At 49.3% G+C, this 69,997-nt stretch overlaps 3 protein-coding genes and 1 long non-coding RNA gene across 21 annotated transcripts in view; 1 reads left to right on the forward strand and 3 right to left on the reverse strand.

Annotated features, from left to right (window-relative positions):
* Positions 1-15,542: 15,542 nt before the first annotated feature.
* On the reverse strand, positions 15,543-27,638 carry LOC117314527 (proline-rich protein 18). Of its 6 annotated transcripts, none has more exons than XM_073789818.1 (4): positions 27,065-27,638; positions 24,836-26,781; positions 19,750-24,739; positions 15,543-19,652 (listed from the first exon to the last, which is right to left on the reverse strand). In XM_073789818.1, the coding sequence occupies exon 4, from the start codon at positions 19,619-19,621 to the stop codon at positions 18,818-18,820; it is 804 nt and encodes a 267-aa protein (XP_073645919.1). In that variant the 5' UTR covers positions 19,622-19,652; positions 19,750-24,739; positions 24,836-26,781; positions 27,065-27,638; the 3' UTR covers positions 15,543-18,817. The 6 variants fall into 6 exon arrangements, with proteins under 6 accessions (XP_073645919.1, XP_073645925.1, XP_073645923.1 ...); XM_073789824.1 differs by lacking the exon at positions 27,065-27,638 and having other exon boundaries at positions 24,836-25,031; positions 26,187-27,022; XM_073789822.1 differs by lacking the exon at positions 27,065-27,638 and having other exon boundaries at positions 24,836-25,031; positions 25,569-27,022.
* A 149-nt stretch (positions 27,639-27,787) lies between these two features.
* Positions 27,788-43,271, reverse strand: SFT2D1 (SFT2 domain containing 1). The gene is made up of 8 exons (XM_004316181.3): positions 43,118-43,271; positions 35,579-35,665; positions 34,921-35,003; positions 33,709-33,790; positions 32,739-32,774; positions 31,298-31,356; positions 29,780-29,809; positions 27,788-28,317 (listed from the first exon to the last, which is right to left on the reverse strand). Exons 1-8 carry the CDS (start codon positions 43,178-43,180, stop codon positions 28,278-28,280), a joined length of 480 nt encoding a protein of 159 aa, XP_004316229.1. The 5' UTR covers positions 43,181-43,271; the 3' UTR covers positions 27,788-28,277.
* On the forward strand, positions 43,254-57,102 carry LOC109552851 (uncharacterized). 12 transcript variants are annotated; one of them, XR_012324974.1, is made up of 4 exons: positions 43,311-49,556; positions 50,212-50,724; positions 52,003-52,090; positions 55,986-57,102. It is a non-coding gene; the product is annotated as an uncharacterized lncRNA (long non-coding RNA). The 12 variants fall into 12 exon arrangements; XR_004529337.2 differs by lacking the exon at positions 52,003-52,090 and having other exon boundaries at positions 43,311-48,962; positions 49,359-49,556; XR_012324981.1 differs by lacking the exon at positions 52,003-52,090 and having other exon boundaries at positions 43,311-44,363; positions 45,725-49,556.
* Positions 57,103-63,837: 6,735 nt separating this feature from the next.
* The window catches only part of MPC1 (mitochondrial pyruvate carrier 1), an 11,578-nt gene continuing 5,418 nt past the window's right edge, over positions 63,838-69,997 (reverse strand). The window contains exons 1-4 of one of the 2 annotated variants that reach the window (XM_004316179.4): positions 68,004-69,997; positions 65,633-65,729; positions 64,697-64,829; positions 63,838-64,374 (exon numbers count right to left, since the gene is read on the reverse strand). The exon at positions 68,004-69,997 is cut by the window's right edge and continues 4,587 nt beyond it. In XM_004316179.4, the coding sequence (XP_004316227.2) occupies positions 64,350-64,374; positions 64,697-64,829; positions 65,633-65,675 (201 nt within the window). In that variant the 5' untranslated portion in view covers positions 65,676-65,729; positions 68,004-69,997 and the 3' untranslated portion in view covers positions 63,838-64,349. The remainder of the gene's footprint in view (positions 64,375-64,696; positions 64,830-65,632; positions 65,730-68,003) is intronic. The other variant, XM_073789825.1, reaches the window with a different exon arrangement.

Below are 69,997 nucleotides of genomic sequence, written 5' to 3' on the forward strand. Positions count from 1 at the left end.
CAATAAAAAGTGTGCCGTGCAAGTCTCCTAGTCCAGAGAAATTCTCTCCTTCAGTTTGTCAGGAGCTGAGTTCAGTCTCCTAATCACAAAAAAAAGTCACATCTAGAAGATTCTAAACATCACGCACATGTGCAAACACACAAAGAGCAGAACGATGATGCTCAAGCGTGGGTCATGGGCCGTAAGTACAGAAACTGACAGTGAGGAACGAGAAACTGTTTAGAAAATTGAATGTAGATATTTTACACCTGTGAAATTAATAAGAGAAATTGTTGCCTTGCATTTTGTAGGTCTTTTAAATTTTCATTGAAATTGAGAATAGAAAAAACCTGATTCTTCACCCCAGACAACTTGAGAAGCAAAGATACCATATAAAATAATGGGCTGGGCTTCCCTGGTGGCGCAGTGGTTGGGAGTCCGCCTGCCGATGCAGCGGACACGGGTTCGTGCCCCGGTCCGGGAAGATCCCACATGCTGCGGAGTGGCTGGGCCCGTAAGCCATGGCTGCTGAGCCTGCGCGTCCGGAGCCTGAGCTCCGTAACGGGAGAGGCCACAACAGCGAGAGGCCCGTGTACCGCGGAAAAAAAAATAATAATAATAAAAAAATAATGGGCTGGGCTTCCCTGGTGGCGCAGTGGTTGAGAGTCCGCCTGCGGATGCAGGGGACACGGGTTCGTGCCCCGGTCCTGGAAGATCCCACATGCCGTGGAGCGGCTGGGCCCGTGAGCCATGGCCGCTGAGCCTGTGCGTCCGGAGCCTGTGGTCCGCAACGGGAGAGGCCACAACAGTGAGAGGCCCGCATACCGCAAAAAAAAAAAAAAAAAAAAAAAAAAAAAAAAATAATGGGCTGATCGATGGAAGTAATAGTTTGTAGAAAATCGGTCAGATCAGTATTTCACTTCTAATAGAACAATCTTCAGGGGGAAAAGCACAGAATGAAAGTACTAAGATGGGGCAAAGTTTGATGTGGTAGAGTGAACTCTTTGTTTGATATTCTGTTACTCTTCCCCCGGGTGTTTCCCTACCAGGAAAATGAAGAACCTTCCAGAAGGCTGAGCCAAAAGCCAGAGAACACAGCCTGGGACCTACTTCCAGGAGCTAATCAAGGAACATTCCATCCCTCTGCCCCTGGCAGCACTGCCCCTGGGATTTCAGAATCCTCAGTCCTGGACGTGGACCCTGGGAGCCCGGGGAGGGTTTCCCTTGGGGAGGAAGCCGTGTATTTTGCACGTGGAAGAGAAGAGAAGCAATTCCTTGTGACAAGGAGGAAGAGGATGGTGGATGGTCTATATTTGTTTCCCATTTGCTGTCTGCCCCACCTGGGCCTGCACTTCGGGAGCACGGCCCCCAACCCTGAAGTCGGGCACTGGGCCTTGGCCAGCGTGTGCCCGGGCGGACTGTCACCAAGTTGCACCACAGTTCTTTCCTCTGCCCTAAGCACCGTCCCTGCCAGGCTCCTCCGCCAGCCCCAGGCCCCTCAAAGGGAGACGCTGAGGAGGCGGCAGCCTGGCCTGTGGCAGATGTGACTCAGCTGCCACCACCGAGCTGTAGGGATCAACACCCCAGAAAGACCACGCACAGCGGACACTCTCACCACAGGATCAAAGCTCTAACCCTCCTGGGTGTTTGCAAATGTATTCACACTGAACTTGGATACATCCAGGGTAGCATGGCGTGATCCATCTCAGCTGATGTGTGCTGCAGCGGGGAGGGAAATGGAGGCTTTTGTCTGCAGGGAGGCGGGGAAAGGGGAGCCGTGCCTGCGGTCACAGCGTGCGGGCCGGAGGCACAGGGTGTCTCCTGCGGGGACTCAGGTGTGAACGTCGGCGAAGCGCAGCCTGGCAAGTCACAGGACAGAGCCCATGACCAAGCGTCAGGTGCACAGAAAGGAAAACCTAAGCCGCCTGTTCTGAGGTTGATGGTGTAAAACTGGACAGAATGAGCCGACGTAGAACTGGGTCGTGAACTGTGAGGGAGGGTCCACAAGCAGCCACTCCTGTGTCCCGGGAGCCGCTGCAGCGTCTTTGATTCCTAAGTGGGAGCGAGCTTGACTTCCGAACCTGAGGGCACCTAAGGGGGGCTTCAACATGGCCGGGGCTGGGCAGGGTCTGTCTCCACCAGAGCAGCCGCCGTGACCCCTATGTCGGGACCCACAGAACACCAACGACCATCTCCAGATGGATCCTCCTAGCCCCCGGCTATGTAACCTCAAGCCTTCATCTTAGGTAGGGGACCAGGAACCGGGAAACGGTTCAGCCATCTTTTTGGAAAGTGTCCTCTTCCAGAGTAGGATAGGCACCATCTCAAGGGACCTCGGTCAAGATGTTTCCATTTGCCCGACACACAGGCCAAGCTGCAGGTTTCTCAGGAGCTCCACCCATGTGACCAGGGACCGCCCAGATCCTGTGGGTCTCCACCTACTTACGTGCAGACATTTCAGGTCAGAGGAAGAGGCCCAGCTTAGGGACAGATGGGTGATTTGAGCCCCATACCCTCAGGAGCACCCATGTCCTCCGTGAGGTCCGGGAACACAGGGAGAATGCAGGAAGGAGCCTGGAACCATCTGGTCTCTTCACAGATTACACGTTCACAGTTAGAGAAACTCCGGTCTCCAGGGCCCACATCTTCTGAGAAGGGCCACATCCAGAGCTCCAAAAACATCATATACAATTCAGAGATGCTCTGCTGATTCTTACACCACCCCTCCAGGCCCACCTTCACTCACATGCCTTCTGCTAACGCCCCGGGACCCAGCACCAGCTGGGAGGGTCAGCGCCAAAGCTTTGCAGAACTTGGGATTTCTGTTTTACCAGGATATTCAGGGGGCCTTGGAATGAAGCTCAGCGTTTTACAAACACACAAAGTATTACCTGTCGCTGGGAACAAGTTGTAACTGTGTTAAAATCAACATCAGCATTTTATCTCATTAAGACTAGCCGCTCGGCAAGCAGAGACCCTCCGATGTGTCGCTGGGTGCCGGGTCTCTCCACAAACACCGCGTCCCTCTACGTGGCCAGCTCTCCATGACTCCCGCCTTGCCCTGGATTTCCACACACTTTCTCCCATCCCAAATCTGACCTTATTAGAGGCCCGTCATGGAGACAGTCCCAAACAAATGAAGGGGGAAAGACGGGGGGGGCACCGTTCCATTTCTATAACTGGAATATACTTACTTCCTCTGTTGCCAGTTTATGACCAGTTCATGAGAGTGACACGGCAGGGGCCACTGGGAGAGAGGGAAATGCGATTTCTTGGTAAAAGTAAGGGCCAGCCGCCATCACCCAGAAGGGGCTCCACCACCTGCTGTGAAGACAGAGGACAAAGTCGGATCGGTTTTCCTGAGGACACTCGCCAAGGTGTGACACACCAGAGCAGGGTCACAGCCACTCCAAGGACCCCCAGTTCCACCGTCCTCCCCGCAGACCATGTTGGGACGATGGCCAACAGGAGGATGAAGAAAGAGCAAGCGGCTGCTACTCTACGGACATGGTTTCCTCCTGGACAGTCTCCCCGGGGGGTGGGGGAGGGCTGGTCAGAAGGTCAAGGCTGACCTTCGGTACCTCTTCGGTACCCACAGAAAAACATTCAATAATGACGTGTGCTCCTACGATGACGAAGAAGGTGATCTGGTCCATGAGGGAAGCACCTTCAAGCGGAGGGAAACTCAGGGGCTTCTCAGGAGCTCTTCCAGCAGTTGGGGTGCACGTGAGGGGTCCCTCAAGGCCCTGTCGTCTGTCCCGATCACAGAGAAGGCCTGGGGGCAAGGGGCTCCTGGAGTGATGAAAGGGCCCTGCAAGGCGGGAGGCCTAGGGCCAGTGTCCAGGGTCTGCCGTTAACTGTGACTTTGGCCACTCAACTCCAAGCTCAGGTAACCAAGACGTGGGAAGACAGGGGCTCTCCCCTGGGACTCTGACCCCGACTCCGACGTGTATTAACACTCTGATCTGTTAGGGACTGCTCGGCCTCCCTTTAAATTCAGTTACCTAATTTCTAAATGGGATTGGAAGAACCCCTTACCTGCCGGAGGCCGGGAGACCCAGTTAATATCTTGGGACCTTGTGGCTTCAGACTCTAAGGGGCTAATCCTGTCCATACCCCTAACCAGCTGGAGGCGACTGGGCTCTGTTTTGTTCAGTAAAATGTGTGGCTTTTCTCCCCATTGCCTTGGACAAGTTTCAACATTACTGAAAGCCAGAACGCTGCTTCCCCGGGTTTTTGTATCGGGAACTGAAATTCCCCTGCATCTCTTTCTATTCCCCTCCCACCCCCATTACACCGTGAACATGGCGCCCTCCTGGGACCTGCGTTTCCAAGGTTTCTCCTCTACAAATGATGGTGAGGAAGGAAATAAAACACGCCCGGGTTTTAAGTTGCTGGTATGTGTGATGTATTTAGAGAACTACATGAGGCAGGGCGGTTAGTGTGGGAAGTAAAGTTTTAGACAGAGATTCCCAACTCTAGCCGCCCATTACAATCACCTGGGCAGTTTCAGCCTGATGTCCAGGCCATCCCGGGATTCTGAATCACCGGGCGTTGTCTCTTGTTTTGTTCTGTTTTGTTTCTAATTACCCAGGGGCAGCCAGAGTTGAACACAGATCACCCGCCCATAACAGAGAACAGCCATTAACTCAGCTGGGAAAGAAAAAGATAGTTTAATGGCGCTGCCACTTAAAAGTCATTTTAATGACTCAAAAAAAATAAAGACAAAACCCCAAACCCTCCGTGTTATTGCCAGGAGTATTTAAGAATATAATACATTTCTTTTTTTTTTTTTCTTGAATCTTTTTTCATGAAAATTAGAGGAGTATAACAATCTAATCTCCATTGCTCGATTTATTTTTGCAAAACAAAAACAAATCCAAAAGCTACCAAGGTGATGTTTGTTTTTCCACGGTGCTATTTTAAATAAAGAGGCCTCACAGGCCTGCTGCAGCATTTTCATGCGTGATGTTAATCTCCTGATTCCCTAGAGAAACAGGCCAGCAGTCTTTCCCGGGCCAGCACAGAGGGTGCCCAGGTGGCCTCACCCGGGAGGGGTCAAGGCGCCCATGACCGTGTCCTTCCCATCTCCTCTCTTCCGCTCCCTTTCACACTCCTCACGCCTCGCTCCAGCCCTGATTTTGACGACGACCCCCCACCCCCAACCCCAGACGCCCTCCTGGTGCCCCGCGTGCCCACCCCCGCTCTGCGTTCTCTGGGGCGCAGCTCCAGCCGGTCGGTCCCGGTGCGCGCCGCCCCAGTCCCGGCACGTCCCGGCCCGGGACTCACCGTGGGCCGCGCGTCTCCATAGCCGGCTGTCACAACACACGAGCAGTGCTTAGTGACACCTTGGTGCTCCCGGGCGCTGCTCCAGCATCCTTTGTTCTCATTTACCGTTCTACCAACAGCTGCCGGTTCATGTGGGAATTTAGTGCTGGTTTGTCCTCGCTGTATAACTTTCTTGCTCTTGTTAGATTCCTTCCCCCAAGAAAGCTCCTTGAGCTTTTGGACTTTTGGTCTTGCCTCGAAATTAGTAAGCACTGGGGAACACCCCCAGTGTTTGCATTTTCAAAAGCTGCATGCGTTCGTGATACTGAGAATTATACTAAAAATATAGTGTGGTAATACCTCATCAGGCTAAATAAGTATGGGAATAGAAGTCACTTTCTGTTTATTATTCAATCAATCACATCATTCCATCCTTTCAGGTGCTTTCATGAATCCTGGCATCAGGAAGGTGAGGAGTGTGGCTTGGGCAGGTTTGGGAGCCGGGAAGCTCTGAGTGGACCCACGTTCATGGAGGGGCGAAGGCTCTGGTGGCAGGAAACACATCTGAAGTTCCTCCCTTTTGCACTTAATTTGTTGACTCCAGCTGGGAAGAGTGAACAGTTACCCTCAAATGGAGGCTTCCTGTTACCCCACACAAACCTTGCCCACGGGACTCTAAGGGCAGAGCGCTGATCTAACAACTCAAAGAAAAATAGAACCGTTTGGAAGGGGATTTCTTTATCGATTATAAATCTACAAGCCCCCTTCCCTCCATCCTTAAATCCTGTGAGACTGGACGTGTAGCAGCAGTTAGGAGCAGACTGGCCCAGGCTGAATCTTCGCTCCCACGCTCACTGCTGTGTGACAGTGGGCAAGCTGAGCAGCCTTTCTGGGCCTCAGTCTTCATGTCTGCAAAATAGCGCCTACCTCACAAGGTATCAAGATAATTCGATGAGTTCATATACATACCGTGTGTGGCGTTAAAGAAAAAATTATTCTGTGAAAGCGGTAAGGAAGATGCTGTTCGGGGCTATTGCGTTACGGTCAAGACTGTCACGACAGGGAGAAAGACTGGGCTCGGCTCCAAATACAGCAAAGGCAGCCGGGGATTCAGAGCCGGGGTATCGTGATGCGCGCCCAGCTCTCAGACCAGTGCCGGCACATGTTTGCATCTGGTAAGTGAATGCCCGTGGCCACCGCATGAGACAATGCGCATAGGTGCCCAGCGCAGAGCAGGTGCTCTGCGTCACTGAGTTGCAGTGGCCGGTGGCATCCACCCTGCCCTCCTGTGGGCAGACATCCTTACTTCCCCACCCCCACTGGGTGAGGACAAACCACAGCCGTCTTCTCCCCAAAATCTGCATCCTGCAGGGAGTGACACAGAGCCAGCCAAGGCGGGCTCCCCATTAGTGCCTGCGCCCTGGATCCCCGAGCCTGCTCTGGTCCCGCCCTCTCCAAAGCCTGATTCCTCAGCTTTTCCTCCCATTCTATTTTTTTTTACATTGAAGTATAATTGACTTACAATCCTACAATACTGTATCAGTTGCAAGTGTACAACATAGTGATTTTATATTTTTATGCATTACAAAATGATCACCACGATAAGTCTAGTTACCATCTATCACCATACAAAGTTGCTCCAATATTACTGACTGTATTCCCTATGCCGCGCGTGCCCCTCCTCGTTTATTTATTTATTTATACATATTTTCGCGGTACGCGAGCTTCTCACTGATGTGGCCTCTCCTGTTGCGGAGCACAGGCTCCGGACGCGCAGGCTCAGCGGCCATGGCTCACGGGCCCAGCCGCTCCGCGGCATGTGGGATCTTCCCGGACCGGGGCACGAACCCGTGTCCCCTGCATCGGCAGGCGGACTCCCACCCACTGCGCCACCAGGGAAGCCCCCCCCCCCCCCGCCTCGTTTATTTTAAAGCTGGAAGTTTGTACCTGTCCCTCTCCATCACAGATGTCTCTCACCCCTCCCCCTTCCGTTCTTTTCAGAGTCCATTACCTTCTCAGAACTCTCTTTGTGTTCATGTTGAAGCAAAGTTAGCTTCTATTTTTAGAAACCAAAGAACCCTACAAGTAGATTTTGCTTTCTCCATATCCCTATTTAAATGCTCTTATGGATGGTGAAAACCAAAGTTAAAAAGTTGTTTGTTTTTACTTAATAACTGGACTGAGTGTGTAGTTCCTGCCCAAATAACCCTTGACTGGTCACTTCCCAGAGCTGGAAAGCCACAGAGCAACCCCACATTCTGCAGACCGTGGGAGCCGCTCAGGGGCAAGCAGAGCGGCAGATTACGCCTAGCGGATCCATGAACTAGGAATTCCAGTGTTAATTCTAGCAGGACCCAATACCAAAGAAATAAAGTCAAAATCCTCCCGTCCACCCCGGGGCCCGGAGCCCTCACTCACATCACGACCCTGTGGGCAGAAAGCACCTCACTTCGTCTGCCCACATCTCTGGCTGGGACAGGGGCTCCCGGTGAACTGATTTTTGAGTTACCAGCTCTCTTGCTGCCATGTTGAGAAGTCGTCAGATCACCATCTCATTCGGCTACTTAATACTTTAGGTAAAGATGGATGTGAAAGATAATTGAAGAGTGAACGTGGCGAGTTTTCAAGTACTAACTGGAGAGCTAACGTCTATCGGTGATGGGTAGTCCCACCCCACCTAAACCTCTAACAGATCAGAGGGACGGTCAGAACTAGTGGGTAGAAAACTTGGTGAACAGAGCAACACCGTTTCATTGCTGATTCTCCGGAAGCGTTGGCTCAGTGGTCCTACCTGCCTGTAGATTTCTCCACGTGCTGAGAAAGGAGACTCCAAGTCCCCTTTTACGGGTGTTGTACGAACGATTTCTGATTAGTGAATCGAGCCAGATGGATTGCTCATTTAATCAAAAGGCGTTCACTCACTCATTCACTATTCACTCATTTAAGAGGCATTTTTACACACTGACAACGTTCAAGCAAGTGTCACAGGACCGGTATTGTGTGTAGCGATGAGTCACAGCTCCCAGCTCCTGCCCTTGGCGGGGATGTGTCTAAGAGGGGAGAAGAGAACGGTGCAAAATAGCTCCAACTCAAGGCAGAATACGGCCCACGTCAGGGGAGAGCGGGGCAGAAAGGGAGGTAACTCTGCTGCGGGTGCCGGGACGGTTGCAGCTTGGAGGGGGCACTGAGATGTCAGGTGTGACAGTGACGTCTGCTTTCATTAGCACGAGCGCAGCGGGAGAGCCGCTGGGGGCTGGAGGTTGCGCAAGAAGAGCCCCTGACAGGAAGGGGGCCCCAGGGATTGAACTGCCGGCTCTAGGACAGCCCTGAGGGGCAGAGCCAGGCGCCTGCGCAGAGCAGCTCCCAGCCCCTGCCCCTACGTTAGCACCTGTCCTTTAAAATCTCCTCGGACCCTTACACTTAAGGTGGGAGTTAAATATGAGTACAGTATGAATAAATGCATTTAGAGGAGCCGAGAAGGCCAATCAGATCTTAATTAAGGGGAAAAACGTGGTTCTTCCTGACTTCCAAAGCAACAGGAAGATTAGGGAAGGGTTAATCCAGACTCTTTCATCCTTAGAATTAAACCCCAATTTCAGTCTGAACCACAGCAGTGTTCAGATTTGAATTGATATTTAATTCCAAGCATATAACGCATGAAATACTTCTGTTTAAATCTTATTTCTTTCCCTGCTTGAAGAAAATAAGAAAAGGGACGACAAGAGAGAGTTAATCTTTTTGACCAAGATCACGGGATCGTGGGGAGCCTTCCCTGCGTCTTTGCTCCCAACTGATCCTTTATGTTTTTGATTTTAATATTGCATAGCTATGCGGGGAAATCTAGTATTTCTGTTCACTGTAAATTATAAGCTGTGTACTTGATCGTAAGCTTTTATAAGATACTAAGTTTTTTGAGAAAGGAAACGCCAAATGAAGAGGGTCCTGCCGTCTAATTAGTTGATAGACAAATAAAACCAACTTCTTGAGAAGCCGGGATGGTGGAGACCTTGGGAAAGGTTTTCCTGTTTATGATTGTTTCCATGGTGGCTTTAATCCACAAGTTCAGGTATGTACTCTGCCCTGGGCTCATTCTTTATTGTGGTTTTGTTATTTTAAGATATTATTATTTGACCAAGACACAGAGAGAATTCTGAATAAAGGCGATCATTTCCTCCCTCTGTGTTTACTGTGCACCGAAGCGTCCCTTATTTACTTGCAATGAGCTGGAAGGGGCTACTTTGGAGGAGTACATCGGGGCCTTCCGGATCCTTCCAGCCGGCAGAGGAGACAAGAGGAGGGAGAGAAATGAAAGAGGCCTGACCTGGGCAGTGGCCCTCGATTTCTCCCAACAGGAGGTAAAGTCGACGTGGGGGAAGAATCTCAGTGAAGCAGAACGTCCCTGGAAAGCCCGGAGTTCGTGGGTGTGGTGATTGGGCAACTGCATTCCCCTCCATCTCCTCCCGACGGGTGCGGATGAGGCCCCCAGGGAAGTACGGCCAGGGCAGCTGTTCAAACAGCCCACTGTCCTGGCAGCTTGCAGCCCAGTGGCTGAGACCTTGACAACCACCAGCACGTTTGCCTAGGGTTTTGCTGACACATGGCCGGGGCCCGGGGCCCCTTTGAGTCACACCCGTAACCATCAAAGTCTTTTGGTGGGCAAATGGGGGAGTCTTTTTTTCTAATATCAGATGAATATTTTTAATAAGCTTTAAAAAAAAACACATCATTTCATCTGTCTTCAGTTTTTTTAATTTTGCAAAATGCACAGGTTAGTAACCCCAGCAGCAGAGATAACAGCAAATCTGAGGTCGAGTGGAGGAAGCTGGAAGGAACCCAGTCTGGGTTCATCCTGGCGACACAGACTCCTAACTTTTTCTTTAAAAATCTGGTATCTGCTCACGATCAGCATGTGTAATTTCATAATTTTTAAAAATCTGATAAAGCAAGCTGCGACTGAACCATCCTCCTGTGCGACGCCTGCTATTCAGTTGACGTGGGAGAATCGCTGTCTCCGTCACGTATCTGGGATTGCAGACGGTACGTGGGACAGCTTCTGGGTCCTTCCAGCACCACCGGGAAATGAACACGAGCCAGCTCAGCATAACCCACTAGCACACACCGCTCACAGCTCAGCGACGTGCAGGAGTAAATCTGCGTGACCCGTTCAAGGTCCCGGAAGACCCCTGGGTGTGTGCCTGGTGGCACCAGCACATCACGATGGCACGTGCCCTGGGGGGGCATCCACGGCACTGAGCACCGGGGCTCCGGATCTCTTGAAGGAGCACCAATACCGACCAGAGCGAGCGGTCACGTTCTGGAAACAGTGGGCTCTGCGGCCCCAGCTGAGCGAACAAGCCCTTCATTCTCTGCGGTTCAGTGTGGGATGTTAATGGTTCTTCACGGTTAACGGACAGTCAGGGCTCTGAGGCACAGCCAGCCTCGCTGTGCTGCTGTGCAGAGGGAAAGAGCCGCCCGGGACATACCAGTCACCCCGGCCAATGGGCCGGCATCTGAACACACGTGGTGTGCGTGCTCCCAGGCGGGCACCCTGCCAGCAGGCGTGCCCGGAGCCTCTGCTCACGCCCCTCCCAAGAATGGGGCCCCCAAACATGTCTTACGCTCAAATATATGTTTGAACAATGATGTCATGGTACTGGTTTGGGTGTGTTTCCTGAGAAACGGACTCAGGGTGTTTTCCGTACAGAGGGATCAGAACTGCCTCAAGCTTTGGAGAGTTTGCTCGGACCCGGAGGATGAGGGCGAGGCAGGTTTTGGAGGGCGCCTGGCCTGTGCCCTTCCCAGGAGGGTGGGCCACGGGGACCCCTGGGCACGTTACAGAGCCCGCCCCCGGCGGGCCCACCCCCTCCCTGCTCACTGGCTTTCTCCTGCCCCTCCCGCAGGGCTGGCAGACACGACGGCCACTGTGGACGCGGCTGTCCGGATCCTGCATCCCATCTCTCCTGGCCCTGACGCTCCGCCCACCCTCCACCTCCTCAGATGCATCATGTTCCCCACTCCACCCCCTGGGAGAAAACATCCCACAGCTTGTCCTGGAGCAAACGGGCCACCCTCCTGGACAGGAGAGGCCCCTGTCGGCCTTGCCTGCACAGCTGTATGTAGACTTACCTGCGTTTTAGGGCAGAACTAGAATCTTCACGCCACTGACAGTAAGCGCGTGCACTCCTAGCTCAGTGACGGGGCGGTGCAGAGCATCTGTACCCCAGGCCGACTCCGGCCATTTCCCAGCTCATTTACTTTCCTAACGAGGATCTACTGGTGATTCTAGAACAAAGGTCAGCGCAGCTAGAAGACCACAGATGGCGAAGCGTCGCTCACTCATGTAATCACAGCTCCGTTTTTGCCCGACGTCTGCTCGTCTTTCCTTTCTACCGATGAGGGGTCCCTTCTCTTTGTGCTGCATATTTAACATTTTGAGGGCATTTTTTCTAAAATTTGGTCAACTATTCTGTTGTTATTGGAAGAGCGGGTGTAATTTCTGCCAGGAGCTGCTAGGCTCTGAGAACAGACAGGCGTCCTTGAAAAGGTGCCCCTGACTTTCAGACACGCCTTCTGTGGAGATGGAAAGTGAGGGATGGGGGTGAAACAATCTCCTTAACGTGGCTTCGACCGTGGGGCGGTGGGCGCCCGCCGGCCAGTCTGCCCGGGACAGCGGTGCTCTGTAACAAGGATGAAATCATCTGATGGTCTGTCGTTGGCCCTTCCATCACCCGTGGTGTTTCTCTGCAGGCGCCGGGACAGCACAGCAGTGGGTACTGGCTGTGCTTGGTCATGAGTGAGCCCTTTGTTGGAAGGCCTGTCCCCACCACTAAGAGATTGTTCCAGCACTCTCTGGCTGGGCCTTCTCTGCTGGTGCGGCGCTGCGGTCGGCGGGGTCATGTTCAGGGGTCTGTGCCCAATGACGGCGAGCACCGCGTGACCGCGTGCCAGGCCCGGCCCCCCGGCCGGAGCTCCCATCGCCCTGGTCCAGAGGGGGAAGCCGGGAAGGCAGTGACCGAAGAGGTCACTGAGAACGTGGGGACCGGGATGGGCCAGGCACTGGGCTCGGTGCTGCCAGCCCACCGGCATCACCGGGTGACACCTGGACACAGAGACCCTCAGGGTCACTGAGTCTCCCTCAGGGTCTGCTTTCTCTTTCACCCAGAAAGTTGGTTTCTTCTAAGAGCACCTTTTCAGCAAGTCCCTGGGATAAGGTTTCCATACTTTTGGCCTGGAGACCACATCACCCCATCCCAACCCCTCCGCTGTGTGACACACCCGTGGGTCTCAGGTGACTGTAACACCTCACAAGCAGCATAACTGAAGGGTGTGGCCCCTCCGACTCGTGAAACTACAGAGTGAAACTAACTCGTGAAACTACAGAGTCCAGGTCAGGAGGCGTCCTGGGCAGACTTCCCTGGACGCTTCCCTGTGGGCGTGGGACACAGCAGCCGGGGGGAGGGGCGGGCACACCCCCCTCTGCCGCCCCAGCACCCGGGGAGCACCGGCCACAGTTTGCTTGTTGCCACTCATACCTGAGTGCTTGGGACACATCACAGGTGCCCCTTTTGTCTATAAAATTGGCCAAAGTGTTTCATCCAAACTGGTGATGAATGTAAGAGCTCTGAAATGAAGGCTAGTGTTGTTACTGATGCAATAAAAAGGCAAACAGGGCTGCAGGCAGGCAGATCCACAGCGCCAGGGACCAGGGCAGAGACTCAACCCAGCGGCTCGACAGAGCACAGCCTGCTGTGGGGGAAGAGTGAGCCCGAGCGGCCCCGGGGCAGAGAGGGGGGATGCCCAGGGCACGGGAGAGGCCCCGCACCGCGAGTGACGTGGCCCGCAAACCAGGCGCTCCTTGCAGAAGGGAAGTGACGTTTTCCAGCGTCTTTGTGACTGTACGTTGGAGGCTTTCTGTTTAATCTTTTGCTTAAGGAAACAAGCAAAATCCTCCTTGCAGGCAACTGAGTCACAGTGCAGAATAAACACGTGTGCCTCCGACATGCAAATACCAGGTGCTTTACTGTTCGGCAAACTAGATGTTGACCTTGGAAAGGAACTTTTTCTAAAATAAACAGCGAACACTAATTTACACTAAGAAAACACGTTGGCCAGCGCCTGCTCTGACCAGCACTGCCGGCAGTGGGTGGGAAGGCAGGCCTCCTTCTGTCTCCCGGTCTAACTGCCCTTTTAAAATCTGTGGGATTTGCAGTTAAATCCCTCCTCTTACTTCTGATCTTGGCGATTTGTGTGTTTTTTTCTCTTGATCAGTCACACTAGATGCTTTTTTTTTTTTTTTTTTTTTTTTGTGGTCACGCTGCACAGCAATGCAGGATCTTAGTTCCCGGACCAGGATTCGAACCCGCGCCCCCTGTTGTGGAAGCTCGGAGTCTAAACCACTGGACTGCCAGGGAAGTCCCTCATTTTAACTAATCTTTAAAAAGAACCAACTTAGGGCTTTGTAAGTTATCTCTATTGTAAGTGTTGATTACAATAGATTGTTGATTTCTGGTGTGATCTTTGTCTATAAAAGGTTTTAAATCTATGCTCCACGGAAAATTCAAGATTCCCAAAACCCACCGAGGGAGGTTCCTGGAAGGGGCGCCGTGTGAGGGTCCTCCCCACGCTCGCCCACGTGCCCTCCACATTCACTGGACCCTCTGTGTGAAGGTTAAGAAGTTGAATCCGGAGACCCGGGTATGAGGTCAGCTCTACAACTGGGTGGTGGTACAGGTGCTGGTGTGAGTTGCTTTCCCCTCTAGGACTCATCTACATCTGCAGATGGAGAGAAGGCTGCTGTGTCCTTGCAGCCGGGGCTGCATCCCGAGCCTCCTACTGGCAGAGGCTCCACCTGGGGCACATGGGGAGGCCCCCCCGGGAATCCCGCAGAGGCCGCAAGCCCCGGCTCTGTCTTCTCCCGCGCGTCTCCACCAGGTAGAGCGCGCTGCGGCCATTTCAGGCAGAGGGAATCTAACACCGCACGTGGGTTTCAGAGCGCAGAAGGGCGGCGGCAGTGGTGGTGACACGCAGTCGGCCTGAGTCGCCCACGGTGGTCCCTGCAGGCCACGCGGCTGCCAGGTTCCCTTCTGCCGGAGCAAGAGCCCCCGAGAGCTGCTGTCTGAGGCTGCTGGGCCCCGAGCTGCCCCGAAGCTGGTCCTGCTGTCTGAGTCGGCCCCGTCTGAGGTCTGCTGAATTAGGACATCTAGATGGGGTTTGGATGGTCTGTGTCTTCAAATGCTTCCCCAGGATTTCAGACGTAGGCCTCCACCCCCCGCAGAGATGACAGGCAGCAGGAACTGAGGATACACATGGTGGAAACGAGTGGTTCTCAAAGCGGGCTCCAGGGGCTTCTGAGGGTCCCCAGATTCTTCTAGGGTCTTGGCTTGTATTTCTAATACAAGAAGTATTGATAGAAATATAATCTACATAGATGTAAGCTCTTTGGCCTCCTTCAATAACTTTTAAGCATAATATGTTTTTAAAGGTTTTGGTCTTGAGACCAAAAAGCTTGGGAGCTGATTTGCAGACAATTTTCTGGTGTTTTAGGCTTGTTGTTGCTAAATAGTTAAGCAGCTCTAAAACTACTTCCTAAAGACTCTCTATTATTATTTTTTCAGGTTTCCATATAATCCACCTCCATCACGTGGGACGGCCCAACTGAGGATGCAACTGAATTATCCCATTGGCTTTCATTAAGAACTAAGAGTAATATGAAGAACATTTATGCATCTTCTGGAAACTGCATTTAAGGATTCGGTCTACCATATTGTATGTAATACAAATATATACATAACACAGAAATAGTTTCCTCTAAGAAAAGGTTTGTCTCTTGTAATGTGTTAGTGTGTCTTGTTATTAGATATGGAAATGAACAGCTCACTACTTTAAATTTTGCCTTTGCTACCAGGAAGCTCAGAGCTAAATTTTGTGTTTGGCTTGAAATAAGTCTGAATTAAGGAGGTGAACCACAAGACAGGTTTTTATTTTAAACTCCTCAGGGAAATAAATCTTTAGCCCTCGCCACACATGTGCATTCAATGGTTAGAGAGAAAAATCTCGGAATACTCTAGCCAGGGAGGGTTTTGATTTTGCACACATAAGTGCCAGAGAATCATGTTTCTGGAGAGTAAAGATTCTCTGAAGTAGTAATTACAGCTGACCTTGAGCTGGGGATGCACCGTGTGGTCCCAAACGCTTCACACACACACCTCAGCATAATCCTTACCAGGATCCACCGTGTCCTCTTATCCCCATAACACTTAAGAGATGGAGACGCAGAAATTTAATGAGAGATGGCTGACAAAGAACAGCAGGCTGGACGGCTCCAAAGGCCACCTGTGACCTCCAAGTGAACATTCTCCTGGACCAAACTGGGGAGGTGCTCAGTCTCTAAGCTGAGCACAGGGCCACCATGCCAGGCCACGGGAACAGCAGCCCTCTTCACCGGGCAGCATCTGGACAAAGGCAGTGCTGGTCTGAACCAGGTCACGCTGGGCCCCTCACTGGTGACAAGGCGTTTGTGCGCAGGTCTGTAACACGCAAGTGTTTTTACTGCTCATTTCACAGTTCGCAGAAATGTTCATGCTAACATCAAAGGTACAAAATTACAATTTCAGAGTCAGTTTAATGGAACCAGATCCCACAGGTCACCACCTTCCACAGAATCGTATCATTTCTTGTGAAACCACAAAACTGAAGTTTCTGATTTCTGGCATCTGCTATTTCCGGAAAAGATGCACCTGCTTTCCAGCAAGACGCTCTGCAACATATCCTTAGGAGTATACTTGAATACAGCTTTCATGGGGGGGTCTGTGCCACGACAGGAGGTTGAGTACCGTTGCCAACCTTATTTCAATACTCTTTGACTAGCATTAGAATTATTAAAATCCTGGTCACTGCTGGCAAGTAATTAAGGCCAATGACCCTTTGCCAACCCCTGGAAATTCCAGAGCCCCAGGTGGGGCAGCACCACGGAGAGACCATCTCAGATGAACTTTATTTATTTATTTATTTATTTGGTCTCGCTGCTCAGCTTGTGGGATCTTAGTTCCCTGACCAGGGATCGAACCTTCGCCCTTGGCAGTGAAAGCACTGAATCCTAACCACTGGACCGCCAGGGAATTCCCTCAGAAGATCTCTAAATATCTCGGTGATCTCTTCCTGATCAGTGTTTAATATCTTCCTAAAAAGAAATACAGTCATCAAATTTCTCTTTTATTTAAGCATTAAGAAGCTGCAGCACAGTGACTTAGAAAACATCCTCAAAACATCAGTTACAACATGAACAGACGTCACGTGTCATGTGTAGAAGCTTTCTCGCGTTTTACTGAGGGTCGTCAACCAGCGTAGTATAAACGTTCCACACATCTGCTTTTAAAGTGACGAACAAGGCACACAACTCTACCCGACGTCGCAAGGGAGAAAAATGTGTGTGGTGTCTTACTGCTGCCAGTTAAGAGCGAGATGGGGCTAGGAGCCCAGAGAAGGGGGGAGGGTGAGGAGAGGGAAACAGACAAAGGATAACACAGGGGCACAGAGACCACGCATGAGCAGCAGCAGGACCCAGACACACACGGGCAGACGCAGAAAGACGCTCTGCAAACGTCGATTCCTTTAGCAAAGTCTTTAAAATGCTGTTATCGTCACGATGGGCAGGACCCTGGGCCTCTTAATCACCGGTATTTGCGCTAAGTGCAAATGAGAGCAAGTTACGACTCTGCCCACCTTGAATTCACAGTTCACTCTCAACCTGCTGGTTGACGTCCAGAACGAGCTTTCATTTCTCCCCCAGGACCCAGCTCTGCAGACGCCACCGGGGGTGCCCGGAGCATTCATGAGACACGTGTCTTAATGTCACCTCCGGACGATGGCTGGCTTTGCCTCTCTGGTAGTAATACACTCATTTACAATAAAAGACGGTCTAGCCCTGTGCATTCAAACAGGAGGCAAGCTATTCAGCGGGCGGGGTATTTGGTTTTGCATCTCATCTGGCGGCTGATCTAGCTCCCACAAAATTAGATGCTCCGTGTCTACCTAGACTTGTGCCTGGCCCGAGAGAGCGAGATTAGAGCAAAGATCTCCACAAGGAAAATACAAACTGGTTTTTAAAAATGTAAAGCTTCCATGTAAATATAATCAAGACTTGACACATTAAAGTCGAATGAGATAAGCATCAAACTAGTCATTAACTTTCACAAAATAAGTCCAAAATTGAGGTAATACATTACACTGTTCTATAATGAGCTTTATCTGATTATAACATTTTTGCCCCTTCTCAACCTTCGAGTGAAATAGATGCGTGGAAAAAAACAAATCTAGAAAAATCAGCCTGGAGTTAGTGGGGAAGAGCACGACCCCTGAAAGGCAGCAGAGTCTCACCCTTTGTTCAAATAATAGAAATTTCCTTTTCTCAAATCACTATATACAAATGTACAAAGCCACCACGTCACTGATTTTCACACAGCGGTTAAAAATACTGAAAACACACATCTGCTCTGCACTCCCCACTTTTCTCCCTAAACAAGCGGCTCTCTGGCCCGGCACATCTTGTCCTGCGTCTGGGTCCAGCTCTCCGCACTTTGCCCCCTCCCTCTGCCTACCCTTCCTTTCTGTAGCACAAAAGACATTTGTGAGCAGCACTTCAAGTACAGAGGATGCATTTTCCAGAAGCTGAGCCTCGCTCCGGCTCACACCTTACCCCAGACGCTGAAAAAATTGCCGCAGCTGTGCTTCAGAAAGCCTTGTGTGTGTGCACGCGCGTGTGAGGTTTGTGAGTGGAGACAGCACTGCCGGCAAGAGCATGCATGTGAACCAGTGTGAGTGTGAGGATGTGTGAGCATGTGTGCCTGTAGGAGCACGAGTGTGAGGTGTGTTAAGTGTGCATGAGAGCACGAGTATGAGTGTGAGAGCTGAGTGCGTGTGTGTGAGTGTCAGCATGTGAGTGTGCGTGTGTGTGTACGTGGGCTCGAAAGCCCCCACGAGTCAGTGTTGTGACCACCGAGCACTGTGCCCGTCACAGCGCCCACTCTCCAGGCGGACCTTCCTGGTGGTCACTACCCTCCCCCTTCCCGTTGGGAAGTTCGGTTCACTTGAGCCCCCAGGCCTTCCAGTCCCCGGGACATGTTTCTACTCAGCAGAAACAAAATCCTAAGTGCAGCACCATGTCCAGCTCTGCACCAGACGGCCACCCTCCTGGTTCGCCCCACACCCACACGTGGCTGTCACCCACTGCTCGGACCAGGGCACCTGGCGTAGCGCACCCGCAGAGCGACACCCACAGACGGGGGCCCGCGCCCCGCGGAGGGTCTCCGGGACCTACGCGAACCTTAGGAGTGGGAGCTGAGAGGCACCTTCACCCCCGCTCATCCCCACCACCACCACGAGCCCCGAGGACACCTGTGGGCGTGGAAGAGGCCCGCAGGTGCAGAAGGCAGACCCACAGGCCCCGGCGTGCGGCAGGGAGAGGTCGGCGGCCGTCCGCCCCCGAGGGAGGTGGGCCGCGTCCCGCGTGGGCCCCTCGGCTCCCGGGAGGGGCGCGGGGCGTCAGCGAGGCCGAGTCCCCCCGAGGGCGCGGTCACAGCGAGCTCAGGTGCGGCAGCGCGTCCAGGGGCCCCGCCCGGTCGCGCGCGGCGGCCGCCGACTCCACGCCGCGCAGCCACTCGGTGCACTTTCGCACCAGGCCCTCGTCGGCGGCCGCGACCTCCTCCTCGTACTCCACGTCGTCGTACTTGTGCCGCTCGTTGAGCAGCGACACCTTGAGCAGCGGGCGCAGGTCAGCGGGCCGTGGGCCGGGGTCGGGGCCCTGCAGGCCGCCGGGCAGCAGCGGGCGGCGGCCGAGGCCTGCGGCCCGGGCCCGGGGCCAGGGGGCGAGCGGGCGCCCGGCGTCGGTCGAGGGCGCGGGCGCCGCCCGACGGGGCCGCGCCAGCAACTGCTTCTCCAGGTGGCGCCGCTGGATGACCAGCACGGCCTCAGGCGTGAGGCTCAGGGAGAAGTGCAGGGCTGCGTCGGGCCCGGCCCCGGAGGTGGCGACCCCCGCGGGGCCGTCGCCGGAGCCGGCCGGCCGGGGCGTGCACGGAGCCGGGGCGCGCGGGCGGCCGGGTGCGGACGGGGGCGGGGCGCGCGGGGAGGCCGGGCCGGGGGCGCGGCGGGCCGGCGGCCTCTTCAGGGTGGCAGAGGGCCAGGAGCTGGACAGCAGCACCGGGGGTCGCTCGGGAGGCCGTCTCTTCTCCGCGGCCGCGGCGGGCGGCAAGGGCCCCGGCGGGGCGCAGGCGGGCACGGCCGCCTTGCGGGTGGCGCCCGGCTTCCGGGGCGGTGGGCGCGCGGCCGGGACCCCCGGGGTGGGGGTGGGCGGCGGCGGCTGCAGGGGCGGGAACGGCATGGTGCTGCCAGGCCGGCGGGTCGTCAGCGCCCTGGAAGGAGAGGGGCGGCTTTAGTCTCGGTGCGCGGGGCTCAGCGCCCTCCCCGTGGGTGGCCGGGGTCTGGCCCTCGTCCTCGCTCCGCACCCACCTCGGTCCGGCCGCAGCATCTCCGGCTTCCTCACGTCCCGGCGCCCACAGCCAGGGCTTCACGCCAAGGCACCCCTCTCTCCTTCCTCCCTCCCTCCCTTCTGGGGCCGGGGGCTCTGCCCCGACTCGGGTCTCCTCGCCTGGCTCGGCGGGCACAGCACCGTCCGCCCGGGCCACGCCGAGCCAGACGCGCCGGCGGGAGAAGGAGCCGAGCGCGGTGGCCGAGGACGCGGCGGGGCGAGGAGCCGCTGCGCCCGGCTGGTGTCACGAGCGACTGGACCGGGCGAGGCTCCCCAGCTGGCCTTCCACCGCCAGGGGCTAGTTTTAATCCACCAGAGGCGGGGAGAGCCGGGCGTGTCCTAAGCCCTAGGCGGAGTCCTTGCACGTTGGAGAGAAAATCCTGAGGAGCCTCTCGGTGCCTTTAAGATGGTGGGCCAGGCGGCGGCGGCGGGTGGTACCTCTGGCCGGGCCGGCCTTGCAGTCCGGTGTCGGAGGAGAAAGCTGGCTGGAGCTCAGAGGTGGGGAAAAGACATTTCAGGGAATCTTCCTGCTTTTGCTTTTATATAATGTTGATGCCACTGCTGAAAGACGGTCATTTTAAAATTAAAAACCTAGTTTTCCCTGAATAGGCAAAATAGACCAGTTTCAGTGAAATCATGATATAGGAAGTACCGGACATTAAGTTCTTTTCAGGAGTGATTCCTGTGAGCAAAGGAGAGTATTTATTGCTGCAGCAGTGGTTCAGAATGAATGAGACAGCTTCACCGTCAACTTAGATTCTAGTGGTAGAGACACGAAAACACTCCTTCGATATTCAAACGTTTGTTGAATACATGAATAATTCAGTGAATAATTACAGAGCAATACGTCATAAAGTCAAAGTTTCATACAAGCAGTCCCTGCATTACTTATGGAGAACTGTCGGTTGTTTAGATCTGCAAAAAAACATTTTCCATAGGATATGCTCTTCTGGGCTAACCCAGGAACGTAAGTAGGTTGTGTGGGGTATGGCCCCAGCTTAGCTAAGAGTATTCAAATGTGGGTACACTCGTATGTGACCAACGGCCCCAGCGGCCCCGCCCAGCTCTCTGAACGCTCCTGTCGTGGCACCGGCACCTCTCTGTGGTCGGTGGCCACGAGGGCACCGGTCACTTTCCCCCCTGCCTACGCTGATGTGTCCCCACTGGGTCAGGCACCCCAAGAAGGAAACTTGATAGGTGACCAGAAACATTTCTCATGACGGCTGGGGGTGGGGGTAGGTTTAGGCCCCATCATCTCCACCAGCACCCTCAAAACCACCACCACCACCCCACCACCCCCCGTTTACCTCTTCTCCATAAAATATGCAAACACAGCTTCCAGACATGGACCTTCTCCCCTTCCCCACCAGGGCCTCGAGGCAACCTGTCTCCTCCCATAGCCCTGGCTGAATACGTTTGAGACCGTTTAGGTCATAAGATATCTGTGTCGTAGGTCCCGAAATCACACGTGCATTTTATTCCAGGTATTTCTGGGTGGGTGTGGACTAGGTATGTTAGCCGTGGCAGCAGGTGGACACTCCTGCCGGGAGTGTGGAGGGCAGGAGATGAGGTGAAGCCAGTGAAGACGGGGGGGGGGGGGTGGAGGCCGGAGGACAAGGAGGGGGCTATGGTACCACTTCTGCAGGCACAGCCCAGCGGTAGCTGGACGCCCAGCGATTTGAGTAGGGTCCCCAGCAGTTCAAAAGCTGTAACCGTATCAGCGCCTGGGTTTCTCTCCTTCCGATTTCCTAATTCTTAGGCTGCTTCAGAAGTAATGACAGTTGAAGGGTGAGGGTGGGAGGTGAGTGTGGATTGGCATCTCATAATTGTAACAGCTAAGGGATGTGACTGACGTGCTACGTGGCAGACACTCTCCTGACCCCTCTGACTATCTCCAATCTACTAGAAAATGCGGGCTTAGGTGCGGAAACACCTCCCAGCAACACACGGCTCCAATGGGATGGAGATGAGCCTCAGTACCAGCAACGGGGTTCCAGAGCCGCGTCTGAGCCATCACACTAACGAAGAGAAGGACAGTCTTTGGGCAGGGGTGACGGGGGTAAGTAGCCTCCACCACCCACACCAGCAGAGACTGAGCACTTTCCCCCAAGAGAAAGTGAGAGTCCTCAGTTTGCCCAGCACATCTGACCAGCCTGGTCACTGGGATTCTCCCAGTCCCCCCCCACGTCTTGTCCCAGCCCAGAAGCTTGGGGACTTGGGAGGCTATAATCCGCCAGGCCTCTGAGGCAGGAGAGTGAATGCTGAGTGCCTGCCCCCCATCACCCGCCCGAGTAGGAAGGGCATTCCTCTGCCCCCTCCCCGCTGAAGGCCCCACAGTCCCCCCGACCCATGGGGGAAGAGGAGTTCCCGTGCCTCGTGGCGGGTGGCTGCTGTCCCAGGAGCCACAGGGGAGTTAGCATTTCTGAAGGGACTCCGGCCCGCAGACTCTGCCGACGCACCCAAATGACAGCATTACAGGTCCCTGCCCGCGACCTCTTCTACATGAAACCTCCAGCCCCTCGAAAATTAGAAACTAGAAACCCCAGCAAGGGCCTGGGAGGGAGCCTGGGAAGACAGCACGGGTCTCGGCACTGTCACGGGCAGCTGGCTGTTAAAGAATCTATTTACACATTCTGTTTGGTTGAGTTGCTAGCCGGTGGCGGTTACCAGTAAGGCAAGTCACACCAGGAGAAGACTGCCAAACTTACGTTCAGATGGAAAAGGGATTAGTCAAGAAATACAGTACAATTTAATTCGTAATTTACATAGGATTTTGCATAACAAGCCCAGAACACAACATTGGGGATAAACTGTTTATATATTAAATAGTACAACTTAGCACTAGAATACTGTGGTAAGCTTATCAGTTGCACAAACATGTTTCTGGGATCATCAGAAAGAGCTGATCTCCAAAAAACACGATGATTACATTTCACCTCGAGGATGTGAAATTTACTATTTCAAATAAGCTTGTTAATTTGAAAGGAAAAATCAAATATATGTATTTGAACTGTCCACATTTTTTACTTATGATATTTAATTTTCAAATTATGTTTATTCTATTTTCAAATTTCAAATAAACAAGGACAATACTTTTCCACCGTTTGGAAATTAATGGTAAGTTTTTCTCCTACTATTGTAGCAGAGTCAGTGTATGGAGAAAGACTTTTCACTGTAACAACCCTTTAAAGTATTTCCAGGATGAGTCAAATAAATGCAGAAAATATTTCAATCATTAAAATAAAATACCAAGAAGAGCATATCCAGGAGTATATCCCAAGTAAAACTATAGAGGGTTACTGGTCCACAGGTTTGAAACTGAACTGAAAATTATGGAGGCTGTGGTATGATGACCCCGCTCTGCAAATAATGGCTGTAGACATGCTCCCACTTCACACCTGGACCCCACAGATACATCCAAAATGGACGTGTGCTCTTTATCACACAGACATGTGTGATCAACTGGTCATCACCACAGAGTTACCAGTTGATTAAATTACAGCCAGTGATCGCACCATAATACCAGGAAATTAGCCATTATTTCAAGAAATGTTTCATTTTCCTCATTAACGTTTTAGGTTCTTGGTTCTACTAAGGCATATACTTCAATGTTCAGAAAAATTTCAAAAAGGAAAATAAATCAATCTTATTTTTCCAGTTACACCCTCTTTCCATTTCTATATTTTAATTCAAAGCATTTTACTTAATAGAGCGAGAAGTAAATGTTCTAGATCCAACATCTAGAACTAAAACTAAATCTGAATTTTAAAATGTGGAAAGCTCGTTCTAGTTTTAAAAATCCTATTTTATTACTGAGACATAGAGAATTTGGCCAGTAACTGGAAAACACCTCCATTTTTCCTTGTGACACTGGTCTGTTACTGTGAAAGCCTTCGCGAGTAGAAAACATTTAGGAAATTGTTCAGATATTATTTGCTTTAGTCTTTCTTTTTTCCCATCATTAAGATAATAATCTGCTTTATCGAGATTACTGCATTGAAACCTCTTGAGAGTCTTATGAGAGAAGCAGCAGTAACACTTGCATTTTACAGATGAAGAAACCAAGGTTTACCCAAATAGCCCCAGAGCGTGGCGGGGGCGATACCCGTCCAGGGAGTGAGAGCCCAAAGCACGCTCACCACTCAGCGCCAGTGGGTCTCAAGACCCCTTTACACTCTCAGGACCCAAAGAGCTTCTGTTCTGTGGCCTCTATCTACTGATGTTAACCTTGTTAAGAATTTAAACCGAGGGGCTTCCCTGGTGGCGCAGTGGTTGAGAATCCGCCTGCCAATTAAGGGGACACGGGTTCGAGCGGTGGTCCGGGAAGATCCCACATGCCGCGGAGCAACTAAGCCCGCGAGCCACAACGACTGAGCCTGCGCTCTAGAGCCCACGAGCCACAACTACTGAAGCCCGTGTGCCTAGAGCCCATGCTCCGCAACAAGAGAAGCCACTGCAGTGAGAAGCCCACACACCGCAGCAAAGAGTAGCCCCCGCTCGCCACAACTAGAGAAAGCCCGCGCGCAGCAACGAAGACCCAACACAGCCAAAAATAACTTAATGATAAAAAAAATAGTTGGCTTAAGGATTTAAAAAAAAAAAAGGATTTAAACCGAGACTTTAAAAAAAATGTTTACTAATACATTTAATGAAAATAGTATTTTCTAAAACAAGTCAGAGATGAGTGGCGGGCTCTGTGCTCCATCCCTGTGCGATCGCACGCCCACAGCCTCGTGACTCCACTGTGCACTCACGGTAGAGTGAACAGTGCAGTGTCGGGGTAATTACCAAAGTGGACCCTGAAAGGGTCTCCGGGACGCCCAGGCATGTCGCTGGCCTGGGCCACACTGAGAACTGCTACACTGCCTGCCAGGCGGCACAAGGAACACCTCTCTGATGTCGCCAACCATCACCATCATCATGTCCTCCATTGAAAGCAAAACTTAATACTTGGTTCCTTCTTGTAACAACCTAGAAAAAAGGGAAGCAAGTAAAAACATGAGATCATACAGGAAGAAAAGTCACAAGCTGTACTATTAAAAATGATACGCCTTCAGTTTATATTACCCCTTTTTCTTGCAAAGCTCAGGTTTTTAGATGTATGAAATGTACTTAGAGTCTTCCCATAGGGCAGGGAGAAGCAGCAGCTGTAAGTCTTATTTATCCTGTGCTTGAAACGTGTGTGCAGATGAACGCTTTCTTAGAAACCCCAGGCCAGCAGATGCTTCCGGGAATGAAGAAATGGAGTTAGGTGGCTGCAGTCCTGGTGGAGTGAAAGAAATGCGGGTGGAGGACAGAAGAGCAGTGGTCCGAGCAGCCCTGTGGAGGCACCACTGCCGTCACCTGGGCAGGTGTGCCTCGCTGGGGCCTCGCCGCCCACATTACCCGCAGGTGAGCGTGCTTTCTCAGGGCGAACCCTTCTGTGTGACTGCACCCCTGCTCACCTCCACGCACCCCATGACACGTTAAACACAAGCACTAGACAGTCTCCACGAGAGGCAGGTGGCGTGATGTGCTTCCTCACCCCACAAAAGCATCTCGCTGTAAGCTGTTCCTTAAATAATTCACTTGAAAGAAAAGTGCCTAAATTAAGGATGGCGAGAAGGCCACTGAGGACGGCGCTCTTTAACGCGGACAGTCCCACGTGGGCCGTGACTCCCGTGCGTGTCCCGTACCCCCAATCCAGCACTGCAGGTGCAACGACAGGCTTAAAGCGGCTCTGTAGAAGCAGACCGTGATTTTAAATGACCTTGCAGATGCTTTCACGGCTAGTTCATGTGTCAAGAGATGGCTTAATTACCACTGGAAGAGAAGAACAGAGCGAAGTCCCCATCTTCCCGGGTCACACGAGTCGGGGACAGAGAAGATGAAGGATCTGCAAACAGGAGCTGCTGTCTCTTCGCCCTGCTCCACCCCGACTCCGGTGCGGGTCCTTCTCCCAGACCCCCACGGGTCCTCTGTGGACACTGCCACATGGGGCCCGTCATCTCCCAGCCCAGTTCCTGACTGGACGCCAGCCACTGACGCCCCAGGACCTGAGAGGCCGCCCCAAAGCCCTGTCATCGCTGCCATTTCCAGCAGGACACCCTTGGCACCGCTTCCCGCGGAAGCTCCTAAACGGCGATCGTGACGCCCTCGGGCCTGTGGGGCTGGGCGTCCCCTCCCGCAGTCCTGAGGGTCACTCTGGGGCCCCTCGGGTACAATGCACTGTGTCCCAAAGGCTCGCAGAGATGAGTGTAAAGCAGCCTTTCCAACAGATGCCCACAGGCTTTCTGAATGGTCCGTGTATAGAAGGCTGCCACCAGGCACTGCTCACTCCTTTATTCCTCCCAGCCGTCCTGCCAGGGAAACACCGGTAGAACCCCATGTTTAGACATTTTCTAGAGATGAGGAAATGGAAGCTGACAGAGGTAAGCACCTTGTCCAAGCTCGAATAGCCAGACGTGGGAGGGCCACCCCACGCTCGAGACACGCTGTCCTCCAAAGGGTGGCCAAGCTGCGGGCAGTCTTGGTGAAGGTCACCGAGCCCCGCTTCCCCTCCTGACGGCTGCCGCGGCCTCAAGCGGAGGCCCCTCAGGGGTTACAGCAGATTGTAACTTCAGGGGGGAGTGCCTTTGAGGAGCGGGCAAAAGCGATGGGACACAGGAACTCCAAGGTTTGCATACGTGTGGGGACGAGGGGAGCCTCCCCAGGGACCCGCCAGGGGACCGCAGCAGCACGAATTGCTCTCGGGGAGGCCGAGAGGGAGGCGCAGGCAGGTGCCCGGGCCGCCGTGCTCTCCGTGCGCACTGCCGGCTGGCCGCAGGGCCAGCAGTGACCCGGAGGTGAGGGCCGCTCTGGTGATGATCCTGCTGTGGATCGGACCTCCGACCACGACAGGCCCCCTCCCAAGGGGGACCCCCCTGCCGCAAGTAGCCTGATGAGGAATTCTGCAAGTAACGAGAGACTGGTCCACACTTCCACGCAAGGCAGGGTCCAGCGCGGCGCGGGCAGACCTCGGACGCCGTCCCTTCCTGCAGGGGTCACACGTGCACCGTGTCCCACCCACGCCAACAGGCTCTGAAGCTCACTGAACTGTCCCCCCACCCCCTGTAGGGGGACACGGAGCAGCTACGGGGGGGACGCCAGGAGCATCTGCACTGCTGCCACCTGGCTGGACAGAGGGTCCCCGTGAAGCCGGAGAGCTCCAAGGGGCCGCTGCCCGGCTGTCTCAGGGCTCTGTCCCTCCCTCCCGCACCATCTCAGCGGACTCAGTGACCCTCCCCCCCCACCCCCCGTCCCAAGGCCACACCCCACCTCCACAGAGCACATCTTCACCCGAAGCTGCTCTGTACCGTCCCGGGATCCTCTGCACCCACACAGCAACGGGCTTCCAGTCGGCTCTGCGGACACATGGCTCTAAAGCATGACTCCAACAGTGGGCTCGACTGGAGACGAGGACCCCGTCCAGGACGGGGTGTGTCTGCTCTCTGCTCACCAGCCCAGCCCTCGTGCTGGTCCCCAGCAGACCCCTCACCGACTCAGCAAGTCCTTCTCCCGCACCCTCCCGGGAGCCCGTCCTCCCCCGCTCTCCTCACCGAGGCCGCCTTCCCTCTGCCCAGGGAGGTGTGGTGCCGGCACCGGGCCCGGGCCATTTCCCTGCAGACGAGCTGGCGCAGGCCACGCAGGCTCTCCCTCCTCGGCGGCCCGGCTCCTTCCTCTCGGCCGGCTTCCCCGACCCAACCTGGCCGGTCAGCCCTCCTCGCTCCTCTGCTCCGCCCCGCCTGCCCGCCTCCTCGGGCGGCCGTCCTGGCGGGCTCTGTGTCCGGGCTCGCACCCTGAACAGCACACTGATGGATAAACGCTTTCACTGTTACTCGGCCCTCCCATCCTTCACAGATTTGTGCTCAGCCCCATTATCAGGACAGAGATTGTATCCTACTCGTTTTTCTGCAGAAAGATTGCATAAGGGCCCAAACTAAATTTTATTCAACTGAATCAATGTACCACCCACTTAAAACATAAATTTGATCAAGAAAATGTTTTTCCCAAGTGTGGGTTTATTTCAAAATTATAAAGATTTATATATTATTTTTATTACATATAATTAGCAATTTTTAGCTTATAAAAATTTTCACATTTAAAGGTTTTATTTTAAAAAGATATTTTTAAAATGTAGACATTTTAAAACCACCAAAAAAGCTGAATGTATCTTGCAGCATAGGTTTACCCTTAAATATACACATCTCAGATGCTGTTTAGAAAAGATTAAAAAAACTGGCTAAAAATCATTTACAAGTGGCAATGATTAAAATCTCATCTCTGGAAGAGCATCTTAATGACACAAAATGAATTTAACATCACAAGCATTTAACAGTTTAATTAGCATGTAGTTTTTATCAGTATACAAAATGGTCTTAAATGGTCAGTGCAGTTGTTTTTTTGGAGTGATTACTGTATCAGGAAAAGTATACTTCACCAAAAACAGAACATCAGCTTTCAAATGGTCTTTTCAAAGAGTTTCTGATTTTTAACTCAGCAAAGAAGAACAGCATTTAATTACCGCATCCCTGGTGAAAAAACAAAAGAGGAAAAACAATATAATAATCTGCCTCCAGAGTGAACTTGCAATAAGATTCCTGCCGAGAGACAAACACACGATACACGATCACCTTTTCCCGTCAGAACTCAGCGGAACCCCCAGTACCTTTCCATAATTAAAACTTTGTTGAATATCACTTGAAATCAAGAACTGAGACATGGAAATAATTTGTTAGTTGCTAAAATGGTATTTATTTCAAAATCTTAAACAACACATATGCTAATTTTATTATGAAGAAATAAATGTAAATACCCAAAACAACGAAAGTATTTTTAAAAAGAAACAATGAACTGGATTTTAAAAAGCAGAACGTTTATAACTGTGTCCCTAAGAATTCCAAAAAAATTCATGTGAAAAACCTCATTCGCCTTTCACGTGTCTCTTCACAACAGTTAGTTTGAACTGTTGTTATATGAATACGGACTGCCAAGGCGAGCACCAACAGACTGGAGATGTACGGACAGACTGCATGCTGCTCTCAAGGGCAGGGCCCGACACTTCTGGGGAGGGTGGTCACTGCCCAGACGCCCTGCCCTGGCTGTGAGCTCCAGCTCTACTGCAGTGGACATCATTTGGGGCACCTTTTCCCCTCGTTGAGAAACAGCAAGAGCTCTCCCAGCCAAGGTCCTGAGGACTGGCTAGTTACCTCTGCGCTCCTGTTCTAAGCCTGCTCTCCTTTAGTTGACCCTGCTTTGCTTTTTCTCCTTTTAGGTGTTCATCAAAAAGAATCATCCATTTGAAATTGAATAAAAATAGAACTGCTATCAATTTCCTTCACTGTTCGTATCAGGCATACAATTCTGCTGTTTTTCATATGCAACCTATGTTTCCAAATTTCACAAAGAAACAAAGCTGTGCCTCAACAGAATATTCCTCCAAATCGGTCAGATTTAAGACTGCAATTAAGTATTTGTTTTTTCCTCCATAATTAAATTAGTACATTTCTCTGAAAAGATACAAGAAAGCAGCAATTACCTCTTGATATACAAAGGGCAATTACCTCTTGACATACAGAATAAATGTTTCTACTGGCTTAAAACAAACATTTCTATATCAGATTCATTTTTTCATTAACTTTCTTTTTTTTTTAAGTAGAATTTATTTTTGCTGAAGTCTCCATATCCTATTTACTGAATACTTGCAGTCGCGGAAGGATCTAGAATCTCTTGCCAAAATTCACTAACTGCAAATGTTCAGGTGGTAAATCAGAAGTACACTCCTAGCCTACCTGTTACATCTGTTCAACATGTTTTTTACTTGATATGGCAAGCTTCTATTCCACTCATTTAAAAAATAGTTTCCTTCTGGGAACAAAGTCAACCAAAATCAGCCTTTTAAATCACATTTTAATATGAAAATTACTAAAATTCACGTATCTGTGTAAAGAGCATTAGAGGAGCAGAAACAAGACAGAATTGAAGCAAGCTCACCTTGCATACGGGATGTACGACAGACTATACCTGCAAGAAAAATTCAAGAACGTTGAAACTGAATGATGTTTTCCTTTTTGCCAAATGGCCATATTCTAACACCATAAAAAATGAAGCAGTAGACTACTGCACAGTGATTCTCAAAGTATGACCCTTGACGGCATACAGCATCACCGGGGAACTTGTTAAAAACGCAGATTCCTGCCCCCCCACACCTCCTGAATGAGAAACTGCGTCTCAGTAAGCAATGTGCTTTTAAAAAACTCTGATTCTGATGCCTGCTGAAGCCTGCTGTAATAAAAAGCCTGTTGATTACCCTTTTCAAGTTATTTTTTAAAAATAAAAACTATAAAATAACAGAATAAACTGCACTCTCCTTCAGGGATAAAGCAATCATTAAGTACAGATTAACAATAAAAAGCAACATATTAATAGAAAATAACAAAGATTTAAATTTTTCCACATTTCACTGAAAAAGAGTAAAACAACATCATAAGGTTCTTTTGTAACACGTAGAGAACTGCATTTAACATCTGTTGACATTCCATCAGCGGAAAGGTAGCAACAGCATCAAAACAAAGACTGGGGCTTCCCTGGTGGCGCAGCGGTTCAGAGTCTGCCTGCCGATGCAGGGGACACGGGTTCGTGCCCCGGTCCGGGAAGATCCCACATGCCGTGGAGCGGCTGGACCAGTGAGCCATGGCCGCTGAGCCTGCACGTCCGGAGCCTCTGCTCCGCAACGGGAGAGGCCACAACAGGGAGAGGCCCACGTACCGCAAAAAAACAAAAAACAAAAACCACTGATCTCAGATTGGGTGATATCAAAAAGGAGAAATTTAAAACAGCAAAGTCAGGAAGGGGTTTACTGACGATTGCAAGGAAGCAAACAAGACTGAGCTCTAAAGAAAAAGGAAAAACACTTGTAGAAATATTTTGTACGTCAAGAACACCTTTCTGGTCTGACGCGGGAGCGTGCAAGGAGGGCACATTCAACTCAATCGTATTCGCTGGGCCGTCAGCCCAGGACCTGACGTGGCCTGGGGAGGGAGCGATCAGGAAGGACGGTGTGACTGAACGCTCAGAGGGGAGGGCGCCTCAGGGAGAGGCAAGGGCAGAGCAGCCTCGCTGAGGAGTCGGCACTCACTCGGCAGGTGCTCAGCAATACCAGGCAGTGAGTGGTTCCCCGCCGTGCCCTCGGGCTCATCCTGTGGCTCGGCCTGGACCTCAGGGTTCGTGTGGCACCTCCTGCATTTCTGTTTCACACATTAGAGAAGTGAACGCAGCCCTGTGTGCCTGGGCAAGCACAGCCCCCAACTCTCCTCAGCTCTCCCACATTTAGGCCCCCCAGGACACACTGCAGACCTCAGGCACCTGACCTCTCAGGAGGCCCTTCCCCTCCAAGGCACAGGCTTACCTGACCCGGTAAAATGCCAATGACCTTCCTAGGCTTACAGGCTCAGAACAAAATGCATGGCACTGCTTAGGAAATTTTAACTTTCTATTTAGTGTAAGACTTACCAGGTCATTGACAAGAACTGCAATATGCAGAATAATAAGGCCAGCCCCTTCTTATGCCACTGACAACAGCAAAGACAAAGAAATAATGAGTTAAACATTTTTTTAAAAAATATTTTTCACAAGCAAGTTCAGTTCCTCCCCTTCAAAAATATAAACGATAGCTCCAACTTGTTTCATTAAATCCTAGTATGACAAATTTAAGATTCAGGAGATCTGAGAATTACATATCTATAAATTGTATCTTCTTTCTAGAATCCTCTGATTCCATTTATTCAAATGCTGCTAAGTATATGGCATTAAACATTAATGAAGTAAATGTGCACAGGCCGAAAATATTAAATCTCTCTCATGTTAGGTCCTTTAAGTCAAGTTTAACCTTTCTAAAATACCCACTTGGTTATTAGATCTGTATCCTATGTGGAATTTACGTATCTTTCTCATTCACACTTGTTCATTTTCTTGAGTTATTTTTTGAACTAAAATTGTATTTTATTGTGATCTTCTGGAATAATGTAAGATAAAGTTTCCACAGTTGTTTTAAAATGATCTATTTTTAGAATTTCTTGTCCATCTTTATTTTAAATTTTTATTTATTTACTTTTTCACTTATTTTTAATCTACTGCTTATAAACAGACTGCTGGACCTTTCCAAACCAGAAATCAATTTTCCATAGGGAAATGCGAAGATTGTTTACGAAAATTCTTTTAAGTTATCACTGGGAAATGATGTATTAAGTGCATTCTTGCATAACTAAAGTCCGGTCCTTAAATCATCAAAATTAAAAGCAGAACATTTTTGATGAACGTCTCTGCAGTGTGTCGTATGCCACCCCATCTTCTTTAAAGTGCGCAGTGTTCTTGGGAGCTCAAGAACCTCCTCAGACCCCTTTGGAGGTGGATAAGGAACAATAAGCAAACGTAATGCAGAATCAGGAGCATCGACGAGTAAACTGAATTGTAATAAAGTAACTTCTCTGAAGGCTAATGAGGAGCCGTTCACCTCATCCGTAAGTGCTGCAAGAATAATTTAAGTCCTTTTGTCCCTCTGTGTTAATTTGTTTGGGTTTGTTTTCCGGCCCTTTCTCCTCACTGTGTGGACACCCTGATGCTCACGATGCACCCCCCACCCTAGAGCCACAGCACAGCGAGGATATCAGCCCAGCTGACAGAGCACGCAGACCCTCAGCGAGGGCCTCTCACGGCCCTGGGCCTGCGAGAGGGGCCAGTCTGACCTGGACGCAAGCACGAGCTCACTTCTGTCTGTTTTAGGTGGCAGAATCCACTGCAAGCCTAGCTGTTAACTAGGTTTTAGGGACACCCAGTCTTTGGTGGGTTTTAAGAAACCAGACTTTGAGCTCCTTGGAGATGATGGTGCGATGACAGTCTACCTGGTGAGGGGCCACACAGTTAGTAGAAAACAGATATGGTTGAGGTAACTTACCCAAAGAGCAGCGCACAGGGTAAGTATGAAACACAACTACAGGAAAGGAAAGAAAAATCGTCAATTTGAGCCTTTTCCAAAGCTTAACAAAAATGCATACACTATTCTGCATTCATTTGCATGGTAACACACTAGAGAACAAAATTAATGAGACCGCTTACTCTAGCTGTCCTTATATATTCCCTGAGTATTATTTTAAAGTCTGTGACTGCTGCAATATATATTCCTTGGTAAACTGAAAGCACGTAATAAATCACCCGTTGACTAAGCCAACAGAGAGACTGTTTCAAGAATGAATGAGAGTGACAGCAGCTGTTGTTATGGATTTATGAATGCTTGCGCTAACGTTTACTAATTCAAGCCGTCACCGCAGGACTCAGTACAACCGCTCCTGTACAGTAAGTTCTGTTTTACTTAGCTTTACAAAGGAACCTGTTATAATGATTTCACACAGAAAGACTGCACTGTCATTCCACAGCTATGTCCCCCAGAGGAGGCAGGGGAGAGACGAGGAGAGGCAGGGAAAGCAGTGGGGCAGGCCTAGGTATTTGTGCAACAGTCCAACGGGGGAGCGACAAAGGCCAGGTGACAGGCCACCAAAATTAAGCCAACTCTCCCTGAGAAGCCTCATATGGACCCAGAAGTGACCCGTCTTCCAGGCCCACCCTCCAGAAAGTACACACAGGGGTCCATTAAGGTGCTCCATGGGGCCTGAAAATGAAATACATGCAGCTCTCATTTTCACGTGCAATACACAGAGCTACACTGTTAGAATACACAAAAGAAAACAGGATTCACCCAGCCAATCATTTTAGGTAATGCTACAAATCCAAACTCTTTAAACACACAGCCTGAAGAATGTGACTGTCATATTCAACAAGAGAATTATAACATTAGTACCTCAGAAAGTAATGCAAAAAGAAAAAAAAAATTCGAAAAAAGTTTTTTAAAAGTGTCATTATTTACTTACCAGCATAACAATCGTTGCAAGCAATCTCGTTGTTTCAAACATTTTCTTCAGTTGTTTCACGGGTCCCATTAAAAAGCATGTACTATTTGAAACGAATAAAAGAAATGAGAGAGGGAGCTATTAACTTGTCCGGCTGTGTAAAAATAAGTACTTTTAAGAAAAGAAATCCTATGTTAGTTTAATTAGAAAATCTCACTGAGTCTGTTGCATTTCTCCTTAACATTAGAAGGAAGCGTTACTCCTTCTGTCTTCTGAGACACAGGAACGCCTCTCACAAATCACTCCCAGTGCCGGTGAGCGCGACCGCTGAGCCGGCCCAGGCTGACCAGGCAGCCTGCTCTCCGCTGGTGCCAGTTCAGCCGCTGCTTCCTCACCTCCACGCACGCTCCCCGTCGTAACGGGAGAACAGCCCCACAAGCACTGTCTGAGGGCCAAAGTGTGCAACTGCGCCCTCAGGCCTCTTCCAGGCTGCGGTCTGAGGAGGGGCATCGGGGCGAGCCCAGGAGAGGGGACCGAGCTTGGCCACGGCTCACGCCTCTGCACTGGGCAGCACCTCTGATGCAGAACGCCCCTGAAGAGGCAGGAGCTCACCTCTGAAAGCTGAGAGCTCGTAAACGTGACAACTACGCTAACAGACATCAACTCCCCCAGAGATGCACCCAAGGCCCCCGGGGGGGACTCCCTGAGCGCCCAGTGCACAGTCCTCAGAGTCACTGCCACTGTGTGGCCCTGTCCGACTCCTGGGCCCGGCACTGCCACCCCCGATCTGCTTCCGCCGCTGGTCGGCTGGGCATCTGACGGTCCCCTCGCCGAGGCAGCTACAAGCCGGGGCTCCGGAGGACTCTCGGGTGGCAACCAGGCCTGGTCACCTCACTAGGCACCTCCCCGGGGAGTGACCCCCCCGCCCCATGCTACTACACCCTGCTATAAGATGGGCTGATAACAGTGCCCACCTCACAAATGGGGTGACAGACACAGAACACTTAGGATAGGGCCTGGCACACAGTAAGTACCTCCAAATGCTGGCTATTCTCACCATGAACACTCTATGATGGCAGCTGGCACACAGCAGGAGTCTAAGTATCTATTGAATGAATGTAAATTTTGAATTCACAGTATGTATAGATCTACAGAAATATACCCTATTAGAAAAGAAAATTTTGATAATGATAGCAAATGAAATATTTTGAGAAGCCAAACTTCTGTACATACCTGGCTAAGGCAGCAATATTTCCAAGGGTATAAAACACTGCAAAAAGCTTTATGCCACCAGGAAGCCACAGTAATCCAGTTCCCTGAGTTAAGATATTATAGTTATTTAAAAGTAATTTTACCACTGTAATAGATTAAAATATAAATGTGCTACTGTAGTAATAGAACAGTAATAATAGAATATACATATATTATAAAGTTTATGTATAAATGTGTTAATATATAGTCTCTATATAGTTTTTTAAAAAGTAGTTAATTTTCAATGTTATTTGCTAATTTGAATCTTCTGCCTATTTGCATGTAAGTATATATAAATGAGCCATTACATAACTTTCTTTATACATCTGAGTAAATCTCACTCTACTTAAGTATTCTTTTTATAAATGGCAAGTCAAAAATCTAAATCACATCTAAATCACTGACTGCAACTCTCCTAATACACACTGATCTTTCTTAAATGAAATTATTTTAACAATCCATAAACCCCCCAAAATATTAATCTCTGCATCTTTTTATTGATCTCTACCCCTTTATTTCAGGGGACTAAATATGTCCCATCAGAACAGTCCAGATAAAGTGGACTGCATGTTGGGACTAAATGGAATGATCAGTCTCACACAAAATAGAAATTACGGAGCAACATACAGCCTTAACGCACAAGAATAGAGAAGACGATGCCACTGGCGAAGCATATGGCAAACCATTTCAGCCTGGTGTTGAAACTGAGGGACGAGGCGTCCAGGACCTGGGGAAAGAAGGGGAATTAGAACGTGTTTTTAAATCATCACTTGCCGACCTGATGCTTTATACTACATTAAAGCAAAGCTTCATGTTAATATAGACAATGAATCTGTTTTACTTTGCACATTGTAGTGTTAAGAACATTACGATTCCATGGCCGTAAAGGGGAATATCAACAGGTCTGGGAATGAGACGGTCCTGAGGAGTCACTGTTAACTTTGCCAGGTGAGATAACAGCATTATTGTGTTATACGGTATTAGAAAGCTCTCACCTGTTAGGGACAGGAGAAGCACTGATGTGGATGAAATGACATAAGCTATGAGATACCTTATAAAATACTCATTGATTGAAAAGTAGGGGAAAGATGAAACAAGATGGGCAAAATGTTGACAGGTCAACACCTGTGGACTCATAGACACACACCTTCTCTCAACATCTCTATGTCCGAGGGCATCTGGGCAAAGTCCCTACACGCAGAGCCTGACACGGGGACTGTCCTGCCGGAACCTCTCTGGGGGCGGGGCGGGGGGGGGAGCCCTCAGGCAAGGGAGGGCAGCTGGACAGAGAAGGGGAGGGACAAGTGAGGCCCTGCTTGCAGCTGGAGCTCAGTGAACACCATACCTCACTGTCTGTGCCGCTTGAGGCCAGGCCGCCCTTCTGGAACCCTCCTCCCAGCAGCTGGTGGCTGGCTGCAGGCAGAGGGCGGAGGGCCCAGGCTGCTGCAAGAGCTACAGCGCGAGCACAAGAGGACAGCTGTGAGCTGCAGGGCGGCGGGCACGTCCACCCAGTGACTGGGACCTGGGGAGCCCCCACAGCGTCTACCACGGGGCACATCTGACAACCTCAGCTACAAGTCACGGAAGCCCTGGCGTCCTCACAACCGTTATTAGAAACGCACGCGAATTAACTGCAGGGGGACAACATCCCCGCATGTCACGTGGACTCCAACCAGATTGTACGGGGCCGCACTCCACACACGTCACACTATGATGCGGCACACAGTAACGATTAAGCACACATTTCCTTTCACTGAAGTACAGTGTAACTGAAGTACTAACAATATTATTATATTATTTAAATATTACATTAGTTTCAGCTGTACAGCACAGGGATTCAATATTTTTATAAATTATATTCCCTTTAAGGTTACTACAAAATAACGGGGATATTTCCTTGTGCTGTACATCTCAGCTGCTTAGCTATTTTATACACACCAGTCTGTATCTCTTAACCCCCTCCTCCTATCTTGCCCCTCCCCCTTCTCTCCCCACTGGTAGCCACTAGTTCGTTCTCTGCATCTGTGAGTCTGCTTCTGTTCTGTTACGCACATTTGTTTTATTTTTTAGATCCCACATATAAGCAATAACATGCAGTATCTGTCTTTCTCTTCATTAAGCTTAATGCTCTCTAGGTCCATCTACGTTGTTGCAAATGGTAAGCACACATTTACATTACTAGGTACACCATTAAAACTCATTTTCCCAACAAGGCTGAAAAAGTATCAACAACAGATGTTTCAAGAAACTAGAAATATACAATAAGGATTTATATTCCAAAATTATTATTAACTTGCATTATCATATACTTAAAAGACCACATGCTTATAATGTATTTTCAAGAATAATGATGCAAAAATACAAAGTTCTATATGCAAAAGCTCAAAATTCCTTACCTCAATAGATTGATCTGTGAATCCTTATGCAGCATGAAAAGCAGATAAAAACAACTAAAGATTCTGTCAATGTAACATCCATCACTTTTGAACACATTTTAAATATTTTTTAAAATCTGCTTTAATCCACAGACATTCTTGTTTCCAGCAATGTCATCTGTTTATACTAAAACTGATCACTGTTTTTTAAACAAAGAATGAACCTGCCTATAAAAACATCTAAATTTCATTTTTATCTGATCAGGTAGAATACACATAGCACAGAATAAACCCTGAAGACTGCGTATCGCACAGGGAATCTACTGGTTTGTAAAAAAGGAGAAACGGTACCCTAAGTAAGCAGGGTTTCTAAGTGGTCAGTGCGAATACACGATGACCTGAGGACTTAATGAGAGTGGAAGAAGCATCTGTTTTTACTTCCTTTACAAGTTTCAATCACCCCATTGTTCTTAAGTTCAACTCAGTATTAAGCAGAGTCATTTGTATAAATAGTAGATATTTTTCCTCTCATTACCATCAGCCAAGTGATCTTTAAATCGAAACATGTAACAAATTCTTTCCATTTGTAAATTTGGAATATTTGATCCACAAGCAAATGACCTGTCGCAAGCCCTTCAGATTGCCCAGGATACAGAAACAAATCACAGATTCCCTAACTCCCAATTGGGAAAATGATACAGTGCCCACCATGCAAGAAAACCAGGCACTGCCCTGTCCATGAGGGAGACGGAGGGAGCCCTGACCCCGCAGACCCGCGTTAGCATGTGCTTGTAGGTGTGACGTGCTTGTCCGACGGGATCAGGAAGGAGCCCGCCAAAACCAGCAACTATTCTGATCTTGTAAATTTAGTCTTAGCAAAGAAACACACATTGAAGTGGCCACCAGTTATTTTACTTATTTGTTATCAAAGGAAGAGGAAGCCAAGAATAAACCTCGTGAGAGCAGGAGCGACTCTCCCATTCGCCGGTGCCCTCTTCCTGCTGCAATAAATCAACCTCACCTGGAACCAGAACTTATTAAAAAAAAAAAGTTGGAAACAATGGAGGAAAACGTCTTCACCGCAGCACCAACATTACAGGTGAATGAATGAACCCATGGCACAGATACGAGCTGCCTTCCTAGGGGATGGAGAAGCCGGGAGGAGAAGGACACCATCACAAGGGAACAGCATGGGCACCTGGGCCTGGCTCCCAGGCCACCACCACTCGAATAAAGGCAACCACCGCATACATGGAATTCCTAGAACTGCTCCTCCAGAGACAGTGGTGGACGATGAGATAAAGACGAGAGGACAGCGAGCACAGAAGCAGGCGCCCACGGCCCCTCCAGTGCGGTCCTGACCCACCTCCCCAGGGGTCCCCTCCCCTACTCAGAGGCTCCTCATCGCCGTCACCCACCACTCTCCCAGGCATCCTCTCTCACTCAGCAGCCCCGACCACAGGTCCTGCCCCAGATCCTAGCAGAGTCTCGGGTGCTTTCTACATGCACGTTGACAGCCCAGCCTTTCTGTTCCTCACTCTCTCCTCTCCGACAGCCTCTGCTCTCCCCTCCACTCAGAGACCCTGGGACTCGCACTCCCCGAAATCACTCCAAGTCCAGGCCACACTGCTCTCCAGCTGCGACATCCTCCCCAGGGCACTGATTCAAGGACTCCTGCCTGGATGCTTCGCAGCCTCTCGGGCCCCTTTATCCCCTCCTTTACTTCAATACAAAAGCGCAAGTTCCCTTTCTGCTCTATCCACCAGCAAAACCCTGGCATGACTCAAGCCCTCCTTCCTCTTCCTCTGGGTGGAGTCACACGGCAGGACGTGGCATCCTAACCAGGTCATCGCCAACTTCAGGGGGCCCTGGGCACTGCCTGCCAGGCATCCCAAGTGCACTGCTGTTTAAGTTGACCTGCCTTCTCACTGTCACCCCCTGACCCTGCCAACCCACCTCCATTTCAACCTCCAGTTCCTGCCCTGGCACCTCCCCAGTCAGCAGACACACTGCCTCTACTTCCCACAGAACACGGAAGCCCCGTGGGGATGCCCTGCACCGCTTGCTGTTGCCAAACACCAAGCTCACCCTAGGAACCCTCACCCTCCCTTCCTGGCCCCGGACCACAGCACAGGGGCAAAGGCCAACGTGGCCGCCCTGCTTCAGAGGCCAAGCCCTCTGACGCCCCAGGGAACTGACACAGCTGGCTTTTCTCCCCGTGTACAACAGTGAACCACATTCTTGCGGAGACCCCCTTCCATCAACCTGTGAACATGCGTAAGCCTCTTCCATCTTAAACAGACAAAAAGCCTGACTTCACCCTCCAGCCTCTGCTCAGTCAGTCATTCACTGATTCACTCAACAAATACCTACTGGGTGCTCCTGGGTGCTAAGTGCAGGGTGAGGGCCTGGCTCTTGGTTAAAAGGCGCGGCGGGGGAGGGGGGCCTTCCCTGGTGGCGCAGTGGTTGGGAGCCCGCCTGCCGATGCAGGGGACACGGGTTCGTGCCCCGGTCCGGGAAGATCCCACGTGCTGCGGAGCGGCCGGGCCCGTGAGCCATGGCTGCTGAGCCTGCGCGTCCGGAGCCTGTGCTCCGCAACGGGAGAGGCCACAGCAGTGAGAGGCCCGCGTACCGCAAAAAAAAAAAAAAAAAAAAAGGCACGTGGGGGAAGCTGCCGGGCCCACAGCCCCTGTGAGGAGCTGCAGGCAAGGACAGCGGCTGGTCCTGCCCTTTCACCTCCCTGCACCCCCAGCCCCGAGGCTCTTTGTCTGAGGCCCTTAGGAGAGCTCCCTGTCCAACAGGGGACACACTCCTCCTGACTCATCCCCCTCAGCCCTCCCAACCGCCCTCCTCCCCCGACCTCAGAGTCCATAAAACTGCCTGACCCCAGGCCTTCGCTGCCCCATGAGACCCCAGATCACCACCCCGTCCCTGGTTTTAGCCCCGGGCTGGTTACATCGCAGGAAGTGATCTGCGGCTGAATTAGCCCCTTCATTTGTGGCTCTGCTTGAGCTGCTGAGCTCCAAGGACCTGGCCCTCTCCAGGTTCCCAGTCTCCTGAGCTCCTCACTGAAAGCTCCAGAGGTCAAACCCTGGGCCTTCTCCCTTTTCTACTTACCCACAATCCCTTGGTTATCTCAAGTACTTCCTCCCATGAGCTCTAGAACCTGCACTCAGATGCTAGCTGGCATCTCACTCAACATCCAGATGACCCCCCAACGTGCGCCTTCCATGTCCCAGTCAAGGGCGACTCCATCTCTCCAGCGGCTCAGGTCAAAACCAGAGGCACCCGGGCCCCTCCAGCAGCACTCTCACACCCAACCCGTCAGCTCTGCACTTGGACCATTTACAGAGCCTGGCCACTCTCACTTTAAGCCACCGTCACTCCCACCTCCCTGACCCAGGTCTCTTCCCAGGACCACTACCCTAGTCCTCTGACCAGGTTCCAGCTGCCACTCTTGCCCCTGCAGTCTGTTCTCCACAGACCAGCCAGGGCGACCCTTTAAAATCCAAGGCAGTCACATGCCCGCTCCGCTCAAAACCCAACGGCTCCTCAGCACACTCAGAGTAAAGGCTGAAGTCCTTACTGTGTCCTGCAACACCCCACATGACCTGGAGCCCACCTCCCACCGTCCCGCTTCCCTGGCCCTTGGCTCCAGACACCCTGTGGCCTCTTTATGGGCCTTGAACGTGCTGAGCCTGTTCTCAGGATCTATATTTGCATGAGTTGGGAGATATTTACTTGTACGGGTTACCCAGATATCCCAGTGCTCTTCAGATCTATGCTGTAATGTCACCCTAACAGACACATCTTCCCTGACCATCCAACACAACAAGATGATCCCAACCTCATCCACCTGCTTTACCTTCTTCCATGGCACTTATCACTGGCTGACATATTTTTATATTTGCTTGTTTATTAACTGTTTTCCCCAATTAAAATGTAAGTTCCATGTAGGAGAGGCCTTTCTTTTGGTCACTGTCATAACACCAGCATCTTGAACAGAGCCAAACATATGCAGGCGCCAAAATATTTGTTGAATGAATAAATGATCACCTCTTCTGAACTCAATGCACTTGTCCATTCCAGTCAATCACTCCAATCTTTGGTCAATGACTTCTCTACATAATTTTTCTCCCCTCTAGAGAGTGGGCTCAAGAGAAGTGGCACCACCACCTTCACGCCCCCAAGGTTTAGAGCAGCTCCGTCTAACAGGACTTTCTGCAATGGAATGCCCCAAGCATGTACTGTCCTATGCATCAGCCACTAACTTACTTGCCCACCCAGCACCTAAAACGTGGCTGGTATGGCTGAGAAAGGAATTTTAAATTTTATTTAACTTAAATTTAAATAGCCGCATGTCGCTAGGGCTACTGTTTGTATAGCACAGACCTAGAGCATAACGTGAAGCATAAAACAGTGGTTTAATAAATGAGCTGGGGGCTTCCCTGGTGGCACAGTAGTTAAGAATCTGCCTGCCAATGCAGGGGACACAGGTTCGATCCCTGGTCTGGGAAGATCCCACATGCCACAGAGCAACTAAGCCCGTGCACCACAACTACTGAGCCTGCGCTCTGGAACCCGTGAGCCACAACTACTGAGCCCGCGAGCCACAACTAATGAGCCCGCACACCACAACTACTAAGCCCACGTGCCACAACTACTGAAGCCCACGCGCCTAGAGCCCATGCTCAGCAAGAGAAACCACCACAATGAGAAGCCCGCACACTGCAAACAGGAGTAGCCCCGCTCGCCACAACTAGAGAAAGCCCGTGCGCAGCAACGAAGACCCCAGGCAGCCAAAAATAAAATAAAATAAATAAATTTATAAAACAAAATAAAATAAAATAAATAAATGAGCTGGGTAAGCCATTGCCGCCTAATGGACGTTTCTCATATTACCATTTATGGGTTCTTGTATTACCATTACGATTCGCCAAACTGGTTAGAGCAGATGCCTGGCTTTCAGTCTCTGAACCCTCACAGACTAGTCCAGAATCCTGTTCACAAGAGGTGCTGTTTATAACAAGGAAGGAAGTTAGGACAAGAGAAGGGACAAATAAAAGGTCCTTATGTAATATCGTTTCATTTTAAATGTTCCACTTCTGTGACAGGCAGGCAAGAATTTGTCTGCATGCAAATGACAAAGATACTTATAAAGCAGTTCCTCCTGCACTATTTTTATTCCTCCTTTTAACGGAAGTAACCCTTTTCAAGTCTCGTGGGTAAAGTACGCAGACAAGGATTGTTTTTTAAAAAAACCGCTTATGAGGGCTCAACTGACAACTTTTAATTCAGTATTATTTCACTTCTCAATGACCTGTGTTTTTTTCTTTTCTCCCTCCAGTCTCCCTCCTTCCAAAAAACATACACTCACAACACCTCACTTAATTCCAGGGTCTAACAGATGCAACGAAGCTTTAAGATTTCAGCTTATGCAGCTGGCAGGACGGGTACCCGCACAGCTACTGCGCTGCCAGCCCGAGTTCAAAGTCCACACCAGGCGCAGAAAACCAAGCGGAGGCTGGGGGAGAGCAGCGTGGGGGCAAATGGGTTATTTGGGAAAGGAAGACATGCAGCGAAGTACGTTCCTGAGAGTCGCAAGGCCAAACTGGGGGTGGGGGGGGGTCTCAAAGTGAGCTTCTGTAGACTACATGGAAACCTGGAAAGCGCCCCAAGTTCTTCCCGGGAGGCCCGTGGCGCCCTCCCGCATCATCTCTGCAGGTAGAAGCGGCCCGCTGCCCACGCTCCGCGGCCCCGCCCCAACACACGTTCACCCCAGAGGCCGGAGGCAGGCTCCCTACCTGTGCAGTCAGGCCCTGCTCCTCGTCGTCCTGGCCGCTCAGGACTCGCCGAAGCTTATCCATGGCCCTGCTCCTGGGCCGCAACGGCCCTTCTCGCCCGCCGAGAAACCCGGAACCGGAAACTCTTGGGTCGACCGGAAGTCCGGGTAGCCCGCTTCCGGCACGTCGGCGCGGCCCTTGCGGCCGCCGTAGCAGCGTGCGCATGCGCGTCGGGTTCCGCCGCTGGCCTGTGAGGGCCTTGTGGCCGCGGGCGGGGGTGCCTGGGGTAGGGCGTCCACATTGTGCTGGCTGCTCGCCGGCCCGCGGGGCGGAAGCTGTCCGGGAAGGACGCGGAGAGCCGCGGTCTCCCGCGCTCGGGTTCAGCAGTCGCTGCCTCCGACCTCCGGGAGTCGGGACCCAGAGGTGCGCACAGCCGTTGCTTGTTGGATGAATAGACCCACGAACGCGGATCCTCACGAGTGTCCTCGAAGCCGCGTGCCTTGGGCCCACGTCCAGGCCTGCGGACCCGGGCTCCAGTGCCGGGACTAGAAGTCTAGGTCTGCAGACTCAGGTCCAGTACTGAGGCCCCGTGCCCTAGACCCGCTTCCAGGCCCGACAGAAGAAGGCTGGGGCCCTTGTGCCAATACTGGCAGGGATTCCGTTCTAAACTGCCGTTCGCCGAGTATCTCCGCTCGAAGGGAGTCCGGGGACAAGGGGCAGGCTTTGGGCGCTGGTGGTGTAACAGGGAAGAGCTAAATCCGACTCCCTGTTCCGTCTGTTTCTTTGATTTCAGCCTTTGCTTTTCGTCGCTTTTGTTGGTGTAATCACAGACGTATATTATGGCCTGCCCCAGGGAACCCTGCCCCTCTGCCTGAATGTTAAACTAAAGATCCTCTCTTCGTTTCCCAGGGAGACAGTCTCACCCCGCCCACCTGTAGATGGCTGCCAAAAAGAAAAAAAAAAAGACATTAACACATCCCCTCACTCAGGCTGGCAGTTCCAGGGAATATTTGCAAAACGTATGGCCTTTTTACTTTGCTTCCTCGTCTCTAACCCCTTTCTGTTCTATAAAAGAAGCTGGCATCCAAACCCCGATAAGATGGTTTATCGGAGACACTAGTCAGCCGTCTCCTCAGTCTGCCGGTAGTGACTTATTTTCTCTCTTATTCTCTACCTTGCTAAGGAGAGATGAGAAACTGGGGCTTCCTGTACAGTGTGAATTCCAGAGAATCCAGGAGTTTTCCATAAATACACTCCTGCTTTCCAGGTTGGTGTGATCGTGATGAAATGCCTGCTGTTTTGTTTTATTACATCACCTACTCCGTTCCTTCCCTAAAATGTAATAATTAAAAGGTGGAGCCCCAAAGGCTTTTATTGCCCATCCTTACTGCCTTCAGTAGAATTTTATCTAATCTCAATGAGATAGAAAACACATGGTAAGACCCCTAGAAACACAGATGATACACTTGCTCTGATAAAACAGTCCAATGTTCAGCATCTTTTAGGTGGAAAATACTTATATTTGGCCTGTTTATACTGAAGTGTGAGATCCTATTCTTTTGTCCTTAACTTAAAAAGATCAGAAAATAGAGCGGAAAAAATGCTATGAAATAATAAACCTGTGTGCTTCTATAATAAGAGTACATCTATACATTCTCTAAATTTTTTCCTTTTGAAGTATAGTAACTTTAGTTTTGCGTATTCAAAAAGACGAAATAAACTGATACCTCTCCTAATGGGGAGAAAGCTTTCCAAGGATATGTGAGGTTGAGCCATGGGATTTGCCAGTGTCCAATTGTGTTTAACCTAAAAAGGGCAATTTCATAATTTTCAACCTGCACCTGGGTGTAAGAAATTTTACTTAGAAAAGAATATTGAAGATTTAAGAATGTGATTTGGGCCTTTTCACTTCTCATGCCCTATGAGCCAAGCTTCGTTTCCTAAAAAATACCACATAAAATGTACTGAAGTCATAAGCCAATGGAGATGATTGAATAAGAGTCTAGGCTCCGTAGTCAGATAGCCTGGGTTAGAATCCTGGCTCCCCCGTTTTGTAGCTGTGACGTTTGGGGCAAGTCAACCTAAACTGCTGTTTCACTTTCTGATGTGCGAAAATCAAGGTGATAATAGTTCCTACCTTGCAGGGTTGTTATGGGGATTAAATAATACATCAATCGACCCTCATCATTCAGGGGTTCTATATTACAAATTCACCTACATGCCAAAATGTATTTGTAACCCCGAGATCAATACTTGCAAGCACTTTCGCAGTCACTCAGGACGTGTGCAGAACAGTGAAAAGTTAGACACCCAACACTCACCATCACGGCTGGGGTGGAACAAGGCCGTGATGTGCCTTCTTGTTTCAACTCATACTGCAAACAGGCGCCGTTTTTGCGGTCTGCTTACTGCTACATTTTTTCACATACTTGTGCCTTTTCTTGGTGATCTCACTGTTTAAAATAGCCCCCAAGCCTAGTGCTGAAGTGCTGTCTAGGGTTCTAAGCACAAGAAGGCTTATGGAAAAAAAGTATGTGTTAGAGAAGCTTCATTCAGGCTGTTGTATGCTGATGTCTGTGAGTTCCACATTAATGAATAATACATACTGAATACGAAGTTTTTAAACAGAATCACTTCAGACAAGGTTATGGGTTGATCAGTTGAGGAACGCGCAGTCAGAGCCTCTCAGGACCCCGACCCGTGTCTGCAGGAGTGGGGCCTCAGTCTTCGTAAACCAGTGTTTGCAGCGACTTTATCAAACGTAACCTGCAGATGACAAGGATTGACTATAGGTGTAAGGACGGGGCCTACCACATGCCAAGTGCTGAACAAATGCTGGGTTTTGTGATTCTAACCATTACTGTTGTTTCATCGTGTCTAATGTCTGCTCTGGGTCCCTGTCTCCCTTCCCATCTGTGAAAGGAAAATCTAAACGGAGTCATCATTGCTCAGAGAGCTCTGTGACCTGGAACCAGGAAGCCACGGAGGAAGGTGACGTGCATGCCTCAGCCTGGATGGACTCTGACCTTTTGACCTGATGAAGTTGTCCAGAGCACCTGCCAGAAACGCAAGATACTTATCGGACCCTTACCCTAAAATAACTTGAGACAGTCTATCTACTTATTGGACCCCTGCCCTAAAACAACTGACGATGCCTTAAGGACAAATCTTCTCTCACTTGCGACTGTCGATCACGGTTCTTGCCAGGCAACCTTTAACAGCCTCCTGGCTTGTTTTCTTTTTTCCTGGCTTTGTGTCTTCAGAAGCCCCTGATCCTTTCTCTTCCTTGGAACACTTCTTTGGGGTTGCCCTGAATCTGTCTCCCAGACTGCAATTCTTGAGACCCCAAATAGATTCTTCCTATTTGCACCCTGCTTTTTTTTTTTTTTTTTTTTTTTTGTCTGACACATCCTAGTGAACAGTCTGTAAGGAAGCCCGAAGTTAGCTTGTACTTCGTGCCCAGAATCCTAGAACAAAAGCCGGGAGCTTCCTACTTCCTTCCTCTTCCTGCTTCTCAGCCACAGGTCTTTCCAGAGGCAATGGCCTATCCAAACATGAGGCAGCCGGACAAGCAGGAGGCGGTCCCAAGTGGTGAGATGCAAAGCTTGAGAACATCTTTCCTGGGCCCCGAGATGAGGGTCCCCGCTTCCTTCCAGGCCCGCCAGAGGGGGTCTCCGCACCTGCGATGGTCCCTCCTCCCTCCTCCCTCCACCTACCCTCCCTCTGTCCCTTCACCAGCCCGCAGGGGAGCCCGAGTGAAGGAAGCAACAACAAGTTCCAGCAGAGCCCTCGGTCAGGGAAGCTGAGGTCCCCCCGGGAGACGTGTGGTCCTTTCCGGAGGCAAGCCCAGGGCCAGCCCACCCCCCAGAGGCCACTCCATCCCACGTCAAGACCTCTGCCCCCAAGGGGCCCCACGCACAAACCAGCACCCCTTCACCAGCTGACTGTGGTGAAAGAGGCTGGGTTCCCAGAGGGGCCTTAGGAGAGGTAACACCTGGTGAGCCTCTGCGGGAACCCTTCCCCATGGAAACATTTTAAGCATTTTGAAACAAAGACAATACAAAATATCTCAAGTTTCCTATTCCCATTTCTTAAGTTTCATACAGTACTTTGTAGAAAAATGTATCAGACACTCTCCAGTGACAATTCAGGTAGGAAATTACACTTGAATCTGAGCCCCTGAGCGGCTAGAAGGGCCTTAGAAAGAGTGCAGCAGCCATGAGTTGGGATAGAGCTGGTGACAGTTCATCATGGGCCCTTGTCTCTGTCTCATAAGCTTGCCTTAATCCCTTCTCTGGACTTGATAGCAAAGCTGGGCACAAAATGTAGCACAATAGCTTTTCTTCCTTGAGGACTGAGGCCCCAGAATGCTTTGTGAGTGAACCAAGTCGGTTGCCCGTTAAGGCCGTGAGGCTGCCCCAGGCAGAGGGTGGGGACCAGCTGTCATTGTGCAGGGGTGGGGATGGAGAGACCTTCATTCCTTTCTGCCTCCCGACCACACCCCTGGAAACAAAGCGAGCGCCCTGACAAGCCCTGCCATAAGGGCGACACTCAGAGTGTCCTGCTGGAACAGAAGGCGGGCGCCGTTGCCACGCTCCCGGGTCAGCAGGGACCCTGAGATGATCGCCACACCGCTCCCGCACCCAGGGGAAGGCAGACGGGCAGACAAACAGCATGTGGTTTGGCAACGCCACTGTCCCAGGACACACACGGCACAGAAGTGGCCGACGTCAGCTCCAGCCAGTCCCTCGTCTGGCCCTGCAGCCGGCCGTTCTCCACACGTGGCGTGGAGGTCATTGTAAATCTATTCATCTCACTCCTCTGCTGAAAAACCTCCAAGGACTCCACTCCAGCCCCAGAGAAAAGGGCACTATCGTGATAACAAAGGGCAGGGTAGATTAGAGAAACGCACAGAACTGGTCCTGACCCAGCCCCGGCTCTTCTCTCCAGCCTCACACATCACCACATCTTTCTTTCCACAACACATACAGGGGCACACGTACGTGCATGCCTGCACGCACACCGTGTAAACACACGTGGAGACCCACCTGTTTAGCCAGGCCTCCGTGCTCAGCGTCTGCAGCATCCTCAGGCCTGTTCTCGTTGCTTGAAATCTTGCCTCCCGTGTCCCCCAAGGCCCACCCCCAACTCCTCCAAACTTCCTTTCTTGGCCGATGCCCACTTGACCTCTGGGTCTCCTCCTCAGGGGAGCCCTCCCGGACCTTTTACGACGTGGCCAGGGGTCCGAGCCCAGAGCCCTCCTCATGCTCTGTCCAGCCCTAAGCGGGGTCACCAGTCTCTCCCCAGCTTTGCCTGGCCGAGGTCGGTCATCCCACTAGACTGCCTCGTGTCCAGACCCCACCCCGTGATGGAAGCTCAGAGGATGTTTATAGAATGAATACATGAGTAACAGTAACGAGAGCACGTTTAAAGGATCTGAGACATAATTTGCCTCAATACGACGTCTAAAGTTCATTGTAGGGGTGAAAGTAAATCTAGGTGTCAATAAATGAACAATTATGTGTTGAGCACGTTCTGTGTGTAGCTGTCCCTTCAGCGGGCTGGTGAGGTCTAGAAAGATACAGCTGAGCGTTCAAACGGCCCAGATAAGCCAGGCGTTTCTTCCACCGTGGGTGCTCACGGGGCCTCACTCCACTACTGAGGAGGAGAAGGTCCGAACCTTTGCCATGTGTGAGCTAAGTGGTGTGCAGTGTGCTTTGACCCTCAGGCTCCCTTCTCACACACTGAGCCGCGTGAACCACTGAGTGCTGAGTGAAGGGGTGTGTCCCCCAAAGATCTGCTCTTTTGGAAAATATCCTGCTTCTTAATTTTGCTCAAATGTGTTATTCCAAGGAAAGACACAAAGGTGATTCTTTTTATGATTATCTGTTGGGCATTATATCTTTCCAGGGGAGAAGGTTTTTTTTGTTTTTCTTAAGATTTTTTGATGTAAGCCATTTTTAAAGTCTTTATTGAATTTGTTACAATATTACTTCTTCCTTTTTTTTTTTAATGTTTTGGCTTTTTTGGACCCGAGGCATGTGGGATCTTAGCTCCCCGACCAGAGATTGAACCCGCACCTCCTGTATTGAAAGGCCAAGTCTTAACCACCGGACCTCCAGGGAATTCCCCAGGGGAAAAGTTTTTGCAACTCAAACCCCTTGACGAGAGAAAATGCCACCCCCAAATCCTGTTTCCTGAGAGAGAGCAGAGCCTGGTAAGTAAGAACAGAACTCTGCTCTTTCTGTCTTTCTGTCAACAGGTGGTGTTTTCAGCCATAAAATCCCTGCTGAGGTCACAGCTCTGCTGCAAATGGAGCTTCCAGTCACCCTATTAATGTCCATTTGAGGTCTTCAGGAAACTCCTTTACTAGTGCCTCAAAGCAAGGGACCCTCTCACGACTTTGAATGAGTGAACCAGCTATAAACGAGTTTTGGATGTTGCTTGCTTAAAAGCAAAGGTAAATCCAGCATTTTGATCATTTATTTCTCCCGCTCCATTTGCTATATCCCTCCCGGATGATGGAAACATGACTGCAGTATTACACGAATGGTTAAAATATGTTCCCATGGTAACTGCGACCAGGATGCAATCTATAGAAAAAGGGTGTGTGTCAGTGCAACTAAATGACAATCCAACTAAAAATAACCCAATCTGCCTTTTAAGGAATTAGTAGATTAACGTGCATTTGTTGTGTACTTGTTATTTTGTTCAGAGAAGAAAAAGACACTATCTCACCCTTGAAGAAGTTACAAATTAATTTTGAAATGATATTTAATCATAAATGAACACAAGCAAGACAGCACAGGGTGAATTTTAACTTTGGACATTCGTGGCCCCTGAAGGCAGCACCTGGGACTGTTTTGGAAGCGTAGAGCCTCAGACCCTGGAGCGAGGGCTTCCCGCTACCGGGCCCCTCGGGTGATGCACAGCGAAGTGTGCAAGCGCTGGCCTCCACTAGGGAAACAGGGAGATCCCGAGGCAGCCTCATTCAGGAGGCGGATTTGGAGGGATACTTGTATAAAAACAAGGATTTGCTGCCGAACTCCAGAGACCTTACTTTCCAAATCTGTATCGATTCCGTTCTTCTCTCTCCATCTCAACTCTCTCTGCAGAGCCCAAGCCTCGGCCCCCCTCGGCGGGCATCCCTTCTCCTACTCTGATGCGGCTCCCATCCCGCTGACCAGTGAAACGCAGGTGACAGCCCCTCGGCTTTCACGCCTGCGTGCGGCTCCCTTACAGACAGGTCAGGTCCTTACCACCTGCCCCGACTGGGTTCCCACGGAGACAGTGCGGCAGGTGTCTGTGTGCAGGACGCAGGACCAGCCCCGGCAGTGGCGTGACAGGAGCAGGTGTGCACCCAGACGATGGCATAGAGTCTAGGCAGAGGCTTCGAGCCCATCCCGCGAGGCAACCCATCATGAGTGCAAAGGTCCAGGCCTCCACTTCTGCGTCCATCTGTCACTGGACAGGACTGCCCCTGGGGACAGGCGTGACCTGGTGTGAGGCGGCCATTCCCCAAGAGGACTCAGCCAACACTCAAGTGGCTTCACTGAGGTTACGTGTGAGAGGGGCGGTCAGCCTGGGAACCAAGGAGAAGTGAGCACCACCGTGGGGCCACCTGCAAGGTCAGTGTCAGGAGCTAAGCCACCGTCAGCAGCAGCCATGGCCAGCCGGCCAGTGTGAGTGGGGTGGGGAGATGCCACTACAGCTGCCATGGCCAGAAAAGGCTATTGGCCACAGGGGGACTCATGTGGGAACAGAGAGCGCTGAGTTAGACCCATACCCCTGAGTCCTTGAAGCTGGTTTGGCTGAAGAGGAAGTCAGTTTACAGACAGCTTGGGCACCGCTTATACCACTGTTGGGTCTCTGAATCCTGTCACTTATATGACCCGTTCACTTCGTGTTTGTCTCTGTCTCCCTTTTCTTCTCTGTAAATTGGGAATCATAATAGTACCGACATGATAGGGATGTTGTGAAGTAGTGATCTTGGACTGCGCCTGCTACACACTGAACGCTTGCTCAGTGATGATGGGTATTAGCATCATTTATTTGGATGAACCTGTAATTATATTCCAGCCTGGCCTCTTAGGTGCTGTGACCTTGTGCAGGTTTTCTGTTGCTGTTTTTTTACTTCATGTCTCTGCTTAGAAATAACATTATTTCATGCACTTTTCGTTGATTGCATCTTTTGGAAATTCTATTCCCTGGTTAAGAAAATGAATTGCAAATTTGTGTTAAGATAAGCAAAGATTAAAAGGAAACATCTGTTTTGCGCTGCTACAAAGAATATTAACATCCAAGATGCATGAGCTGGGGTCTCACTTAGCACCCAGCGCTCTCCTTCTTGGTACTCCATTACGTGGGCTGACTGAATCGCAAGCTATCTTTACGCCAAACTAATGCATATTTCAACTTCAGAAAATGTATTAGACGTCTGTCACGATTGTCAAGTCTGTCTTTGTTTTCCTATCATCGGAACAGTGAATGTATCTTACAGGAATTTAGGCAGGGACTTTTCATATGTTGTATAAAAAGCTCTTGCAAGTGCAGGAAATATAACTGACGCTGATAAAAGTGCCTAAAAATTAAACGGCAAACTGTCCGTTCTAGGTGCTTATATGAGTTTCTGTTGATGTAAATGGGATGATTTGTGACAATTATTATAAAAGCCAGGGTAACCCAGAGATGTGTGCACTAGTTTTCTAACTAGCCTTTCAGTAATCCTTCTAGAACCTTTGCCATGGGAGCACACCTGTATACCTGGATTAAATGTCCACGGGGGCTCTCCGGCTTTACCCGGCGGTTGGTGTATTGCAGTAAGTAGAGGGTCATTTTTCCATAAGCTATAAGGTGTTTGAGCAGGTACAAGGTGATTTCCTCAGCTCTCTGCATGGTTTTCCTAGGATCAGAGTCTGGACTTGTGACTGTGGTATCCCTGCCCATGACACTGTACACTCTTCCCAGCGAAGAGGGGGAACAGCTCCCCTCAGGGTAAGCTTGTTGAACTCAGGTACCGCATCGATGTCATTCTGTTTGTTTCCTTTTCTTTATGTATTCCCAGAGTCTGGGAGAGTCATGGAACATAGTAAATGTTCCATAAATATTTTTTGCATGAATGAACGAACAGAAAGTTATAACTGCAACAGTTCACTAGAAATTATCTCATCTTTCCTCCTTTTTAAATAAATAAGGCAAGCATCCTCATTCAGTAACATTCTTGCAGTCTTACAGCTGGTTAAGAGCTGAGCAAATGTCACCCACATCAACAGGCCGTTGGTGACGAGACTGGCTCATTTTGCTCGGCCTGAGTGGGAGAGAGGTCACGAGGACGGTTCCCAGACATCCTTCCTGACATGCAGGGTCTTCTTCACTCACCACTTGCGTTTCCTGTCCAGAGATATTTATGGAAGCAGAAGGTGGTTAAGGGGTAGATTTGTTTTTGCATCAATTTCATTGTTAATCACTCTTGCAGAAGGGTTGGTTACGAACAAACAAAAAAATAAAAGTTGTACAATCTAAAGCACTTTGTTTTCAGACAGGCTTGGCCCTGCCTGGACTGGCCCAGACGCTAAATCTCAGAAACGTGTGAGCTTTTTGTCCTAGGTTTTCATGTGTATGTTAGGAGGCGAAAGGGAGATTCTAATAAGGAGGATGTCTGTGTTTTTAAAAGTGTTGTCATATTCCTTACAACAAACAGTAGCTGAACACAATCACAACTCCATGACCTCAGGGTTTGAATCTTGTGAGGACACAAGGGGGCGTAATTTGGCCACAAAAGAGTCTCAAGCCTGGAGAGAGCCGAGGAGGGCAAAGCCGCTTTGGGAACCACCTGCATCCGGGAGAAGCAGGTGTCTGCGCTTTCCACCTTCTCCCTCAGGTGCTCCTTCCTCCCAAAGCCGGGGGCAGAGTCTCTTCCAGCCCAACCCAGTGACTGTGTCCCTGGGGCATCACAACTTAACACAGGAAGAGCAGGGTCCTCCCTGCAGACAGGTGGAGGCCTTAGGAGATCTTAATGATTTGTGTATTTTATTGAAAACCCCAAATATTTCATTGGCTGCTAAAACTGACGACATACAAATTCCTCCCCCCGCCCTTCTCTTTCTTTCTTTCTTTCTTTCTAACTCATATTTAGGAGACTCCATCCCCTTTATTTCTTTTTTTTTTTTTTTTTTTTTTGCGGTATGCGGGCCTCTCACTGCCATGGCCTCCCCCGTCACGGAGCACAGGCTCCGGACGCGCAGGCTCAGCGGCCATGGCTCACGGGCCCAGCCACTCCGTGGCATGTTGGATCCTCCACGGACCAGGACACGAACCCGCGTCCCCTGCATCGGCAGGCGGACTCTCAACCACTGCGCCACCAGGGAAGCCCAAAGAGAGAGTTTTTACTTCTTTACCAATCCTTACACCTGTACTTGATTACCCTTCTCTAATTGCATTGCCTAGTATCCCTATACAGTGTTGAATAGTTGAGGAGATACTGGGCATCCTTAACCTTGTTCTCGATCTTAGTAAAAATGCCTCTAATGTTTCCCCATTAAATAAGATGCTGGCTTCAGGACCAAGGAATATGTATGTTATCTTTATTATTATCATATTAAGAAAGCATCTGGGGACTTCCCTGGTGGCACAGTGGTTAAGAATCCACCTGCCAATGCAGGGGACCCAGGTTCGATACCTGGTCTGGGAAGATCCCATGTGCTGCAGAGCAACTAAGCCCGTGCACCACAACTACTGAGGCTGTGCTCTAGAGCCCGCAAGCCACAACTACCGAGCTCATGCACCACAGCTACTGAAGCTGTGCACCTAGAGCCCGTGCACCACAATGAAAAGTAGCCCCTGCTCGTCACAACTAGAGAAAGCCCGCACCCAGCAACGAAGACCCAATGCAGCCAAAAATCAATCAGTCAACCAAACAATCAATCAATTTATTAACAACAACAACAAAAGAAACCATCTTTCAAATCCATTGAGTAATTTTGATCAGGAATGTGTTCTGAATTTCGTTCCAAGGTTTTTACAGCATCTGTAATTATATGATGTCTGTAATTATATGATGTAATTATATGATGTGGAGATCCTGTAATTATATGATGTCTTCCTGGATCTGTAAATAGGTGAATAATATTAATGGATTTTCAAATATTGAACCAACTTTGCTTTCCTGGAATAAGTCACACTTGGTCATGGGGAATTATTTTCTTAATGTGGTATTGACTTCCACTTGCTAACATCTTATTTGTATTTTTATCATCCATTATATGCAATTTTTCGGTATCTTTCTGTTTTAATTATGTCTCTTCTAGACATCATATTATTGGACATTGATTTTTTTTAATAGTCAATCTGAGAGTCTTTATCTTTTATATTTGTAAGTTTTATCTATTTATAATTATTATGGTGACCATATACTAGGATTCATCTTATTTCATATTTTGCTTTTATTGAATTTTTTTTGGCTTCCTTTATTCTCTTTTCCTGTTTTCCTTGGTCATTTTGAGTATTCTGCCAGTTTAAAAAGTTAAACATTATATTTTCGTTCTTACTGTGGCTACCCTCTACTTAAAACCTATAATTATGCATATTTACCTGTAGTAGTAAACTTAGAAATATCTTATTGTGCCCTTATAAGTCAGGATTTTCTGCCCACGATCATGTCCCTTGGTCTCCCTCTTCCCTCAGCCCCATAGTGCTGAGATTTTAGTTCTAGACTGTTATGGACAGTCTGTTTCCCACTTGGGTCCTATAGTGGACTTTACCTAAGCATTTGATTATCCTTAATTCCACACCTCTTATAGCAGTCTCCTGAATTTGTCTCTTTTCTTGTCTGAATCCTTCCTTCAAGAGCGTTTCCACTGTGTGATAACATTTTTGAGGCTTTATATGAGTGAGAATACTTATATCCTCACATCTGAGTGACAATTTGGATTAAAAAATCTGACATTCAAAGTTCTTTACTTTTACTACTTTAAAACCATTACACCAGTATCCCCTTGTACCATTTCCCTACCAGTCTGTCTCTTACTCCTTTATAGGTTAGGGTGGAGATAAAATTTATCGTTCAACAAGGACACATTTGAGAGTGAAGAGGGCACTACCAGTAATTAAGCTTGGGCGGTCGGTGTAAACCAGGATGATCCTGCGTAAACTGAGACATAATACTCTGCTTACTTACAGGTGGTTTAGTCACCCCACTTATAGATGATTACTTCTTTCTCTCTGGAAGCTTTTAGAATTTTCTTTCATTTGATATTCTTGGGTTTTGCTGTAACACTTTTAGGTGTGGTTTTCTCTTTTTTAAAATATTTATTTATTTATATTTTTGGCTGCGTTGGGTCTTAGCTGCAGCAGGCAGGATCCTCTGCTGTGGCCCGCGTGCTCAGTAGTTGTGACCCATGTGCTCGGGGGTTGTGGCACGGGGGCTTAGTTGCCCTGAGGCATGCAGGCTCTTAGTTCCCCGACCAGGGATCAAACCGTGTCCCCTACATTGGAAGGCAGATTCTTAACCACTGAACCACCAGGGAAGTCCCTAGGTGTGGATTTTCTGTTGTCCCCTACTTGGTCTTCTATGAATTCTTTCCATTTGAGCCATATCTTCCTCCCTCCCTCCCTCCCTCCCTCCCTCCCTCCCTTCCTTCCTTCCTTCCTCCTTCCCTCCCTTCCTTCCTTCCCTCCCTTCCTTTCCTCCGTCTATGTCCCAGTGACTCCTGCTGTAATTTCTTTCACTCCCAGACTCTTCATTGTAGTCAAATGCAGAGAGTAACTTATCCTGCCAACAGGAGCTCTTTCAGTCTATGTGAGCCGTATATTTATTACTGCAAATTTTTAAAAAGGATTTTGTTTTGCACCTCTGTCTCCAGTACATTTTAATTTTTGAGTGCTTTCACAGCCTTAGGCACTCTGGGCCTGCGGAGTCAGGAGCCCCATCCCCTGGCCTTCCCTAAGAAGACATTACACTGGGCTAATCGTAAAGGATATTTCCAGATGCCCACGGCTCCACTGATGTCTCATCAGGAATTGTGGACATGAAGCCTAAGACGTCACGTTCCTTGTCTCAGGATGGTTAGAGCTGCTGATTGCAAACAGTGGAATCTACTTGGACCAGTTTAAGCAGAAAAGGGATTTACTAAATGCTTTGAGGTCCACCACGGAATCGTGCAGAATGGAAATGAGTTTTAAGACTATGTTTCCAGGACCAACACCTGGACCGTGCGATGTGACTGGACAAGTGAGAAAGCGGCCTCCACCTGATTAAAGCCTGGGCATCTACTGCCGGAACTGACGCCCCTTCTCAGTGACGGAAGCTGCACGTGGACCCGCAAAGTGGACGCTGTGTGGAGAGCCTGCTTCCCGGGATGCTCGCTTCCAAACGCAGGGTCACCTGGGAGGCTGTGTGGCACAGAGGGAGTCCTCCAAACCTCCCAGCTGCCAGGGAGGCTTAATTAGAAAGACTTTTAGAAGAAAATGGAATGTGGTTGGATTTAAATGAAGCAAAACTTGAAAGACTGGATCCATCCATTATAGACTGTTATTATCATCTATATAATAATGCAGATTATTATATCTGTAGTGCTGGTTTAAAAATACAGAGGAAGGACTTCGGCAGGCCCAGGGCAGGTGACTGGAGCCTGTTTGAACGTGTTTCACCCCGTGCTCTTGTTTCACTCTTGGCCAGAAGCAAAGATATTGCAGCGAAAGTCACTGCTGCACACATTAGACTTCCAGCTGGCTCGCTTGGACCTTTACCCTGACTTTTGGCAAAAATTGTGTCAAAAGTGGTGCTGCTCTTGCAAACTAAGCACATGTGGTCTGGCTAAACTCTTGTGTTTTATTTGTATTTTAAAGGACATAACTATAGTCACTATAAGGTTTGAGGTGGGTGAACTACTTAGAGGGTATTTGATTGTGCTAGAAAATATATTAAAAAAGCAAACCCTGCATTCTGACTTCTGAGTGAAGAGAGGATTTCAGACAAAAATTTAAAAAATAAAGAGAGCTTGTTTTTACATGTGTTGCCTTTGCTTACCCTGTGGAATCTTGGGACCGTGTGTCTCCTCAAAATCTCCCTACAAGAAAATTAAACACTGACTGCATGCGGTTAAGAAAATATTAACTGAGAATTATTTGAATGTATATAATGTAAGCCTTGGTGTGAAAATACAGAGTGTGGTATGCAGAAAATTTGGATATTATTATTTCTATTTAAAGAGAAAAGTGATAGCTCAAAAAGGGCACAAGATAAAACTTGCACGTCCGTACAAGATTAAAAAATTAAACTATGTAGGTTGTAACAGTACTAGAAATTAAGTAGGAAAAGGTAGAGTTGATTTGTTCAGCCAGAACCCATGAGTGTAGACAGACTTCACTGTCTACACTGGAGAATTGAAGCGATCATAGAGATGGAATTTCCCCGATAGTCATTTAACTGTTAGCCTGGCCTCCAATTCCTGTACTAGGAACACGAGCCAGGAGCTGCCACCTTCTAAGAACTAGCAGCCGCTAGAATGCAAGAGCCTTCACATTGAAAATAAATATGAACAACTGTGTTGAACTCTACATTGGGGAAGTGCTTGCGTAGCAGAGACAAAAGATTATTTTAAGTGAATTTAGAACGATTACTTGGAATCTACATACTTGGGACGTTCATTCCAAGGACAAAGAATAAGGGAAATTTCGGGCTTGTATTCAGTAGTTTCATTGTTTACAGTAATAATGGTGTGACTGAGAAACCATTTTTCTTTATATTGTTGGGTAAAGCAAGTAAGTAATGAAACGTTTGTGTTAGAAATAATGCAATTCAGTATAAAAGATTCAATTACGAAAGTGAAAGAAATTAAGTAGAGGTACTATAGTAGAATTGACAGGGAAGTATCAGTATGAATGCATGATTTCTTTTTAAAGTCCTTTTGAGTACTGTGCGCTGAACTGGCCAAGAAGCCCTGTACCTCTAGCAGCAAGTGGGTACGGAGAGCCTGTGTGTAGGGCGCAAACCCCATTCCCCATATACATGGAGCCCGCGCTCCCCATACACGTAGAAATGTCTCATGGTGGGGAAGCGAACATTCAGAGTGGGCAGGAGGCATCGTGCCAGGAAACGTGGAGGCTTAATGGGATCAAAGCCCAAGAGACCTGGAGGGGGGCTCCCAGTGGCCAAAGTTACGACAATTGAGCCAAAAAATGATAATAAACACTGTTGATAAAAACACTTTCAATCTATGAAAATTCGTGAGTCTGTTATGCTCAAAAGGGAAAACGCCAGAAAAATTAATTCGAAATAATGTGTTACAACTGAAACAGCTATTGAACCAATTATACTTTAAAAATTGGGCAGAAAAGGAAAGAATTGAGTATTTATCCTGCCTTTTCAGTAGGGCCCATGTCCAGGTTAGGGTATAGTCTTAGTTAATGGAGTAAAGCCCTAGTTTATAAAAGGCCCTCCGATAACTGGACATAGAACACCACTGTCTAGCGGCCCTCATGCATGATTAGGTGAGAAATACTAGTTGGGGCTGAAATATTGTCTCGATGGCCTCAGCTGGACCTTCAGAGCAACTGAGAGGAATCAGAGCCGGGCTCCATCAGGAATATAGACCAACAGCCCGTTTTGTGCCCGCCGCCTAAGGAACGTTTGCCCGAGGTGCCTGACAGCAAGCAGGTCTTGGCTTTGAGATCAGCTTTTGTAGTAAAGCTCCCAGGGAGGGTAGCTGAGTCTCACGCAGCTTTTCTGTGGAGCTGGGAGCTCCATCACAATCCTGGGAGCCCCGTGGCCGCCCCTTGGCCGGCACCTCCCCCCAGGCCATCCTCCGCCCTCCTCCCACCCCCCATGGCTCCAAGGCGACCGCCCTGCCTGGGGCTACCGCCCCCCAGTCACCAAGCTTTGCTCTTGTTGGCTCTCTCCTGGGCCCGAAAAAACAAATTATTTTGAGACAATGAAATTGATCTCAGAGAGGCAGCAGTGGCTGGTGGCTTGAAGCGCAATCTTAGTTCCCTGACCAGGAACTGAACCTGGGTAGCCTGGATGGAAACCAGGAATCCTAGCTGCTAGACCAGCAAGCCACCAGACAAGCAAATTTTCCCTGGCTCTCTTCCCCACTGAAAAATGCATTTCTCCCATAATTCAAAAAGACACATGCACGCCAATGCTCACTGCAGCGCTATTCACTATAGCCAGGACATGGAAGCAGCCTAAGTGTCCATCGTCAGACGAATGGATAAAGAAGATGTGGCACATATATACAATGGAATATTACTCAGCCATTAAAAGGAACTGGGTCATTTGTAGAGACATGGATGGACCTAGAGAGTGTCATGAAGTAAGTCAGAAAGAGAAAAATAAATATTGTATATTAACGCATACATGTGGAATCTAGAAAAATGGTACAGATGATCTTATTCACAAAGCAGAAGTAGAGACACAGACGTAGAGAACAAATGTACGGATACCAAGGGGGAAGGAGGGGTGGGAGGAATTGGGAGATTGGGATTGACACATATATATTATCGATACTGTGTATGAAATAGATAACTGAGGAGAACATGCTGTATAGCACAGGAACTCTACTTAATGCACTGTGGTGACCTAAATGGGAAGGAAATCCAAAAAGAGGGGATATATGTATACGTATAGCTGATTCATTTTGCTGTACAGTAGAAACTAACACAACATTATAAAGCAACTATACTCCAATAAAAATTAATTAAAAAAATAAACAATGCTGATGGGAAAAATAAAGAAAGAAAAATGCATTTCTCAAGGAGGCAAAAACTGTAAAAACAGGCACAAGTTTATTATTAGAGACACGGCACAACAACAAGTGGGAGAGCACACAGAGAAGCAGTTTGTTTAGTTAAGACAGAAGCAGGGCAGAGATGCACCCCTGGAGGGAAAGGGTGTGGGTGTCCCCCACCAACGAGGAGGAGCGCAGTAAAGAGGCGGTTAAGTCATTGACAGGACACTCCTTCCAGGTCTTTGTTTGCCTTAGGCCAATTATCTGGTATCTTTCTCCACACCCGACCTCCCCTAGGACCCTCCCCACCGCGCGTGTGCAACTTTTTTCCAAGATGGATTCCAGCCCAGAGGCCTATGGGTGGCCTTGGCGTCACATATTATGGGGTGGTGCCCCCTCCTTTTTGACCCCCAAGGAGCCTTTCTGCACATGCGCAATGTCTCCCTTGCCCCAAGGATGGGAGATACGTGACCTGTGGATCTGTTACTCAAACAAGGGTTAGCTCCTCTCTGTTCCTGCCGCGACTGTTATCTTAAAGTGTCCTCAGGAGGCAAAATCCAACTATTTACCCTGGTCCTGTTGTTATTTCTATCTCAAAGTACAAACAGAGGGCTGGTTGTAAATATCTAGCCTGGAGCCCACTTGCCTCCCGCCTCAGGAAATGTAACCGGGAGGCTGACTGTAAATGCCCCGCCTGGAGCCCATCTGTCTCCAGCCTCAAAATGACTGGGAAGAACTCTGATGTAATGTCGGGTGTCAGGACCTCAGATGTTGTAACAACGCTTGCTGCTTTCCCGCTACTGTCTGCAAACCTTCCCTACACATGCACCTGAGAAAACGACTAAGAAATCCTGGATGAAAATGTAGAAAGACAAAAGGAGTCACTGAGCTCTGCAGGGAGGCGTGTGGCAACTGTCACCACCGACGCTTATCACCCTTTGCTCCCGGGGAGGTACACGTCCCAGCCCAGGACCCACGCTGTGGGTGGGAAAGATGGGGCAGTGCAGGACGTACTTCACGATGGTCACCTCTGTCCCGTGACTTGTCAGAGAAAGGAAATTGCTCCTTGGCTGAAGCCCTCGTGGCACTTTGGCCCTGACAGTCAGTGTCCCTTATCATGGAGGTGGCATAGTGCATTCGTAGCTTCAAATTCTCTGTATTTTATTATTTGAAATGAAAAATATTTTGAGATCTTGAGTATTTTTAGAGACAACGTTATATGTGGTAATTTAAAAATCTGGAAATGTATTTTTACCGACCCAAATTTGGGTCCACTTGCCCGCACGGTAAAGCCAAGCCACTGGCCCCGGGCTGTGGGGAAGGAACGTGCAGCGTTCACTGCAGGCGCCGAGCAAGGAGTCCAGACAGCTGGTGCTCAAAACACCCGAACTCCCCGATGCATTTCAGGAAAGCATTTTCAAAGGCCAGCTGAGGGAGCAGGGGGCTCCCAGGGTGTGTGATCAGCTCGTGCACAGTTCTGATTGGTTGATGGTGAGGTCACAGGGCGGGGTCACAGGGGTCCACATGATCAATCCTTAGGTGCCAGTAGGGCTGGGGGCTACGTGCCCATGGTCGTCAAGTAGTTAATTTCTTCCATTTGGTGGAGGTTTTAGCATCTGTAAAACAACTCGGGAAAGGTGCATCAGGTACTATGATCTGGGTACTTCAGAGCGGAGCTGATGAAGAAGACCTGGGGGAGGGGCCTGTTCCAGGAAGGCCCCATCGGGTCCTGCTCGGTTACAGGATCATTGGGCCTTTAGAGTAATTACATTTTGCATCAACCCAGTCCTTGTGTTTTCATGTTTTAGCTGTGCAGCTGTTGTTACTGTAAATGTGAACTCCTGTTCATTGTTAACGTATTTACGTATTGACATTGCTGGCAGTGTTCTCTACTAATACACCCCCAATGCCCAGGTATGATGCCCTGAGGACAACCTGAAGGGAGCAGGCACTGCTCTCACAGTGTAGACCAAAGAGCCACATTTTTTCTTTTAACTTTATTGGAGTATAGTTGATGTACCGTGTTGACCACCATGCTGTGATGACACACTTCAGATGTCTCCACAAGACAGAGCTCTTTAAGTTCCCAGGAAGAGCACCGAGCTTGCCCAGGCCCTGGAGTCGGTGCTCCCAGGAGGGCTCCTGTCCAGTCCCCACGGCAACGAAGTTTTCATGTCGTTTGGTCAGTCTGCTTGAAGAGGGTTTCACTTATAAATGGAACACCCACTTGTTTTAAGTGTCCTGTTTGCTAATGAGACACTGGTCACTTTAAAGGAACCAAGAACCTTTACAAGATCTTGTTCCAGAGCACAGTTTTTCCTGTTGGTGTCGACGCTGTAGGAAATGAGGGGTCAGATGCCAGCCGTGGAACACTGCACACCCTGCCCCACCTTTTCTCATTGTTCACTTGGAATCCTTGCCTCTGTCCTTGCCAGTACTCGGGACACTGTGCTCAGAGAAAGAGGACAGCTGGGGGCTTCCCGAGACCCCATCAGGGAGCTGCCAGGGTACGAGACCCGTGTCCTCTGTTTGGGCCCCTCAGGACCCTCTCTGATGTGGGCCGTCCACCTTGCGGCTCCCACGGGACCCCTTCCCCGCACACCTTCTGCCCGCGCACACGCCCTGCTCATCCGTGTTCATTCAGACACTAGTGACCTTGCTGGCCTCTGCCCCGTTTCCTCACCGGGTGTGAGAGCAGCTCAGGGAAGCAGACCGTTGACTGACGTTATCGGGCCCTCTCCTGCTCCCATCTCTGCAGCATCTCTCCCGGGCCTGGGGCGGCATCTCTCCCGGGCCTGGGGCGGCATCTCGGTTTCCAGCCCGGCTGACCCCCGCGGGCTATCCCTGCTCCTCACTTAGCACTAGAGACGGGTAGGTAGGACGAGTTTCCCAAGGTGAAAAGGGAAGCGGAAGATCCAAAACCACAAAAGCTAACAGTGGTGACTCCGGACAGACGGGACAGGAAGAAAGGCACGAGCTGCGGTGGCTCCTTTATATGCGTCCGTATAGTTTGAATTTCTCACCAGTTGTATTACTTGTATGTCAGATTAAGCAGGACGCACGGTTTTAACGGAATTAAACCCATCTGGGCTCTTATCGCCAGCTGCTTTCAACCACCCTCAACTCCAGTGAGCTGTGGAGGAATGAGCCTGAGGGCCCCCAGCCCCGGGGGGCGGGGCAGACGCAGCCGCGTGTCAGGAGGCCCCGCCACGCACACCCCCTTGTACCCCGTGTGGAAGCGCACCAGTCCGGCTTCACAGGGCTGCGTGTGGCTCAAAGAACGCATCCGAAAGCGCTTTGAAAGCGGTGTAACGCCTCTGAAGGAAAGAAAAAGTGACAGAAATGATTCAGAGGGGACAGGCTAACTGAGGAGGTGCTGGGACACAGACCCGCCGACGTCAGCCCTGCGCCTGCCGCTCTCGTCCACTATTGCCAGGAGATGGGAAACCGTGCTCACGTTCACGGTGAAGGTTGAAAAACTCCAACTAAGTGCGTGATGTGACCTGAGGCGTGAGGACTGTGCTCTCAGGACGCTCTCGGGCCGCTCTCGGGACGCTCTCGGGCTCTCAGGACGCTCTCGGGCACCCCTGCCCCGCAGAGCTGGCTCCCTGCCCAGAGGTCAGCCTCCACTCCCGGGGCCCAGCGCGGCACTGGCCACCAGGCCGTCGACACGTGCTGCGGGCCTGCAAGCCCCACGGCTTCCCTGGAAACAGCACAGACGTTAGCTGACCTGCCTCGGGGGGAAACTCAAGCCCAGGATGCTTCCGGGCAGCCTGCAGTCAGCTAGTGCGGAGCAGTTTTAGGCGCAGTGCTTGGGTGCCTTTTCTAATATCTGCCCATTGCAAGAGCGCATTATGAATAGCTGGGAATGTGGACGCTTTCCCGAAACTGGCCCCCAGCTTGTCACTTCCCTAGCCATCTGAATCATTTTCAAGGAGTTCCGCTTTTCACCTGTAATTGACCTTTTAGGGATATAGTTCTTCAGTTTCTTAATAAGGCATTTAATCATGCTCATTTGACAAATATTTAAATCATTTATTGCCATTAATTTACAGCATTTCAATATACACACTGCATGGAAATACAAATACCTTTTCAAACACTGGCAATGTGATTTTAGCTATGTGGCCAGCTGCCAGCTGTCTCATGGTCATTAAACGAAAGGTCAGGATTTCTGAGTACTTAAATGCTGATGGTTACAAATTTTGTTCTCTTCGGGTTTTCATAAGGTAACTTCTAACAGATAACATACATATTACTGCAGATAAAACCATCACTGGGAATCATTACATTGATCGCATATTTGAGCTATGCTTTCTGAAGAGAAGCAAAACATTCAGTACTTGTAAGGCAGCCGAGAGTGGGTTTGGGAACTCCCTGCTATTTCTAGAAGAATCGTCTGGTTAGTAAAAATAGCGTTCTGCATACTTCTCTTAGCAAGACTATTCACTAGGGTGGAATGTGTGACTCAGCAGAGCAGCTGGCAATGCCACCCCTTCAAGAAGCCGGTTCTTCATTTTCCATTGTTATGCTGAGGCATTTTTAGACATCCTGGGAAGGAGCACAAAGACAAACGCAATGAGAAACAAAACTTCACCGCCAGCCTCGAAGGCCTTGGAGGGCTTTAAGAAGACACCTTTACGTTAACATGTATTTCAACTCACGATGTCATAAGTACAGTAATACCCTATTTCATGCTAATTTTCATGTTTGATAAGTGAATTCTCATCGCACTGTCTCAACGGCGCAGTCGCTTCTCAGCGTATTTCTGCTCTGCATCGAGTCTCCCCAGCCGCACAGTCACAGCCCGCCCCACGACAGACACAGGCCTCCCCAGCTCCTCAGAACACAAAGCTCAGCGGGACCTACTTACTCGTGCCGGAGCAGCCGTCCGCCCTGGGTGAGCTGGGCTACCTCGTTGGTGGCGTGGCAGGCGAACAGCAGCCAGTTGCGAGGCTGCACCTTGTAGGCGAATCTCATGAACGCCAGCGAGTAACAGCAGAGGGCTGCGGGGACACGCAGGACAGTGACCTGCAGCCTCCAGCTGAGGGCTGCCGGGGACACGCAGGACAGTGACCTGCAGCCTCCAGCTGAGGGCTGCCGGGGACACGCAGGACAGTGACCTGCAGCCTCCAGCTGAGGGCTGCCGGGGACACGCAGGACAGTGACCTACAGCCTCCAGCTGAGGGCTGCGGGGACACGCAGGACAGTGACCTACAGCCTCCAGCTGAGGGCTGACAGGGCTCAACTGCCTCAAAAAAAGAACCTTTTCTGCTAAAACCTTTACAGATGATAAAAGCTATTGCTTAGATGCTTCCATGAATGGGAAACTCATCAGATGGTTTGCTCCCGTTACGTATTGTTACTTATTACTTAAACAGTTAAAGAACATAATGTCAGTAAACTGACATCAGTTCTAGCCTCCTTTTCTGTCCCCTAGAGTGGTTTATAGTCCCTTATCTGAAAGAACTGCTATTTAATCCCCTCAACGAGTTTTATGTTCAAATATCAGGACTTCAAGTAAACGTTAAGATCCTTTTTCCACATAAAGTTCAAGAGGACACACTCCTTAACTAGGGGGACTACATCTGAAAGGCAAACGGGACCTTAACAAATACTTCCAACTACAGTAACCCTTTTCCTTCCTTACCATGAGGAGTAACACCCATCAATGACGTCAGGCGCTTTGCGTTACTTTCTAATGGTGACTGTAGTGTCTGGTGCTACGCACTTGAAATGTAAGCAGGAGCTGTATTATGCTATGATTTTATATGAAGAGCCTCCCAGTTATTCCAATCTGCATCCTTACCAAATGTCATCCGCCCGCTGATAATCTCCGGAGACTTCTTCATGTCATTGATGGCGGCAATGGGAAGACCCCAGTTGGCTACCGGGCCCCAAAAGTGCTGTTAAAAAATGAGGGGAGAAAGAAGAGGAAAAGTGAAGACAGAGCGTGAACAGCTACAACTTCTCTTAAACAGTGACGTGAAGCGTGCGGTTAACTGGGGAAGGTTGCCGTGCAGGCGTTCAGTGTGCAAGCGTGTGCCTATGAATCGGCAGTTCTCACAAGGTGAGAGCCCCAAACCAGAAGGGATCGGGCACTTTGCCAAGGTCCCTACCAGCTTCCAGATCACAACTAAGCAATCTCAGACTGTCCCGTTTAGAGAATTTTCAAATGAGATTAAATTCTTACACAAGTCACTCTTGCTACAACTTAAACCTGTTACAACCATTCTCGTAATGTAACGTTTAAATCTATCAAACTTTTTTCAAATTTTCATTAAGGTATTTATTTGTCAACATCTCTTAAAATGCAGACCCTAAGTTGGATACTTTTTCTGAAGAAAGTAACTTAATAAGGGAAGAAATTGCTTTTCAGCTCATACGAGCTATATGAAGATCAGAGAACCTAAAAATCTACACTCAGACCCCCAGATAATGAGAAATTAAACTGAAAATTAATTTTGAAGTAATAGGAACAGCCTATATTTAAGAAATGGATCAGGAGTTTCTCATGTACGACCATGGCCATCCCAGGGTACCGAAATGAAGTTGTCCACGTTGAACAGTAGCAACATGCAATTTAATTTAACTTCTGAGGTTGAAATAAGTCCAGGGGCTTTCCCCATTAAATTAAAAATTGTTTTATTTATGTACGATTTGCAAATAATGCTTTAAAATATGAAGGAGCGAGTTCCCTGGCGGTCCAACGGTTAGGACTTGGTGCTTTCACTGCCCTGGCCCGGGTTCCATCCCTGGATGGGGAACTAAGATCCCGAAAGCAGTGCAGCACGGCCCAAAAAAAGTGAAAAACAAAAAATAAAATAAAATATGAAGGAAACCACACACTGTTGGGTAAAGACCCTTTTCAGTTATCAGAACATTAAGCAGTGCTTTATTTCTGCCTATCAGAGCATTTAAGATAAACGCAGACTGCAAAATACCTTTCTAGACCTGCATTTCTAATACTGACCAAGAGTCATTAAAATCCAAAAACTTCGTAAGAATGAGAAACAAGGAAATGCAAGAAAAGTAAGTGAGAATTACCTTCGTCATGATTTCAGAATATTTTGAAACATTTACATAGCGTGTTTAATGTAAGCATGAGGCCTCTGCCTTAAACAGCTGCAAAACGGTCAGAGCTGTCCTACTGCCAGCATGGTGAGTCCTGCACAATCTCACACCTGAGTCATGGACGCCGCACCTCAGGCACAGCTGGTATAAAGAATCTTTGAGGTTCTGGGGAAGGCTATTTAGTCCTCCTGCTTTCAGACTGGATTTTGTCTCAGCCACTCATTGCTGACACTTTAATGCTTCTTGTGCCTAGATGAAGCCTGGCCATTTTCCTCCTTCCTCATCCTCCAGACCTCTGGTGATGGAGTATCTATCCCTCCTCACCTACCCGCCTGTTTCCCCTCCTGTCCTTCCCTTTGTGTCCCTTCACTTTCAACTCTCTGTTACTCCAGTGATGTTCCTCTCCTCCTTTTTTCGACCACGTCAGTCTATCCCCATCGCTTGGCTGTTTAATCACTTTCCACCGCTCTGCTCTACTCTGCACGGTGGCCCCCAGATCCCCGCACTATGCACACACTCAGGGCTGCCCTGAGGGGCTCAGCCAGGCCAGGCGTCTGCGCTCACAGCTGCGGCCAGGTAGTAAGAGGCCACGGCATAAATCTGAAACCTGAGGCAGCCCGGGGGACTTCTGGTCACAAGACAGTATTCAAAGTTTTACTGTGGTGAGTGTAGGGTTATATGAAGCAGCGTTCTGCAAGTTAAGGGCTATATATACACTTGTGATTATAAGCATTGAGATATACTTGAGATATTTCATAAAAAGAACATAAAAGGTAAAGATAATTTCAACGCTGGTTACTAAAATATCTAACCACAGAAAGTTAATAATACATCTTTTCTATCGAGTACAAGACTCTAGTTCTCACTTCCCTTTCCTGGAATACATGTTTGGTCTGTGCTCTGTCAGATATTCATCAGTCGATGCACTGGTCCTGCAGAGAAGTTAGTGTCCGGAGTGGAACCGGAGAACCAAGGGGTCACTGGAGGTGCCCTTAGCCCGGGACCCACAAGGTCCCAGGATGTGGCATGATAGCTGTCTCCTGTCCATACTCTGTTAATGCAGAAAGTCTGCAGAAGCCTGATATGAAGTAGCGACAGGTTCTTACCGTACTATTTGGTGAGGAGTCACCGAGGTTCAGACAGGAGAGACATGAGGGGGAAAAAAAAAAAGATCAGATGCTTTGTAAGATTTCGGTTACTTTAACCTCATACATGTGTTCAAGTTTCAGTAACAGAACCACAACACTAGGAGCACATATTCTTTTTTTTTTCTTGAGAAGATCTAGTGATATTAGGTCAATAACTTTGACCTAATGAAAGTAAACCTTAATTTTATGAAACGTAAACTTAATCCTTAGAGTGGAGCTATCCAACAGGAATATAATGCAAGTCACGAACAGGAGTCACATGAAATTTAAAAATTTCTAGAAGTCATGTTAACAAAAGTGAAAAACAACAGGAGTTAATTTTATTATTTATTCCAACATTTCTAACTATTTTAATTTGAACACGTAATCAATAACAACCTGTTGATGAGGTATTTTACATTCTATTTCGGCACTGAGTCTCCGAGATCCGGTGGGTGTCGACACAGCTCGGCTTGGACTGGCCACCCTCCACGAGCCCCCCTGCCACCTGGGGCTTGTGGCTCTCAGACTGGACAGCACAGGCTTATAGGGGGCATTTCTTTGAAAATGACAAGTTGGAGAGAAGCACAATCCTGCAGAATTCTACCAGCAACGGACTTTCCGTTTTTACTTACCAACAGCCTCTCACCAGAACGTAAGCTCCTAAAAATAGGCGTGTAATTCCATATTCTGTTCACAGCTGAAACTCTGGCCCAAGTGGTACCCAGAATTCACAAGGCACTCAGAAAATGTTTGCTGAACGAATGAAGAGAAAGGTCTTCTAATGTTAAGTGAATTGTTTTCCTGAATGCTAAAATTAATACCATTCAGAAATACGTCGAATTAATTTTACTTCTGAGATGGCATTTCTTCTTTTCAGGATATAGCTTAATCGTTCTGACAAGGCAAACTCTTGAAAGTGTAGCTCCTGAAAGAATTACTGAAATAAAATGATAAAATCCTCTATACACACTGTCTCGTCCAAACAGCTCCGCTAGTTGTTTTGATGCAGAGGTCAAGGAGGTTCTAATCTCCAGCATGAGAGTAGTTGTTGACGATGCTAATAATATACTTCAAATAGGTTCTGTTATGAAATACGAACAGCCTAGAAAGAGTCTGTCTTTCAATGTTAAGTGCACTGTTTTAATAGATAATGTTTCAACTGCGGTAACAAATTACGTTGCCAAGATTGTATTTCACAGCAAGTCCAAGCTGAGCACAGTGTTTGGACGGCAGAGAGGGTGAGTCCCTTATCAGGTCAGAGGGCAGGATCCAGTCGTTTATGGACTATAGTCACCTGTGGTGTCACTCTCCTTTGTTCAGGATCTGAACACAGGCCTTTTATTTATCTGTAAATTACCAATGGCACATTTTTTTCCTACAAAAATATTTTAAAAGATGTGTTTCTTAAAATCTAAATTGTCAGCTTGGAGATAATTGAGTTTTCAATTCAGGACTCTTTCCTTGAGTTGTGCAATAGTTCAAATTCTACCCTATTTTACAACAGGCAGGTCATAAAGGAGTGTGAAGGAGGAATAACTTCTGCCATCATACTCTGCTCAATCCCAAAGTCCTATGTGAAAGTGACCACAAAAATAAAGCTGATCACATCACTTTAATAGTGGTTTAATGACGATAAGCCAATCTGAGAATAAATTTATTCTAAACATCCCTGGGAAATACAAAAAGCCACAACTCAGCATCCCTTAATTCTATGTCAGAACTGTCCAAAACATGCATCAAGTACTCAGGCAAAAAATCTGAGAAGCATATTTGCGCAGAGCCAAACTGGACAAGAAAAGCTTCCTAGTATGTATTAGCTTCTGTTCCAAAGAAAGGTAAACTTATAAGCAACACAAACTGCAGTTGGCGGACAATAATGTTAAAACTGTGTGGAAAATACCCTTGACTTTCTCTTTATTCGGTATGTTGCCTGTATTTTATTTCAGTGAAGGTTAAAACAACCTCAAAAT

This window comes from Tursiops truncatus, chromosome 12, assembly GCF_011762595.2.
Source record: "Tursiops truncatus isolate mTurTru1 chromosome 12, mTurTru1.mat.Y, whole genome shotgun sequence".
In the NCBI taxonomy this organism is placed as follows: domain Eukaryota; kingdom Metazoa; phylum Chordata; class Mammalia; order Artiodactyla; family Delphinidae; genus Tursiops; species Tursiops truncatus.

What these genes read in the sequence shown, in the direction of transcription:
- LOC117314527 (XM_073789818.1), bottom strand. Translation starts at nt 19,621, where the DNA reads ATGCCGTTCCCGCCCCTGCAGCCGCCGCCGCCCACCCCCACCCCGGGG.
- SFT2D1 (XM_004316181.3), bottom strand. Translation starts at nt 43,180, where the DNA reads ATGGATAAGCTTCGGCGAGTCCTGAGCGGCCAGGACGACGAGGAGCAG. An exon ending in AATATTGCTGCCTTAGCCAG is followed by an intron (nt 33,791 to 34,920) that starts GTATGTACAGAA and finishes CGTTTCAAATAG; the next exon opens with TACATGCTTTTTAATGGGAC. An exon ending in TTGCAACGATTGTTATGCTG is followed by an intron (nt 32,775 to 33,708) that starts GTAAGTAAATAA and finishes CCTTTCCTGTAG; the next exon opens with TTGTGTTTCATACTTACCCT.